The sequence below is a fragment of the Erinaceus europaeus genome, chromosome 5, assembly GCF_950295315.1.
Source record: "Erinaceus europaeus chromosome 5, mEriEur2.1, whole genome shotgun sequence".
Classification (NCBI taxonomy): domain Eukaryota; kingdom Metazoa; phylum Chordata; class Mammalia; order Eulipotyphla; family Erinaceidae; genus Erinaceus; species Erinaceus europaeus.
Window position 1 is genome coordinate 9,476,539 of NC_080166.1, and position 72,089 is coordinate 9,548,627.

General features: G+C 41.5%; 1 protein-coding gene and 1 long non-coding RNA gene across 2 annotated transcripts; both read left to right on the forward strand.

Annotated features, from left to right (window-relative positions):
- Window positions 1-16,744: 16,744 nt before the first annotated feature.
- LOC132538677 (uncharacterized) lies at window positions 16,745-49,397 on the forward strand. Its single transcript, XR_009550031.1, has 3 exons — window positions 16,745-16,811; window positions 24,944-25,090; window positions 49,306-49,397. It is a non-coding gene; the product is annotated as an uncharacterized LOC132538677 (long non-coding RNA).
- Window positions 49,398-66,559: 17,162 nt separating this feature from the next.
- Window positions 66,560-67,931, forward strand: HSPB3 (heat shock protein family B (small) member 3). Its single transcript, XM_007518898.3, has one exon. The coding sequence runs from the start codon at window positions 66,904-66,906 to the stop codon at window positions 67,354-67,356; it is 453 nt and encodes a 150-aa protein (XP_007518960.1). The 5' UTR covers window positions 66,560-66,903; the 3' UTR covers window positions 67,357-67,931.
- Window positions 67,932-72,089: the final 4,158 nt, after the last annotated feature.

The following is a 72,089-nucleotide window of genomic DNA, read 5'->3' on the forward strand; positions in this document are numbered from 1 at the left end:
AAGCCCCCTCACCCCCCCCCCCCCCGGGCTCTCAGCTCTCCCTCTCTGAGGTCTCGCTCCCTGCTCTCCCCCCGTGGTCGGCCATTGCTGGCTGGCTCCACGTGGTCCAAACCAAACCCCCCCATCCTATAATAAAGATTTGTGTACCCCTTTGCTCTGGACGTCGGCTCTCTTCTCCGTGGTGCAGTCCGACACCAGACCGCCTCAACAACAATATCCTTCCAGTCCTTTCTAGCTTTTAGTGTTTCTATAGAGGAATCAGCTGATAGGCCTATGGATTTCCCCTATAGCTGACTTTGGTTTTCTCTAAGATCCTTCAGAATCCTTTCTTTGTCTTTGATCTCTGTCATTTCAATTATTATGTGCTTCAGTGAACTTAGGTTTGGATTCACTTTGCTTGGATCTGAGGGTATATCTTCTTGTATTTGTGAAATTCTCAGCAAATATTTCCCCAGATATTAATCCTGTCCCTTTCTCCTTCCTCTTCTTGTACCCATATGTTGTGAATCTTGTTCCTTTTAATGTCTTAGTGCTGTCCCCAAACTCTATTCATTTGTTTTAGTCCTCCTTCCTTCCTGCCTGCCTCCCTTTTCTTCCTTCCTTTCTTTTTAAATTTTTACCCTTCTTATGTCTTCCTCTACATTATCTTCTTGCTCTCCCCCTTTGACCTTTGGCATCTGTATTCCTGCAGATATTACCATCTGGTACGTTTTGTTAGCTCAGTCATTGCGCACTTCGTTTTTCTGATGACTGTTACAAAATTTTCTATAATTTCCTTCATCATTTATCTGAATTTGTTGTAGTTCTCCTTCATACATCTCAGTCTTCAGCAGGAGGTCCATATAGCTACATTGAATCTGAGGCTTTCTTCAAGCTGTTGTCTTGCCTCCTCATAGTAGGTTTCCATTATGTTTGATTGTCCATGACAATCAGGGCTAGGATACTGTGTTTGTGTAAATCTGGCAAGTGACCAAGGAATCATAGTTACAAGTTTCTGGATGAGCCTATATTGCTAAGGTTTTGCCAGTCCAGAAGCTGGAGGTTGCAAGTGTATCTCAAACTGGTTGGGAGACTCTGGTAGCCTGTGCACCAGTGGAGTGTTTCTCTGTAGTTGCACTCCTAGGGCCTCATTACTATTGGGGTGTAGTTCTGCAATGGCTGCTTTCAACTGACTGCTGTTACCATGTGGTTTGTAGCTTTTGTTTCCCTCTTACAGTTGTGGACATGGAGTTGTAACAGACACAAGACCACACTGAATGGGCAGCAGTGAAAGTAGCTGTACCAAGAAGTTAGTAAGGATATGGGCCAGTCTGCAGCATATAGCATCAATAGAAGTGCCAGCAACAATAGTAAGAGTCTAATTGGGTCAGGGAGGTAGTTGCAAGGCTGGAAGATGGGTGGCAGAGTGTGGGACTATGTGAAAGCTTAGTAGAGCTTGGGGGAGCTCTCCCATCCTTGGATGGAGGTCTGGAAAGACACCCCACTTGTTAGCCTCTTTCCTTATAGAGATGAGCCAAGAGGAAAAAGTCTCCCAGACTCAGTTTCTCCTTGTTAGTTTCTTAAGCTCACAGAAAGCCTACAAGCCTCTCACACTTAGTTTCCCCTGATAGCAGCAGGCCAAATGGTTGCCTGCTTTATGGTTCACTCAAAGTTCACACATCCTCTTCACCTTTTGATCATAAAGGAGAACACACTCTATCATACACCTCACCAATACCAGACAATAAGACCCCAAATCCTATTTCCTTGTGCCCTTTGATATCTGTGATTTACATCAAGTTTTGTTTTTCTTCTTTTCTACCTCACCTTACTGGTTTAACCCCTATGCTTCTGTCAAATACCTTTAGATAATTAACTCGCCTGCATCATGGAAACTAATTGTCTTGACCTTTATGTATCTCATCAATTCTTGTCATACCAGCCCCCTACCATAGGGGCAAGCTGATCTTTAAGAAACCTGTAATTTCTGCCATGTGAAAAATGTCCTTTGTTTAACTCAGTATAAAGACATGTACTCTTCTCCCAATAAACGAATGTTCATACAAGAATGTTCAGCTGTAAAAAATGGTGACTTCACCGTTTTCAGCCGATCTTGGATGGACCTTGAAAAAATCATGTTGAGTGAAATAAGTCAGAAACAGAAGGATGAATATGGGATGATCTCACTCTCAGGCCGAAGTTGAAAAACAAGATTAGAAAAGAAAACACAAGTCGAACCTAAAATGGAATTGGAGTATTACACCAAAGTAAAAGACTCTGGGGTGGGTGGGTGGGTGGGGAGAATACAGGTCCATGAAAGATGATGAATGACATAGTGGGGGTTGTATTGTTAAATGGGAATCTGGGGGATGTTATGCATGTACAAACTATGGTATTTACTGTTGAATGTAAAACATTAATTCCCCAATAAAGAAATAAATTATAAAAAAGAAAAAAGAAACATAGACGGAGACTGTGTAAATGTAAAGGTAGACAATATTTACAATATCATTATGTAGAAAACAACCATCTTTGTAATATAGGCCTAGTAATAAGAAAGGCTTTTGTATATGTTGGTAAAGAAAAATAAAAAAAAAAAGAATGTTCCCCTATGCCTCTTTCTGAATTCACATGGCCTCTAGAGCCAGTGAGGGAGGGCTGGAGGCTTACCCGCTGGTTGGAGCCACTTCACATGAGCCCAGCAGCAGAGGGCATCAGTGGCAGAAGCCAGGGTAAGTCAAGTGGCAGTAACAGAAACTAGACTGAGTAGGCAGAAGTGCTGAGACAAGGTAAATTACTGTAGTGGTGGGAGGCCTGACTGGGTGGTATGAAACTGAGTGAGAAGTGGGTCTGAGCCATGAAGGGAATGTGTCTCTATCCTTGCTGCTTGGTACCTTGATTTTTCTTTCCATTTGTTCTTAGTTTATCTGAGTTCCAAACTCATTTATTTTTCTTCCTTGCTTTCCTGCTCTTTACCTCCCATTCCCCGCCAGAGCACTGCTCAGTTCTGAGTTATGGTGGATATTGAACCTGGGACCTCCAGTAGCTCAAGCATAAAAATCTTTTGCATAAGTATTATGTATGTTAATTTTACAGCCTAACACCTGATGGATTTTTTTTTTAATTTCTTTATTGGGGAATTAATGTTTTACATTCAACAGTAAATACAATAGTTTTTACATGCATAACATTTCCCAGTTTTCCATATAACAATACAACCCCCACTAGGTCCTCTGTCATCCTTTTTGGACTTGTGTCCTCCCCACCCACCCATCCCAGAGTCTTTTACTTTGGTGCAATACGCCAACTCCAGTTCAGGTTCTACTTGAATTTTCAATTCTGATCCTGTTTTTCAACTTCTGCCTGAGAGTGAGATCATCCCATATTCATCCTTCCCTTTCTGACTTATTTAACTTAACATGAATTTTTCAAGGTCCATCCAAGATCAGCTGAAAACAGTGAAGTCACCATTTAAAATAGCTAAATAGTATTTTATTGTGTATATATAGGACAACTTGGTCAGCCACTTATCTGTTGTTGGACACCTTGGTTGCTTCCAGGTTTTGGCTATTACAAATTGTACTGCTAAGAACATATGTGTACACAGATCATTTTGGATGAGTGTCTTGGGTTCCTTAGGCTATATCCCCAGGAGAGGAATCGCAGGATCATAGGGTAGGTCTATTTCTAGCCTTCTGAGAGTTCTCCAGACTATTCTCCACAGAGGTTAGACCAGTTTACATTCCAACCAGCAGTGTAGGAGGGTTCCTTTGACCCCACCACCTATTCTTTTCTCCTAAAAAATGTTGTTGGGATTTTGATGGGGATAGCATTAAATTTGTTTATGGCTCTGGGTAATATATTCATTTTGATGATGTTAATTCTTCCAACCCATGGACATGCAATATCTTTGCACTTCTTTGCATCTTTTTCAATTTCCTTGAGTAGTGACTCATAATTTTCAGTATACAAGTCTTTCACTTCCTTGGTTAGGTTTATTCCTAGATATTTTATTGGTTTTGTTGCTATAGTGAAAGGAATTGCTTCTAGATTTCAACTTCTTCTAACTTAGTGTTTGCATAGAGAAATGCCACTGACTTTTGAATGTTAATTTTGTAGCCTGGCACCTTATTGTATTGCCTGATGATTTCCAAAAGCTTCTTGCTGGATTCCTTAGGTTTTTCTATGTATACTATCATTTCATCTGCAAATAGGGAGAGTTTGACTTCTTCTCTTCCAATCTGTATGCCTTTAATTCCTTGCTCCTGCCTGATTACTCTGGCAAGAATTTCTAACACTATGTTGAATAGTAATGGTGATAGTGGGCAGCCCTGTCTAGTACCTGATCTGAGGGGAAATGCTTCCAGTTTTTCACCATTGAGTATGATGTTGACTGTAGGTTTGCTATATATAGACTCCACTATCTTCAGGAATTTTCCATTTATTCCCTTTTTTTGGTAGTGTTTTGATCATAAAGGGATGTTGCATTTTGTCAAAGGCTTTCTCTGCATCTATTGATATGACCATGTGGTTTTTGGTCTTGCTTTTGTTGATGTGGTGGATCACATTGATTGATTTACATATGTTAAACCAACCTTGCATGCCTGGGATAAACCCCACTTGGTCATGATGAACTATCTTTTTGATATACTGCTGTATCCGGTTGGCTAGAATTTTGTTCAATTTTTAGTATCTATGTTCATCAGAGATATTGGTCTGTAGTTTTCTTTTTTGGTTGTGTCCCTGTCTGCTTTTGGTATCAGGGTGATGTTGGCTTCATAGAAGCTGGCAGGGAGTATTCCAGTGTCTTCAATCTTCTGGAAGACTTTTAAAAGTAGAGGTATTAGTTCTTCTTTGAAAGTTTTGTAGAATTCATTTGTAAAACCATCTGGTCCAGGACTTTATTTTTCAGAAGATTTTTGATAACTGTTTCAATTTCACTAGCTGTAAAGGGCCTGTTCATGTTATCTAGTTCCTTTTTACTTAGTTTTGGAAGTTGGTAGGTATCTAGGAAATAGTCCATTTCTTCCAGGTTCTCTAGCTTTGTGGTATATAGTTGTTCATAGAAGTCTCGCATGATATGCTGAATTTCTGCAGTGTCTGTTGTGATATCTCCTCTTTCATTTACTATCCGATTTATTTGGGTCTTCTCCCTTTTTTGTTTTGTGAATCTGGCTAAAGGGTTGTCAATTTTGTTCACTCTTTTGAAGAACCAACATTTACTTTCATTGATCTTTTGTATGGTTTTCTTATTCTCAATGTTATTGATTTCTTCCCTAACTTTAGTGATTTCTGTTCTTCTGATTGCTTTAGGGTTCCTTTGTTGTTCATCTAGGTCTTTAAGATGTGCAATCAGGCTGCTTATTTGTGCTTTTTCTTGTTTCTTAATGTGTGCTTGTATAGCTATGAACTTCCCTCTCAGTACTACCTTAGCTGTGTCCCAAATATTTTGATATTTTATGTCTTCATTTTCATTGAAGTCTCGAAACATTTTGATTTCTTCCTTTATTTCCCCTTTGGCCCAGTAGTTATTAAGTAGTGTACTGTTGAACTTCCACATTTTGGGGCTATTACTAATCTTTTGTTGATTGTTAAGTTTCAGTTTCATTCCACTGTGGTCTGAGAAGATGCTTGGGATGCTTTAAATGCTCTTGAATTTGCTGATGCTGTCCTTATGGCCTCAGATATTGTCTATCCTTGAGAATGACCCATGTGGACTTGAGTAAAATGTGTATTCCAGTTACTTGGGATGTATGACTCTGAAAATGTCCAATAGTTCTAGTTTATCTATCTCCTCATTTAACTCCCTTATTTCTTTATTGATTTTATGCCTGGATGATCTGTCAGGTTGAGAGAGTGGGTTGTTGAATTCCCCTACTATGACTGTGCTGCTGTTAATATATTGCTGTAGCTCTTTTAGTAGATGTTTGATGTATTTAGATGGCTTCTCATTGGGTGCATATATGTTAATAATTTTTAATTCCTCTTGATTGATTGATCCTCTGAGCATTAAGTAGTGTCCATCTCTATCCTTTTTAAATTTATTGATTTTAAAGTCTATCATGTCAGATATGAGAATAGCTGTTCCTGCCCTTTTTTGGGGGCCATTTTCTTGTATGATAGTTTTCCATCCTTTCACTTTGAGTTTGTTTTTGTCCTGTTGAGTTAGATGGGTTTCCTGTAGTCAGCATATTCTTGGGTTGTGTTTTCTGATCCATCTTCCTACTCTGTGTCTTTTAATAGGTGAATTCAGGCCATTGACATCTATTGATATCAAAGATTGAAGATATTTTAACGCCACTCTTGTAGATTTTTACAGTGTTTTAATAGATGGCATATTTATGTTGGTCTGCCTGTTTATAGGAGACCTTTCAGAACTTCTTTCAGGGCAGGCTTGGTGATTGTTGATTGCTTCAACTGTTGCTTCTCAGAGAAGGTTTTGATGCCTCCATCTAGTCTGAATGACAGTCTAGCAGGATACAGTATTCTTGGTTGAAAGCCTTTCTCATTGAGAACTCGATAGATATCTTGCTATTATCTTCTGATCTTTAGTGTTTGTGTAGAAAAGTCTGCTGCTAATCTTATGAGTTTTCCTCTGTAGGTGACCCTTTTTTTCTCTTCAGGATCCTTTCTTTATCCTTATTCCTTTCTATTCTAAATAGGATGTGTCTCGGTGTCTTTAAGTCTGGGTTAATTCTGTTTGGGACCCTCTGGGCTTCTTGAATCTTTATGTCTTTGATTGTTGTTGTGTGCCGCGGAGAAGAGAGAGAGAGGAGGTCCTGAGCGAAGAGGGAACACAAATCTTTATTTGCGCTGGCACCTCAGAGTTGGGTGCTAGAGAAGCAGGTTGGGCCACATGGAGGTAGCGAAAATGGCCGCCTCATGCAGTAACCTTTCCTGCGTCTGAACACCGAAGTGGAGCGCTGGCAAGAGAGCAAGGTGCGGAAGAAGAAGGGCTTTTATAGGAGCACCTTTCGCAAGAATGGGAAGGGGGAGGAGTAACCATAGCACTCCAGGATAGGATAATGACTCTCATGATATTGGGAAGGGAGAGGAGTAACCAAAGCACTTCGACTATGGCAGGGAAATAGACAATGCCCTGAGGGCACAACATGGTGGAACAGGTGCTCTGAGAATGTCCGAACTCTCGTGGGAACTAGCAATAGCCTGAGGGGACAATATGGCAGATGTGACTGCATCTGCATAATTTCCCAGCATTCGATGTTGTCTAGACTAGAGAAGTTTTCAGCAATTATGTCCTGAAGAATGCTTTCTTCCTCTCCCTCTCTTTCCTCCTCTGGTAAGCCAATAATGCATATATTATTTCTTTTGAATTCATTCCATATGTCTTTGTTGTTGTTTTCAGTATCTCTTAATCTCTTTTTGAGATCTGTTACTTCTTTTTTAGTTGTCTCTAATTTGTCCTCAATCTTGCTAATTCTGTCTTCAGCCTCATTGATTCTATTCTCTCTCCCCTCTAGTGTTTTCCGGAGTTCATCTATTTTGTTACCCTGTTCTGATACTGTTTTAGCTTGTTCAGCTAGTTGTGTTGTTAGCTCAGCTACTTCAGCTTGCGGCTCTCTAATAACCTTGAGATAATTAGTGTTTTCTTCCAGAGTCTCACTTATTGTTTCTGCATTTCTGATGACAATTCTTTCAAACTGTTTACTTACTTCTGTGATTATTTCCTTAACTAGTGTTTGGATGTTGACCTCATTATTTTGTGCTTCAACCTTTGGGGGGCTTTTAGCTGGGCTGTTGTCCTGGTTCCTTTCTCCAATATTTCTTCTTGTTGGTTTAATTATTCTATATAGTATGTTATGAGGTCCCTCTCTCAGTACTTTTCAAATTATCACTCTTGCCTGTATTGACTTGTGTCTAAGTAAGGTAATTAAAGGGTTCACAGTCATGGAAATTGACTGTTGTTTCAATATTATTTTAATCCCTGAGTTGGAGCACAGTGCCTTTTAAAGTTTTTCTTTTTTTTAATATTTGTTTATTTATTTATTTTCCCCTTTTTGTTGCCCTTGTTGTTTAACATCGCTGTGGTTATTGATGTTGTTGTTGTTGAGTAGGACTGAGAGAAATGGAGAGAGGAGGGGAAGACAGAGAGGGGGAGAGAAAGATAGACACCTGAAGATCTGCTTCACCACTTGTGAAGTGACTCCCCTGCAGGTGGGGAGCTGGGGGCTAGAACCAAGATCCTTATGCTGGTCCTTGCACTTTGTGCCACCTGTGCTTAACTCCAGCACAGTGCCTTTTAAAGCCTCTTTTGTTCTTTTTCTTCCTTGTAGGCTATGGGAGTCTGAGGGCTTTTAAACTATAAGTAGGCTTCTTAGCTTAATCACTGACTCCTGACCAAGAGATAAAACAGGTGGGGGAAAGATAATCCAGTGGTTATGCAAAGAGACTCTCACAGCCCCACCACTAGGCCACTGTGGTATTGATCATCTGAGTTTCCTGGTCAGTTCTCTGTCCCCTGGTGTCAACACAGGGCCTCCGCCCCCACTGCTCCAGATTCTGAGGGCAGTAGCAATGGAGACTCACAGCTGCATCTGGTGAGTCTTAGGGGAGTCCTCTCCTCCCTTCAGCCATATTTTTTGTTGGTGAAACAGATTGCAGGTAGTGGCAAACGCTAGAAGAAGATTGCAGGTGGTGTCTCAATTGGTAAACTGCAAACGCTAGAAGAAGATTGCAGGTGGTGTCTCAATTGGTAAACTGCTGGACTGTTACCAGCCACTTAATCTCTCCCTAGGATGTCCATGAGACACAGGTATTTGCACTCAGCAGTGATTTGGTGAGTTCCTGAAGTCATTTTAGTCCTGTCTTTTTGTGGTCCCAGGTGGTCTCCTTTGGTATTCCTAGTAGACCTGGGAGAGGAGAGGAGAGGAGAGGAGAGAAACACAGCTGCTGCTGCTCCATAGCCCCGCCTTCATAAGTCTCTTGTTTTTTCTACGTATTCTATAATCTGCAAACAAGGGGGCCCCATAGTATTAAATGGGGAAAGGAAAGTCTCTTCAGCAAATGATGTTGAGAAAATTGGGTTAAAATGTGCAACAGTATGAAATTGAACCACTACATTTCACTACACACAAAAGTAAGCTTCATATATATCTAGATTTGGATGTTATATTTAGAGGACAATATTGGCAGCATTCTTTTCCATCTAAATTTTATAGGCACCGTCAATGATACAAATCCAATTGCAACATATACTAAAACAAAAACAAACCAATGGGACTATATCAGATTGAAAAGCTTCTGCACAGCAAAAGAAAGCACCTCCCAAACAGATTCCTTACAGAATGGTAGAAGATCTTTGCATGTCATACATCAGACAAACATCTAATAACCAAAATATATTAAGAGCTCAACAAACTTAGCAACAACAACAACAACAAAACAGTGACCCCATCCAAAAATGGAGATATTATATTAGCATGATATTCACAAAAACAAACAAAAACAAAAAAAAAGATCCAAAGGACCATTAAATACATGAAAAAATGCTGCAAGCCATTGTCAGAGAAATGCAAAAAAGACAGTGAGATACCACTTCACTCCTGTGAGAATGTCATATATGAGAGTAATCAGTAACAACGAATGCTGGAGAAGGTATGGGGGTGAAGGAGCCCTTCTGCACTGCTGGTGGGAATTGGTCCAACGCCTGTGGAGAGCAGTCTGGAGAACTCTCATATGGCTAGAAATGGACCTACCCCATGACCTAGCAATTCCTCTCCTGGGGATATATTTTAAGTTACCAAACACACTCATCAAAAAAGAGCTGTGTATAACTCTGTTCATAGCAGCACAATTTGTAATAACCAAAACATGGAAGCAACCTAGGTGTCCAACAACACATGAGTGGCTGAGTAAGGTGTAGTCTACATACATAATGGAATACCAATCAACTATTAAGAATGGTGAATCCACCTTCTTCACCCCATCTTGAATGGAGCTTGAAGGAATCATGTTAAGTGAGATATGCCAGAAAGAGAAGGATGAATATGGTTTCATCTCACTCACAGACAGAAGTTGAGAAATAAGAACAAAAAAGTAGAAACACAAAGCAGAACATGGACTGGGTTTGGTATATTCCACCAAAGTAAAGGACCCTGGGAGGAGGGGAGGAGTTTAGGTCCTGGAACATGATGGTGGAGAAGGACCTAGGCAGGGGTTAAAGTTTTTGCAGAAAACTTGAGAAATTTTACAGATGTACCAATAATGGTGTTTACTATAAATTATTAATCCCCCATTTTCATTTTTTAAATGGAAAAAGAAAACAGAACCTGTTAGTTGTGAACATCTTGGCTTAAAATTTTGCTTCTTTGTGTTTATGCCTTGTCCTTCGTGATATTAAAGGATGGGCTGAAGCAAGACTAACCTGATGTAGCTGTGAGAATTGTAGGCAGGCTCCTGCATACACTTACACCAAATGCCTTCATTTACATAAGTGTCGGTCAAGCCATTCTTGCTTAGGTGCATGGAATTACAGAGTGGGTAGCGACTCTGAGTGATTTGAAGTTATAGGAGAGTAGAAATGAATGCCTCCTTTTTCTTTTAGAAATCCGGTTATTCTTCTAGTTCTAAAATAAAATCTGGTGGATGTTTATTAGACACTTCAGACTTCACTCTTCGAAGGAAGGAAGATGAAATGTTGTCTGCATACCTGTAACTGAGATAGGCAGACATTTAGTTTTGGGATAAGCAATGGTCTGGGGGAATTTCGAAGGAGAGATAATCAAGGAAATTGCAACTCTTTGAGTTCTAACAGAAGCATCAATTAAAGCTGAAATGGAGAGAGTGCCTATTGTCTAATTCAGGCCTGGTGGGCTCCTGTGAGTTTTAAACTAGAAGGAGCTCACATTTGCAGTGTGATCTCCGGATCTATTCGTCACAAATACACAACAGCCTAAGGATGTTAACATTTTTTTACTCCTTTCAAATCTCTGTGTTAGGGTTTAAAAATACAATGGCCTGGGGAGTCCTTGTGAATAAATTTTGTTTTCTTTACAATCACCTAAAATGCTAAAAATGCACATGTGCAGACTTAAGACTTTGACTTAGCTTACATTCTGACTATGTGAAAGTTTTGAACATGACACTCATTATGAGTTATATGTACGTTTCCTGCTCCTTCCCAGTGTGACGATTTTACCTGCTCTTGCAAAATCAGAAAAATGGAATCAGTTCTGAGGGTTCTGTTGCTGGCATATTTATGCCCCAGGCAGATTGAGAGAATAAAACAGGCTTTTCACAAATAAAGACACATCATGCTTTTCATTCTGGGACTGGAAACGTCAGCTGTTACCAAGGCAACTGTAGGATTCTGACTCCTAGACTGACAGCAGGAGGAGGGTTTTAGAGTCCCAGCCTCATCCCAGCTGACACTCATTGTCAGATCAAATGCAGACAAAGGCTTTGGTAGGAAACTCATAGTCAGAATCCATTTGAAATCTCTGAATTAAAACAAACAAAAAACAAGTGGAGTCTCTTAGGAGAAAAGTAAACATGATACTTTTTAAAAATGAATACTTACTGATACTATGGTGGTCCATACATGCCATTAGATATTTATCAAAACCTATAAAGCACCAAGACATGAGAGTGAAAGAAATGTAACTGTGGGCTTTGGATGGTTAATAGATCTGTGTAAGCTTATCTGCTGTACCAAATGCACCCACCTGATGAGAACATTGAAAATGGGATCAAGGCAAGGGTTTTTTTTAAAAAAAAATATTTAAAAAAGGAGACATTAACAAAACCATAGGACAAGAGGGGTACAACTCCACACAGTTCCCACCACAAGATCTCCATATCCCATCCCCTCCCCTGATAGCTTTCCTATTCTTTATCCCTCTGGGAGTATGGACCCAAGGTCATTGTGGGATGCAGAAGGTGGAAGGTCTGGCTTCTGTAATTGCTTCCCCACTGAACATGGGTGTTGACTGGTCGATCCATACTCCCAAAGGCAAGGGTTTTAAGAGCATTCTTTGTGTGTCTGTGTGAGTTTCCCTCAGTTTTGCTATGAACCTTAAGCTACTTTGAATAATAAAAGGAGTCAAAGTTTAAATGGAACTGACAGGATCCGGGCTCTGGCACATGTTACCATACTTGAGGACCTGGGGTTCAAGCCCTCAGTCCCTATCTGCAGGGGGAGAAGCTTCATGAATGGTGGAGCGTTGCTGCAGGCAAAGCAGTGCTCTTCTTCTTTTTAAAATTTTTAAAAATATTTATTTATTTATTTTCCCTTTTGTTGGCCTTGTTGTTTAACATTGTGGTTATTGATGTCGTTGTTGGTGGATAGGACAGAGAGAAATGGGGGGAGGAGGAGAAGACAGAGAGGGAGAGAAAACGATAGACACCTGCAGACCTGCTTCACTGCCTGTAAAGAGACTCACCTGTAGGTGGAGAGCCGGGCTCAAACCGGTATCCTTCCGCTGGTCCTTGTGCTTTGCACCACGTGAAGCTTAACCCGCTGCGCCACCACCCAACTCCCAGCAGTCTTCCTAGCAGCTCTTCTTATCTAGTTCTCTCTCTCTCTATTTCTATCAACCTATCTCTCTATCTACCTATCTCTCTAACTACCTATCTCCCTATCCATCTATCTGTCTGTCTATCTATCTATCTATCATCTATCTATCTATCTATCTATCTATCTATCTATCTATCTCTTTCTCCTTCCCTTCTCTGTTTCTCTCTGGCTCTCCCAAAAAATTAAATTGACAAGTCAGATATTTATATTTTATTTGGGGGTCAGTCTGAAGGGCTCACGGCATGACTGCATGAGAGGGTTGTATTTGCTTGGAGAGTAATAAACGAAGAAGCCCACTGGGTAGGAAAGCCTCCAAGAAGTCTCTGCTGCTGAGATCACGCTGTTGTCTGCAGGAGAAGATAATTTGGTTGACTCAGGTCAGGAAACCAGTAAGTACCACTGGGACAGACTCTGTTTCTTGTTTGTATTTGTGAATGAAATGTAGGAACATGCTGAGACTTGTAAAGGTTAAGAAGGAGAGAATACAGCCTTGAGAAAGGTGCTCCTTTATCTAAGGGTCTGATTAATGCTGATATCTGTCCATCTTGGCCCCCTGCCTTGAGTCAGGAAGCCTACTCCTCCACGTCTCTCCAGGCTCAGACACTAAGGACTATTGTGCAATCAGTGTATGTGTGCCTGAGTCTTGCTACCGTTTCGCTTTGGGTATACCTCCCCTTCTTTTTCCTGGGCTCTTATAATAGCTTCTGCTGCAGTTCCTACTTCTGCCCTTGCAAAACAAGAGGAGCCTGGAGTACTAGGGAGGTAAAAGAGATGAGTCCAAGTGAAGGTGAAAGGTTCTCCATGAAGCAACATTGGGAAACAGGTTTTATTTATTTATTGACTAGAGACAGTCAGAAATCAAGAGGGAAAGGGGAGATAGAGAGGAAGACACCTGCAGCACTGCTTCACCACTTGCGTAGCTTTCTCCCTGCAGGTGGGGAGTGGGGTCTTGAACCTGGTCCTTATGTATTGTCACATGTGTACTCAACCAGGTACACTGCCAGCCGGCCCCGGAAATTTAGGGTTGAGACTGCTTGTGCTCCTATCCATTCCTTACCACCTGTGGGTATTTTTGTCCAAACTCAAATGGACCAATTCAAGTCAATATCTCTGATCTTAACTTCCAAGGGCTAAAAATATGTGTGTGTGTGTGTGTGTGTGTGTGTGTGTGTGTGTATGATCTCACCATAAGGTATGTCCATGTTGAAAACCAAGCAGAGTAATTAAGTTGCTGGGTTCTGAAGGTAGACTGTCAGGGTTCGCAGTTCAAGTCTTCTGCTCACCAGTTGTATGGCCTTGAGCAAATGACTTCACTTTTTAGTCCCCCAGGTTTACCATCTGAAATGAGGATAATAATAGCACTTACCTCATTGTGAGTTTTGAGAACGAAATGATGTAATTCTTGTAAAGTGCTCAGAACAGCACCTGGCATGTTGTAATCACTGAAGTTGGCTTATTGCTGTACCACTGGCTTTCTGACTCTCTCTTGTTTAGACTTAGCCATAGTCCATCTCTCTGCTTGAGATAACGGACTTGGGAGTACAAAGATTAAGTCACAAGACAAGGAACAATGTATTCTGGCACAGAGATATTAAGTTTCCATTTCATAACACAACTGAAAAAACAAAGTTAATTTAATGTTGATATTTTTCTAGATTCTTGCAGTGACAAAAACATAATCCATGCGATAAAACTGAATCTCTTTAATGTCAATGTTTGCTTGATGAAATTAATTTATGGCATGCTTACTATAGGAAGACAAGAAGTTTTAGGAAATAAAATTATGCCCTAAAATTGCAATAAACAAAAACCAACTGTGATGATAATGCAATATATATTGGGGGGGGGGTGGGCAAACCCATTTTAGCTAAGGAATTTTTTCTTTTCTTTTTTTCTTTTTGCCTCCAGGGTTATCACTGGGGCTCAGTGCCTGCACTACAAATCCACTGCTCCTGGAGGCCATTTGTTTTTTTCCATTTTCGTTGCCCGTGTTGTTGTTATGGTTACTGTTGTTGTTGTTGAATAGGACAGAGAGATATCAAGAGTGGAGGGGAAGACAAAGAGGGTGAGAGAAAGACAGACACCTGCAGACCTGCTTTACTGCCTGTGAAGCGACCCCCTGCAGGTGGAGAGCCAGAGACTCAAACCAGGATCCTTACCACGTGCTTGCGCTTTGTGCCATGTGCACTTGACTCGCTGTACTACTGCCTGGTCCCCAGCTGAGGAATTTTTCTTAGGACTTCTTACACTGTGTCAAGTTTTCAGCCCATAAGGAAGATGAGAATTTTTTTTTCTTTTTTCTTTTCTTGTTTTTTTTACACTTTTTATTTATTATATAGAGACTTAAGGTTAAATTCACTTTTTTTAATGTTAATGTAATGTAAATTTTAGAATCAACTTTCATTTGTTTTTCTTTTTTAAAAAAATTTCTTTATTGGGGAATTAATGTTTTACATTCAACAGTAAATACAATAGTTTGTACATGCATAACATTCCCCAGTTTCCCATATAACAATACAACCCCCACTAGGTCCTCTGTCATCCTTCTTGGATCTGTGTTCTCCCCACCCACCCACCCCAGAGTCTTTTACTTTGGTGCAATACGCCAATTCCATTTCAGGTTCTACTTGTGTTTTTTTTTTTTTTTTTCTGATCTTGTTTTTCAACTTCTGCCTGAGAGTGAGATCATCCCATATTCATCCTTCTCTTTCTGACTTATTTCACTTAACATCAATTTTTCAAGGTCCATCCAAGATCAGCTGAAAACAGTGAAGTCACCATTTTTTACAGCTGAGTAGTATTCCATTGTGTATATATACCACAACTTGCCCAGCCACTCATCTGTTGTTGGACACCTGGGTTGCTTCCAGGTTTTGGCTATTACAAATTGTGATGCTAAGAACATATGTGTACACAGATCTTTTTGGATGGATGTGTTGGGTTCCTTAGGCTATATCCCCAGGAGAGGAATTGCAAAATCATAGGGTAGGTCCATTTCTAGCCTTCTGAGAGTTCTCCAGACTGTTCTCCACAGAGGTTGGACCCATTGACATTCCCACCAGCAGTGCAGGAGGTTTCCTTTGACCCCACACCCTCTCCAGCATTTGCTGCTGTTACCTTTTCTGATGTATGACATTCTCACAGGAGTGAAGTGATATCTCATTGTTGTCTTGATTTGCATTTCTCTGACAATCAGAGACTTGGAGCATTTTTTCATGTGTTTCTCAGCCTTCTGGATCTCTTCTGTGGTGAATATTCTGTCCATGTCCTCCCCCCACTTTTGGATGGGGTTATTTGTTGTCTTGTTGTTGAGTTTGGCAAGCTCTTGATATATGTTGGTTATTAAACTCTTGTCTGATGTATGGCATGTAAAGATCTTCTCCCATTCTGTGAGGGGTCTCTTGGTTTGGGTAGTGGTTTCTTTTGCTGTGAAGAAGCTTTTTAATTTGATGTAGTCCCATAGGTTTATGCTTGCCTTAGTCTTCTTTGTAATTGGGTTCATTTCATTGAACATGTCTTTAAAATTTATGTGGAAAAGAGTTCTGCCAATATTTTCCTCTAAGTATCTGATAGTTTGTGGTCTAACATCAAAGTCCTTGATCCACTTGGAATTTATATTTGTATTTGGTGAAATACAGTGGTTCAGTTTCATTCTTCTGCATGTTTCAACCCATTGTTTCCAACACCATTTGTTGAAGAGACTCTGCTTTCCCCATTAAATAGTCCGGGCCCCTTTGTCAAAGATTAGATGTGCATAGGTGTGGGGGCTTGTATTTATTTCTTCTACAAAATTACTTCATGTCCTTCTTGGGTTAAGACAGAATTTAAACAAGTTTTTTTTAAATATTTACTTATTCCCTTTTGTTGCCCTTGTTTTATTGTTGTAGTTATTATTGTTGTCATCGTTGTTGGCTAGGACAGAGAGAAATGGAGAGAGGAGGGAAAGACAAAGAGGAGGAGAGAAAGACAGACACCTGTAGACCTGCTTCACCACCTGTGAAGTGACTCCTCTGAAGGTGGGGATCCTTAGCCAGTCCTTGCACTTTGCGCCATGTGCGCTCAAACAAGTTTATGAGTAAGCTTTGAGCCATATAACCAGTCACTTGGAAATTGGAGCCCCCCCCCCTCTGTCCTCTTTTCCTTGTGCACTTTTCTTGTCAATCAAGTGTGAAAATATCCTCTTGGATCATTACCCGTTGATTTGAGGATGGCAGTAGAGCAAGATGTCTCTTGGAATTGAGTCTCGTCTGTAACTCCCCAAGCAGTTGTCACTGTTGATGGATTATATATTTAACAGGTACACATGTGAATGTTGAGTTATATTTGTTTTGTTTCTTTCCTTAAGAATTTTTTTCTTACCATGAAGGGTTTTAAAAAAATTATCTTTATTTATTTCTTGGACAGAGACAGCCAGAAATCGAGAGGGAAGGAGGTGATAGAGAGGGAGAAAGAGGACACTTGCAGGCCTGCTTCAACACTCCTGAAGCTTTCCCTCTGCAGGTTGGGACGGGGGTGGGGAGGCATCGACCCTGGGTTCTTGTGCATTGTAACATGTGCACCCAACCAGGTGAGCCACCACCAGACCTCATCGTTATAGTTATATTTGTTTAAAAATGTTTTATTATACTTATCATCATGTAATAATAATAGTTTAAAATGTGTGCAAACTTACTAAGTTACTAGAAGAGGAATAAAACCTCACTTAGAGCTTGCTATGTGATGGCTTTCTCTGTACATCAAAGAAACTTAAAAAAAAAAGTGGAATTTTATTCCAGCAGTGAATAAGGGAATTTTTAACGATGATGAAATTTTCTATACCGTCCAAAATGGTAGCTACTATTATATGTGGGTATTATGTACTTGACAAGAGCTTAATACAATTGGGGAACCTGATTTTAAATTGTATTTAATTGTAATAAGTTACAATTAAAAAGTTAAACACAACACTACATTGAACAATGTAAGTTTCGCACACGACTAATACGCTCAACTCTTTAAAAATTCTTTTTGTATTATCTTTATTTATTTGTTAGAGACAGCCAGAAGTTGAGAGGGAAGGAGTTGACAGAGAGGGAAAGACAGAGAGACACCTGCAGCACTGCTTCACCACTTGCAAAGTTTCCCCTTGCTTATGGGGACAGGAGGCTGGAGCCCGGGTCCTTGAGCATTGTAACATGTGTGCTCAACTAGGTGGGCCACCACCACCCGACCCCCTACTTGACTTCTTTAGGTCTCTTTCTTTTTTTTAAAGTGTTAACTGTTTGAACTAAGTCAGTGCTCTCCAGCATTGGCTACTATTGGATATTACTGTGGATACGGGATGCATTGGATCGACCTTCCCATGGTGCATCCCGTGAGTCCCCATTCATTGGGGAAACTGATGATCCTTCATAGCCGACTGAATCCACATGGATCCCAGTCACTTTCAAAGCCAGCAACAAGCAGCTCCTGACAGCTTTCAACCTGACGCTGTTGACTGGCTACGGAAGAAGGGCAAACACTAGAAGAAGACGACTGTGGATACACAATGATACTATGTAAGCAGCTCTAAAAAATAAATAATGCTGACACTTGAGCCTCTTATCCCACTGTTGTGTGTTCCAAAACACAGTCTGGTTTGATACTGAAGCTTTTTTCAAAGTCACCTAGTAACTCTCAAGGACAGTCCAGGGTGAAAAGCACCAGTAAACGAATTTATCTTTGTTTCCTTTCTGTTCTAGATTCAGCTTCAAATTACACTAAATTCAGAATTCTATAAGACAAAAAGGCACTTGCTACTTAAGCTTGTAGCAATGGAAAATCATATATAGATGACAACTTCTTGCAAAGACTGTCCTTAAACAGAGTTCAAATTTAATTATTTGAAAACATCCAGCCAGGACATTGGATTAGTTCGCTTTGGAGGTTTTCCTTATCGATAAAGATGGTGTGCTCAAGCTACAGACACAGAGGAGGTTCATATGAATATGTACTTGTGTGGGTTTCTGACTGCAGCCTGTGTCAACATCTGGCCACCTGCCCATAAACCAGCATGGGGTGACCTCACTGAGAAATCCAAGCTGCAAGTTCATGACAGTCTCAGCGGGAGGTCTTTGGGCAAATCACTTGGAGTGCCATACAACAACCACTGCATTTGTATCTTCCCTCGAGCTAGAAAAACAAAGATTTGGTCAAGCCACTCTCTCTGAAGCTACCATAGAAATGGTTCCAGGAAGTGTAAGGCCAGTTGTCCTCAGGACTTTTAGGGCTTCAAACAAATGTACCTTTCTTCTGGATAATAAATACCTCGAACAGTGAGTGAACCAAGCACAACTAGTTTGACCATAACAAGATTTTTGTGTTGATCTTCACTATTTGCTATTTTATTTATATAGGAGAACAAATTCTGGTTCCATATTTGTTCTACTCATTGAACTATATTGTCCAGATGTTAGAGATCAACAAGAATGTGAATGGGGAGGGTTACTTTGTTAGCCAGCAGTTAAAAATTAAGGAACAGACAATAGTTGAATGAAACAGAACAGAACCCAGTCCCAGAATCCATATCTGACAGGATAGCTATGGAATGACAGATCAGTAGAGGGAAAGGATTGCTTGATAAACCTTTGAGAGAAAATGCTTGTCTGTACAAGCATTGTATTGCACCAAAGTAAAAAACTCTGGGGTGGGTGGGCGGAGAGCACAGGTCCTGGAAAAGGATGACAGAGGACCTAGTGGGGGTTGTATTGTTATGTGGTAAACTGAGAAATGTTATACATGCACAAACTATTGTATTTACTGTTGACTGTAAAACATTAATCCTCCAATAAAGAAAATTTTAAAAAATATATCAGAAGGGAAAACACTAAGCAGAACTTGGACTGGAGTTGGTTTATTGCACCAAAGTAAAAGACTCTGGGGTCGGGGGGAGGGTTCAGGTCCTGGAACATGATGGCAGAGGAGGACCTAGTGGGGGTTGTACTGTTATGTGGAAAACTGGGAAATATCATGCATGTACAAATTATTGTATTTACTGGTGACTGTAAAACATTAATCCTCCAATAAAGGAAAAATGTTTTAAAATGTTAAAAAAATAAATAAGAATCTAATCTGAAAAAAAAAATAGGGGTATAATTCCACACCATTCTCACCACCAGATTTCCTTGTCCCCATTCCCTTCATTGGAAACTATGGTAGTTCTCCCAAGCTCACAGATAGGGCTTGATTTTATATCTGTCACTATCTATGTTTATATATCTTCATTTTTTTCTATGGTTCTGCCTTTGCTGCCTTTCTAAGTCACACCTACACTTATTACTACTTCTGTGTGTCCTTATCTTTTATATTTTCATTGGTGGACTATATTGTATTTTTCTTTTAAAGAGTTATTTATGACAGAGAAGAGGAAAGGAAAGGAAACTAGACTACCACTCTGCCATAGGTGATGCTGGGGACCTCCTGCTTGAGAGTCCACTGCTTTTACCCATTGGGCCACCTCCCCGGCCACTCCATTCTGTGTTCTGAAAAACTGCATGTGGGGAAATTTCTCTGTGCAATTGGGTTCTGCTGCATGGGAAAACACTGAAACAGTCAGGTACTTAGATATTTCTGTAACATTACCTTGAATGTTACAAACAGAAATGCAGATGGAAAACTGTCATTTCCCCCCCCAAAATCTTGACCAATTGAAAGTTCAAACAAAATGTGTCATCGGGAGTCGGGCTGTAGCGCAGCGGGCTAAGCGCAGGTGGCGCAAAGCACAAAGACCGGAATAAAGATCCCGGTTCGAACCCCGGCTCCCCACCTGCAGGGGAGTCGCTTCAAAGGCGGTGAAGCAGGTCTGCAGGTGTCTATCTTTCTCTCCTCCTCTCTGTCTTCCCCTCCTCTCTCCATTTCTCTCTGTCCTATCCAACAACGACAACAACAATAATAACTACAACAATAAAAACAACAAGGGCAACAAAAGGGAATAAAAAAAAAAATTAAAAAAAAAATGTGTCATCATTTCTCATTTTATGTGGTAGTTGCATTCCTGGAAATTTGAGTAAATTTTAAAGCTGTACACAAATGTTGACTTCCTTTCTTCTTTCTTTTCTTCCTCTCTTCCTTCCTCCTTATCTTTTTAAAAGAAAATGTGTGTTCCTAGCCTCGATAATTATAAGCAGGTTTTTCAGTAGTGTGAATGTTTTAGATTTTTTTTGTTGTTGTTGTTCTGTGGGATCCTTTCACTGCAGGCAAACTAGCATCCCTGAATCATGGTTCACAAACAAAGACTCCCCAGTTTTCAAAATGTCTTCCAGGAGACGGTGTAAAATGTCTTTCTCTCACACCCTGAGAACCATCATTCTAGAATCTGGAAGAATTCTCTCCCCCTTTCAAATCAGGCATGCAGCTAAGGCCCAAATAGAAAGCGTCTGATACTCATTTAGCACCAATGTCTACCTCCTGTTGGAATAAATGCCTAGTGTGAAGAAGAAAATTGTGGAGTCCTAAAATGGAGCAGCACTTTTGGTGATAGGAATATTGCCAGTAGAGCCTTCCAAGTTGCCTCCTGCCATTTGCTCTACCTAAGGAGCAGGAAGGTGGTGTTTCATATCTTTAAGCCAAGCATAGCGGTGTGGGCCTGACCATTTGGGCACTGTCAGGAACTCCAGGAAATTGCTGGCTTCTAGCTGGATGGCATGAGCCTCTAGCCAAGTGGCCCAGGGTAGCTCCAAGAATGCAAAAATTTATAAACTGCCCTAGGTGTTCATTCATGGTTCTAACAGGAACTAGGACACTCACAGTAACTCAAGGGATAATAATAAAGAGATTATTTACAAAGGTCTGGGCTGGCTGGAGGAAACCGTAGGCGTATATTCTGGGCTCTAGTCCTTAAGGGCAGACAAGGACTATTCCTGCATTATTCACAATAGCCAAAGAACAGCAGTAGCCTAAATGCCTATCGACAGATGACTGGATAAAGAAGCCATGGGATATATACTCTATGGAATACTACTCTGCAATCAAAAAGGATGGCATTATATCCTGTGGGACAAAGTGGATAGAACTAGAGGTGATTATGCTTAGCAAACTAAAAAAAGAAATGGGAGACAACTACCAAATGGTTTCCCTCATATGTGGAATCTAGAAAACTGAGACAAAGAAATTTAAAGAAAAGCAAAATAAAACACAAGCAAACAAATCATTCCTAAGACTTTGTGAGAACTATTTGGCTATCGCTGGGAGGGTGGGATCACAGAGCTTTGATGGTGAGTATGACGTGGAACTATAGCTTGTAATCTTACAATTTTGTAACCCATTATTAATCACAGTAAAAAAGATACACATTGCATTAAGACCAAGTTGGTTATATCATGCCTAATGTATAATTAGCTTTGTTTGATTATACTGTTTTGTTTTTGATCAGATCACTGTTCAATCCTGGCTGTTGGTGCTGCAGGTTGAACCTGGAATCTCTCCCATGCAAGTCCTCTGTGCCACCATTATACTATAATTCCACCTTATTCTGACGAATAAAAATGGAGAACATTTTGCTAGAGGTCACAGGTCAAAAAGATGAGGAGTTAGTGAACAGAAGTGTGAGAAAACTGATGTTTAATTTTCAGTTATATATACCCTAGTTCCTACCGATTTCAGTTCTTAATAACAGATACTGTTGCAGGGGAGAGGCCACGGACTTGGGGTTTGCACACACCAACATGATAGACACTTGGCTGAATGGCATCTCTTGTCTAATCAAGGGAAAGTTTAATGAAATCATTCTATTTCCATGAAGTCTAATGAGGCAGTGAATGAAAACCGAGATGCATTGAAAGCACTTGTGGAAAGTATGTGCTTGGCCATTGCTTGACCAGTGGTTTTTACTATGTGCTTTGAGATCAGAGGTCAGGCTGAAGCTTTCAGACCAGCGGTACCACCAGTTCCTGAGAAACTGCCAAGAAGTATCAATGTACCCAGACGTTGGGTGGGGCCCAGACATGCACACTCTCACATACTGTCTTAGGACTTCTGTGGATAGATGAAGAGGACTTATGGACAGATTGGAGTAGGCTTGCTGTGCAAGGCAGAGCTAAAATTCCTATAAAGTGTGCCCCCAGGGAAGTTCATGGTGGCAACTCCTGTCTGTGTGGAACTGTGTTGTTTTCTTCTCACTTCTCACTCTGACTTCTCCCTGCTCGCTTAGACTTCTCACCGCAGAAGAAGTGCTTTTGGTTTGACTATCTCTGTGTTAAACTGGTCCAGGGAGACAAGGCATTGTCTAGTTTTTTTTTTTAATTTTTATATTTATTTTCCTTTTGCTGCCCTTGTTTTTTGTTGTTGTAGTTATTATTGTTGTTGTTATTGATGTCGTCGTTATTAGATAGGACAGAGAGAAATGGAGAGAGGAGGGGAAGACAGAGGGGAGAGAAAGATAAGACACCTACAGACCTGTTTCACCGCCTGTGAAGGGGCCTCCCTGCAGTTGGAGAGCTGGGGGCTGGAACCGGGATCCTCACGCCAGTCCTTGCACTTCTTGCCCTGTGCTCTTAATCCGCTTGGGTACCACGGGTTACTCCAGGTATTGTCTACTTCTTTCTGTGTCTGGGTGATCAGGTCTATCTCAGAAGTACTGAAGCTTATTTTGGTCACATATCTAAGTTAATCTCCTTCATTATTCCACTCTTTAATAATACAGTGAACGCTTTGATCTCTCTGCTTAAATCGTGTTTAGCATCTACTTTTCAGCTGCTTCTTTTAGAAAAAGGGATTTTGTTTTCTTGTTTGCATCCTGTAAGAGTCTGCTGATGTACCCCCCATCGACGCAGTTATAGGTGTCTTATCCACACTCTCCTGTTGGTATGCTTCTTGATTCTGCTTGTGAGACCTCCTGTTTTTATCATCACATTGGGTTCCCTTATTTTGCTTGCCATGTGTTCCGTTTGCATGTCCACTGTTGGCTGGGTACCCCCCTTCCTCCGAAACATTTGGTTTAGTCCTCGCTGGTTCGAGCTTTTTCCTTCTCCCCGCCCACTATAGTACTATTCCTTTGTTCCTGACTTTTCTGCCTCAGGAGGGAGGCAGGACAGATTTGTGTTGTGATTAGGTTGTTAGACTGCATCCCTGCTCGTGAATAAAGATTGAACTGCGTTCTCAGCTCAGCCATGAGTCCCTGGTCGTCTCTTTCTCCCGCCTGCGAAGCCAGCACAGTACTCTCCCACATTTTCCCACATTTGGCTTGTGTAGCCAAATAAGGGAGAATGCATGGTACACACTTCTTTCTTGTTTTCCATTTTTTAAATTGATTTAATAGTGGTCAACAAGACCATAGAATAAGAGGGGGTACAATTCCACACAATTCCCACCACCAGAGTTCCTAGAGTCTGGCAGTCCCATTAGGCAGAGGCACCTGTTACCAAGAGCAGGCATGCAGGTTTATGTCCCAGATTCCCACTGGGAGGGGGCAAGTTTTATGAGCAGGGAGCCACTGTTACAGGACTCTCACTATCTCTCTCCCTCTCCCTCTCCACCTTTCCTCTCAATTTCTCACTGTCTCTATCAAAAGAGGGGGGAAAAATGATCACACTAAATAAATAAACAAAAACTGCTCACAAGGATTTACATTTGCAGGTACCAAGCCCCAGCAACAACCCTATGAGAAGTAAAACAAGAAAGAAAGGAAAAAAAGAAAGAGAGAGAGAGAAGGAAGGAAAAAAGAAACTCAATAAATCTAAGGACCTTTTTCATAGCAACTGTTAAGTGCTAATATTTAAGTTGATAATTTTGTATGGCTCACAAATGATACCATAAATATCTAAGTGGCCCTCAGCAGAAAAAGGTTCCCTTCCTTTGCATCCATACTGGCTTTAGTTACACCATCAGAAGTCCTTCTTCTTCTAGCGTTTGCCCTTCTTCCATAGCCAGTCAACAGCGTCAGGTTGAGCCTGATGTCAAGTTTCGAGACCTCCTTTGAATCTGGAGAGGTGGCAGTCGTTGACTATGTGGGTCATAGTCTGTCTGGAGCCGCAGGGGCAGTTCGGGTCGTCTCTGGCTCCCCAGCGATGGAACTTCAATTTCAGCAAACAGTTTGACTGTCTGTAACCTTAGGTATCAATACTATCCAACAAAGTCACTCCTGAATGTCTAAACTGAGACCCTGTGTGAGATAATACATACTGCTTTTTAAGTTGTTAAATTTTGATGTCTGTTTATAACAAAACACATGATTATATAGCACTAGATGATTAATTCACACTAATCATTCTAATTATAAGACATTCATAGCTCTTAAATGTCATAAGCCCTCATGAAAGGACAGTGTTTAAATTTGCTTGATGCATAGTTGATGTCTATATTTTCAGCACAAATAGCAAGGAAGTAATTACTCCTTGCTTATTTTCCTTTTCAGGGTCTTGTCCATGCAAGATTCTACTGCTCTTTTATTGACATTTTTCTTTCTTTCTATTTCAGGTATGTGTGCATTGGAAGAGACAGGGAGAGACCATCATGATACCATTCCACCATCTGTGGCGCTTCCCCCAGTGCGTTAGTGCTCTCATGTGGTATCAGGGCTCAGGCGCAGGGCCTCGCTTATGGCGAAATATCACACTTTACCAGGTGAGCTGTGTCTACATTTACGATCCTTTCCTCTTAAGTGAAAGTGTTAAAATTTGGCAATATCTGTAGTAGACAGTCTGCATTTCCCCCTTTATTTTGGGTAATCTAAATAAACAAAATCAACTTGAGTCTTTCCTTGGCTTTCATTTAGCTAACACTAGTTGAGTTTCCCACAAACCTTTTAAATTGGGTGGACTTTAATGTTAGGAATATGAATGTCCTTGGAATTCATCCAGATCTCTGAGCAGTAACTTCATTAAATTCTCTTTTCACTTTCTCTCTCTCTCTCTCTCTCTCTCTCTCTCTTTCTTTCTCTTTTAAAAGAAAAGTCTAGTAAATAGGTGGAAGCTCTACTCCTTTCAGGCTCAGCTTTTGTGAGGGTGACTTTAACACCCAGGTGGGCATCTAGAACTCATTTCTATTCAGGACAGAAAGTATCACTTGTAACTTCTATTTTCATATATTGTATCTTTCTTTTTAGCCCTGTGCATGAGTTTTGATATTGTACTTCTGTAGAAACTGGTAATGAAACCCAACGCATTTTTCAATATTCCGTATGTATCATGTATATTTCCCCCCCAATAAAGCAGATGGCAGTTGTCAGACTTCATCATCTTCTCCATTTCACAACTGCCTTCCACCTTCAACTGACTACACATTTCACATTCTTTCCCACCTAGAACTAGTTTGTCCAACTGGCTGGACATCTGTTTTTCTTCTCCCTTTTTGGCCAACAGGCTGCTCCTATGCCCTCCGTTCAAGAACATGTGAGAGCTTGTTCTCAGACTCCTTGCAAGCAAGACACTCTCACTGAGGATACAAGTCTGGAAGCACTTTATAAGAGACAATTGGAGATCTGTCTGTTTTGTTGGTGCATTCCATGGGGATGTTATACTGTCTGGAGAGAAAGCCGTGTGTGGGCAATAGTAACTTCTGCATAGCTAACACAAAGGATGAGTAGCTTTTCCTTCCTTAGCATTAAAAGTCTATTTAATCAACTGCAGTCGGAAAATAAAGACAGCGTGAGAAGGGTTGATAAAAACCTAAATGATCTTAAAGATTTATTTGGTCAAAAACTTTTCATCCTAAGAATTCATGAAAAGCCAATTAAATGTCCCTACCAAACTGTGAGTTCTTTCAGGATATATTATTCCTGCGAGTCTTTGCTCTTAATCTCTTTCAGGTATCCAGTTGCTAATTATAATTGTCATGCTATACATTAAAGTCCTATGAAAAAATTCACTATCTTTTTTTATTAGAGATTTAATAATGATTGACAAGATTGTGGGATAAGAGGGGTACAATTCCCACCACCAGGGTGTCACATCCCCTCCCCTCCATTGGAAACTTTCCTATTCTTTATCCCTCTGGGAGTATGGACCAAAGATCTTTATGGGGAGTAGGAGGTGGGATGTCTGGCTTCTGTAACTGCTTCTCTGCTGGACATGGGTGCTGACAGGTAGATCCATACTCCCAGCCTGTTTCTCTTTTTTCCTAGTGGGATAGTGCTCTGGGAAGATGAGGTTCCAGGACTTATTGGTGAGGTCTTCAGCCAAGGGAGGTCAGGTTGACATCATGGTAGCATCTGCAACTTAGTGACTGAAAAGGATTAAGATATAAAGCAGAACAAGTTGTTTAATCATCAAGAACCTAAAGGTAAGAATGTAGCAGATGGGATTTGGGGTCTTCATGTTGGAAGAAACTAGGAAGTCTATTTTAGGTCTATTCCAAGGGGCCCATGACTTTACTAATTTTTGCTTGAGCCCAACAGCTAACATGCAGGTGGGTTAGGAGTATTGTCTGGGAAGATGGTGTCAAGAAATCTGGATCATGGCGGAGAGAAGCTCCCAAGTATGAGAAAAGTAAGAAGTCAGAACTTTTGAGTTTCTGAACATTACCCAGTTTGTCTGAAACAGTCAGGACAATGGTTCAGGGTGTGGCTCCATTTGGGGTTTCATCTGCAAACCAGAGGCCAGAACAATGAAAGACAGCTTGCGTTTCCGTGGTTTGGCAGAGCTGGAGAAGAGAACACGTGATAAATCACTCTGTCTTCATGTCAGAGTCTCTATTGTCTGGTTGGCCTGGCTCAGAGGTGGTAGACAGACAACCAAAACTTGCCTTTGAATATTCATCACCATTTATTTGACACTCGCCATGTGCTAGGTGAGAGACATATTAGGTGCCTTACTTAAACAGTCTTTACATCTGATGGTATTTCCATTTGGGAAATTAAAGTCAGGAATTCCAGAGAAAATTAGTTCATTCAGCAGTTTCTACTAAGAGGTTCAAATGTCAACCCTGGCATATTTTTTACTTTACTGTTAGGTACATTCCCCCAAGCCTCCTTAACATTAGCAAAATGGGGACAAGGAGTCCATGGGGATAAAGGGGTTGATGCTAGGGAAATATATAATTAGAACTTAGAAAATCCAAGTAGGGGCCTGGGAGCTGGCACAGTGGATGGGTAGCTGAGCTTGGTAATATGGGGTCCTGAGTTCAGTCCCTGACTTCCCATGTGTTCTGCTGCTTTCTCTTCCTTTCTGTCTTGTGTTACTATGTAAATCAAATCAAATTAAATCAAAATCAAATTAAATTAAATCAAAATCAAATCAAATTTTTAAAAAGTCGATAAAAAGCATATCACAAAATGCTTGCACATCTAAATCTCTTTCTTTAAAAGACTTTTAAAAATATTTATTTATTATTAGAGACAGAAATTGAGATAGGAGGGAAAGATAGAGAGGAAAAGCAGCAGAGAGACACCTTAAACCCTACTTCACCACTCACAGAGCTTTCCCCCTGTAGGTGGGGACCAGGCCTTGAACCTAGGTCCTTGCACACTGCAATGTCTGTGCTCAACCAGCTGCACCACTGCCTGGCCCCATCACATCTGATTCTCTATGAGCACCTGCACCTAGTTTCACAGTAGTTCCTCTGCAGGGGCACATCCTGAGGTTCAGGCTTCTTCCTAGTGATTAAGAAGCCAGGGGTGTTATCATTAGACTTTGTCAGTAAATTTTCAGCAGTTTAACAAGTCTGCTCCACTTGAAGGAATCATGTTAAGTGAAATAAGTCAGAAAGAGAAGGATGAATATGGGATGATCTCATAAGCAGAAGTTGAAAAACAAGATCAGAAGAGAAAACACAAGTAGAACATGAACTGGATGGAGTTGGTGTATTTATTGCACCAAAGTAAAAGACTCTGGGGTGGGTGGGCGGAGAGCACAGGTCCTGGAAAAGGATGACAGAGGACCTAGTGGGGGTTGTATTGTTATGTGGAAAACTGAGAAATGTTATGCATGTACAAACTATTGTATTTACTGTCAACTATAAAATATTAATCCCCCAATAAATAAATTAAACAATAAAAAAGATCAGAAGGGAAAACACTAAGCAGAACTTAGACTGGAGTTGGTTTATTGCACCAAAGTGAAAGACTCTGGGGTCGGGGGGAGGGTTCAGGTCCTGGAACATGATGGCAGAGGACCTAGTGGGGGTTGAACTGTTATGTGGAAAACTGGGAAATGTTCTGCATGTACAAACTATTATATTTTACTGTTGACTGTAAACTATTAATCCTCTAATAAAGAAATTTTTTAAAAAAGACTAAATAAAAAAATCTGCTCCAGAATTTTGGTATAGAGGAAAGATATTTTCTTTCTTTCTTTCTTTCTTTCTTTCTTTCTTTCTTTCTTTCCTTCTTCCTTCCTTTCTTTTTTTTTATTTTTGAAGCATGCTTGTCTGCACTCAGTTTAATTTAATAGAAAACCTACTGTCTATTTTATTGACTTTTTAAATTTTTTATTGATGTTTTCTTTCTTTTTTTCTTTTCTTTTCTTTTTTTTTGAAGCATGCTTGTCTGCACTTCAGATAGTTTAATTTAATGGAAAACCTACTGTCTGTTTTATTGACTTAAAGAATCACAACTTCATTGAAAGTCTTCCTTGTGTAGACATTTAAAGTTTACTTCCGCCCACTAAAATATTTGTTTCTAAAGCTTTCTTCCTAAATACAACGAAGTTCAACATGGTCATGTCAATTGATGTGTTGACAAAAGTTGTGTGTTCACCCACAGAACTTCTGTGTTATTCTCAATTAGCTTAGCATCCAAAAAATGTTGCATCAAAAGAAGCGAGTGATGTTTCAGATTAGACAGCCCTGTTTTGAAAGTCGTGTGATTTCTTTCCTGTTCTAGAAAGGTCTCATTGTTCACATTGACTGGGGGAACTTCTTTTTTATTATTATTAATTTAATAATAATCAACAAGACCATAGGATAAGAGGGGCACAATTCCCACCTCCAGAGTTCTATATCCCACTCCCTCCACTGGAAGCTTCCTTATTTTTTCTCCCTCTGTGAGTATGGACCAAAGATCTTTATGGGGTGCAGAAGGCAGAAGGTTTGGCTTTTGTAATTGCTTTTCCCCTGAACATGGGTATTAGCAGGTTGATCCATACTCCCAGCCTGTTTCTGACTTTCCCTAGTGGGGCAGGGCTCTGGAGCAGTGGGGTTCCAGGACACATTGGTGAGGTCGTCTGCCCAGGGAAGTCAGGTTGGCATCATGGTAGCTTCTGCAACTTGGTGGCTGAAGAGCATTAAGAAATAAAGCAAATTGTTTATTCATCAGCCACCTAAAGGTAAGAACATAGCAGATGAGACTTGGGGTCTCCATTTTGGAAAAAGCTAGGAGGTCTATTTTAGGTATCTACCAAAGGGCCCATGACTTTACTAATTTTTTGCTTGAGCCCGACAGCTAATATGCAGGTGGACTACGAGTATTGTCTGGGAATATGATGTCAGAGTTGAAAATAGGACAAGAAAGCTGGATCAGGGCAGAGAGCAGCTCCCAAATATGGGAAAAGTATCCAAGTACTGTTCAGCACAGGAACCTGTGTGAGCTCTGTATCCCTATAGCTCTGAGCTCACATTCTGTGGTTACAGCTAGGAACATTCTAGGCTGCTCTCATTTCAGGACCCGTCTTCCTCAAGTGGCTGAGTATGTTGACCCAACTTCCCTTCAGAGAGTGGGACAGTCCCTACCATTGTTGTTTCAAATTGAGGGCAAGGTCCTGTAGAGGCCCACAAGAGGGTTTATGATGTCGTTCCTGTTGGAGATGACTAGTGATGGTGGAGAGAGAGGTCTGTCAGAGATCTAGGCTCATCATGTCTGTGTGGGAACCCCAGGATTCTCTGACTAGGGCTGTGGATGTTGGGGTGGTCTGGTAATGACCAAAAGAGATATCATTAAAGTATGTCAGTTTCTTGCTCTTATCCAGCTTTTGTGGTCTTTACTTTGTCTGACAAGTTTAGCCTTAGAGACTAGGGGGAACTTCTCACTCGTTTAAACTAATTTCCTCTTTTTCTTCTCCTTCTCCTTCACTTTCTTCTCCTCTACCTCCTCTTTTACCTTCTCCTCCTCTTCTACCACCTCCTCCTCCACCACCTCCTCCTCCCCCACCTTCTCTTCTTCCTTCACCTTCTCCTCCACTTTCTCCTCCTCCTCCTCCACCTCTTCTTCCTCCTCCACCTTCTCTTCCTCTTCCGCCACCTCCTCCTCCTCCACCTCCTCCTCCCCAGTTTTCCTCCTTTTAATTTTTGCCTAATACCTAGCCTATGTCAAGATTCTGTGATATTCTTAAATGCTTTTTATAGCTGCTGTGTTCAAACTAGGATCTAAAAAAAACACCGTATATTGTATTTGGTTGTTATACTGACTGTGTGTTTTATTCTATGTGATTATGTCCCCTTTTGACACAATTCATTTATTGGAAAAACTAGTCTTCATGTTGTGGAACATTTTACCTTTTGAATTTGACAGATTGCTTTCTCATGATAATAATTAGTTCCATTATTCTCTATATTTATTATCTGTAAACTGGCTGTTAAATTTTAAAGGTTAATTCAGATTTGGTTCAATTTTTTTAAAGTGTCGCTTTTTAAATATTTTATTTATTTATTTGATAGAGACAAAAAGAATCTGAGAGGGAAAGGGGAGAGAGAGAGAGAGATCCCTACAGCACTGCTTCACTGTTTGTGAAGCTTTCCCCCTTTTAGGCTTGAACGCAGCCTTTCAGCATTGTAGCATGCACTTAACTGGGTTCATCACTACCTTGTCCTGAGTTAAATTTTTATTGGTAAAAAATAGTTTGTAAATGGAAAATTATAGTTTTGTGTCTTGTATCATTTAAAAATGTTTTTTTTGGCACAACACTAGTCTATAACATATCTATTTCAGGTGTGCATCACTACACATCAGCATCGTTTCACATTGCGTTATGTTTACCACGACAGTCTAATTTCTATTCATTATCGCACAGCTGACTCCTTTTGCCAGATTAACTCAAACTCTTGAAATAGGTCAGAATTTTACACCTGACTGACTCAGAAAACCAGGACGAAGCACTTCAGTCCTTTCTGTGTGGGAAAAGTTGTGCACTATACTACGATGCAATATTGAAATGGGGGCTTCCCACAAGGAGTTATCTATCTTTCTACCTTGTGACCGTTTTTTGTTTGTTTGTTTGTTTCCTCCAAGGTTATCACTGGGGTTAGGTGCCTGCACCATGAATCCACTGCTCCTGGAGGCCATTTTCCCCCCATTTTGTTGCCCTTGTTGTTATTGTTGTTGTTGGATAGGACAAGAGAGAAGGGGAAGACAGAGAAGGGGGGAGAAAGACACCTGCAGACCTGCTTCACCGCTTGTGAAGTGACCTCCCTGCAGGTGGGGATCCGGGGGCTCGAACTGGGATACCTTACTACTCCTGTCCTTGCGCTTCAGGCCATGTTCACCTAACCCACTGTGCAACCACCAGCCCTGCCTCGTGGCTGTTTTTAAAGTTTCCTTTGGGGGAAGGGTGACAGGGGCTGGGAGTTTGGTGTTTGTATCTCTCCTTTTTTGGTGTTTCATCCACTTTTCTTACCAAAGGGGCCCTAACTCCTCTCTAAAATAATCATTTTTTTAGTATCCTGCTTCGCACCTCTTTCTTTTCTGGGCTTATTACTTGATTCTTTTCATCTAAGAGTTTCCTTTCATTCTGTTCATCATTTTTGTTTAGTACCCACATTAGTGAAGTCTGGTATTCATTGTTTTCCATCTGACCTGCTCCATTTAGTATATTGTTTCCTTGGTCTGTCCGTGTTGTTTCAGATCATGTTGCCTGTGTTTTAAGGTTCAGTGTGGATTTCTAGTCATTGTGATGCTTAGATCAGTCATTGTATTAAGCAATGGCAATTGGGCCCATCAACTTAGCATCTAATTATCTATCAATCACTGCTCAATTCTTAGACCCACTACTTCATCAAGATTGAAAAATGATCTATCATTTCTTCTATATTTATGAAGGAAAATTGTTTATTTATTTGGTACATTGAACCTACCTTCCTATATGTGCAAGTCCACCTCTCCAGGCCAGCTTTTTCTCATAGAAAGAGAGAGAGAGACAGAGGGAGAGACATCATAGCAGTGAAGTTGCCCCCCAATGCTATGAGTGTTCCCATATGGAATGTTGAGGGTTTGGACCTGGATCATGTATGTGGCAGGGCAGGGCAGGGCAGGTACTCCATGAGATGGGCTATCTCACTGATCCCAGCAAGAATGTCTTAAATGAAAAATGTGACCTCATTAATTGTTGAATAAGGCAAGACCTAGCCCGTGCCTGAAAGGTGAAGTCTTGATTCTTCTAACAATTTTGAGAGCTAAGAGTTGGTGCACTACTAGTCTTACATGGTGACTAATGAGTCTTTCTCTGAGTATCATTGTAAATTACCACTTTGAAATCTGACATTTTAAGCACTGATGTTTTTCCTTTCTACCCAAATTGTGCCGACTTTGCCAGCCCAAAGTGCCTCAGCTTTTCAGTTTAGTTCATGACATAACTTCTTTTAAGTTTTGTTGTTTCCTTACTAGCTAGCATAAAAATATGTCTGACTCCTTTTATAAATGACCTATTTGAACACGAAATCAATTATTTCCCAAAAGGAGTTTTTTTTCCAGAGGAGTGATATTTAAAGATCCCAGTATTTGTCCATAAAAGGGGATTTTACTCTTGAACAAAAGCTGGAGGCAGACACAGTCTTCTAACTATGTACTAATATTTATAAAACTTTTGTGTTTCAGTTTATTCTAGAGTAAATATCATTATGTCATCTTGACTTCATTTTCCCTGTGAATTTTTTTTTCTGCTTCTTGCTTTAGAAATATAATTTTTCAGCTTAGTCAACTCAATAGAAAGAAGATCAGTGACAAATACTAGCAAATTATCCTTATGTCCAGTTCTGAAATTTTGAACCCAGAAGTCATATTTTTAAATTTTATTTTTTGTTTTCTTAATATTAACTCATTTCAGAGAATAAACATCTTTGGTTGGAATAATCCTTTATTTTCATTTTACAGATTTATAGAGTCTTATAGATACTGACTATTTTATTTTTGTTCTTGGTTCAGAAATCTGTTCATTTTATTTGTGGCAGTCATTTGCAATTCTTCAAATTAACATGAAAAAATCCAGTTTTGGCTTTATTAGCAACCAAATGATATGTAAATTTAAAAATGAGCATTTTTCTTGAAGCAAATTGGCAAAGACTGGAAAAAATTTTATGTTCAATTCCACGGAGATTTAAATGACAATCTCAACTTTTGGAGCCTGCCATATTATGGTGACTCCAAGATTTTTTCCCTTCATTTATTTATTTATTTATTCCCTTTTGTTGCCCTTGTTGTTTTGCTGTTTTTGTTATTGTTGTTGATGTCGTCATTGTTGGATAGGATAGAGAGAAATGGAGAGAGGAAGGGAAGACAGAGAGGGGGAGAGAAAGAGAGACACCTGCAGACCTGCTTTACCGCCTGTGAAGCGACTCCCCTGCAGGTGGGGAGCCGGGGTCTCGAACTGGGATCCTTAAGCCAGTCCTTGCGCTTAGCTCCACGTGCGCTTAACCCGCTGTGCTACCGCCCAACTCTCTGATTTTTTTTTCCTTCTATTTGAAGTGTCTACTGTGTTCTTCCTTACCCAAGTATAGAATCCTCCCCACCCCGCCCCCTGAACCTCCAAAACCTTCTCTTCTGATCCACCAGGCTTGAGCAGGCAATGCAGATATTCTATTATAGAATTCAGGCTTCCATTGATTTTTTTTTTTTTTTTTTTTTGTAAAAAACTAGAGAGAACTATTTTGGCCTTTGTGGCTCACTGAGAAAGAGGCCAGAGCATCACTCCAATACAAGCAGTGCAAAGATCCTGCAGGAACTAAGGCAGAACTAAGTGTACTCTGCCAGCTATGGGGTTTCTCCAGCAAGATGCATTGACATATGACTGGTCTTGTGGGTCTTTGAAAGAATTCACAACAGAAAAAATATAGAAGGAAGAAAAAGGGATATATAATAAGAAACTTGTTAACAAGAGAGCAGTGAGCAGAAGACAGAGCTTTCAACTACAAAGACACTACAAAGACGCAGAGTAAACCCTGTCTCTGTTTATACAGGAAATATTTCATATGGGCTTGATAACTGCAAGATGAATCCGCCCTCAGGGCAGCTTTATTTGTTTATTTGTTTATAGAGATATAGAAAAACTGAGAGAGGAGGGGGAGATAGAGAGGAGGAGAGAAAAAGAGACGCCCGCAGTACTGTTTCACCACTCATAACCCCCCCCCCCCCAAACACACACAGGTGGGGACCAGGGGTTTGAACCCTGGTACTTGAGAACAGTAATGTGTGCTTGTTTTACCAGGTGTGCTGCTGCCTGGCCTCTTTATAGGAGATCTTATAGCAGACTTATTGTGGTATTTTTTTAATGTAGTTTCCTCATGTCTGTTTGCTTCTGATGTATGTTTCAAGTTATCTGGCCAAGGCCAGGGGTCCATTTCTTTGGAGATGGTGTTTTCCACTGGGGTTCTGCTTGGCTGGATATACATTGTACAAATAGGACATGATTGTGAGAAATAGAGAAACAAGACATACTGGAAGATACAGACTATCACAGTAAACAAGGCCTGAAAATGTGAAAACAGAATGTTCTATGAATGGACTGTGTGGTCAGCATTCATATGTTACACCAGAGTGTCTTCTTTGAAATTATTAAAGTTAACCCTCAGCACCCAGATGCCATTTCTATTTATTTTTTTAAAGACATATTTATTTACCTAACAAGAAAGAACATTACTTTAGCACAAACTGAGTCAGGGAATTAACTAGAAACCTCATACATGCAAGTCCTGTGCTCTGTTACTGAGACGCCTCCCCACCTCTCACACAGCTATTTAAATGTGTGTTTGTTTGTTTTTATTTTCAGTTGCCACCAGCGTTATAACTGCAGTTTGGTGTTGGCACCACTCTTATGGGACCTTTTTTTTTTTTTTTTTCTATTTCATTTGAAAGGACAGAGAGAAATTGAGAAGAAAGGGGAGATAGAAAGGGAGAGAGAAAGATAGATAGCTGCAGACCTGCTTCACCACACCTGAAGCATCCCTCCTACAGTTGGGGAAAGGGGGAGAGGGCTCAAACCCAAGTTTAAGAGTTTTTAAAGGGTCTGCTGAGATAGCTTAATATTTATGCAAGAAGGGCCTGGGTGGGGGCACACCTAGTTGAGCACACATGCTACAGTGCACAAGGACCCAGGTTCGAGCCCCCCTTCCCCACCTGCAGGGGGAAGCTTTGTGAGTGGTTTAGCAGGTCTGCAGGTGTCTCTCTGTCTCTCTCCCTCTCTAGCTTCCCTCCTCCTCTCAATTTCTGGCTGTCTTTATCCAATAAATAAAGATAAAAAAGAGATTAAAAAATATTTATGTAAGATGACTTTCATGTCTGAGGCTCTGCAGTGCCAAGTTGGATCCCCAGCACTATAGGGCTGGAAATTTATCAGCACTCTGCTAAATAGAAGAGCCTTGAAAGCATTTTTCTTCGGACTGGTTGCCACCTGCTTTGGTATTTATAATAACTGAGTACTAGCTCTGATGATGTAAGGACTTCAGAGAAAAGGCTAGGCCACACAGGTGGGTACCACTGAGCAGCCAGGAAAGAAATCTTGGTCAACAGCTGCCACTGCCTTCAGCAAGCCCCAGTGACAGTACAAGACTGTGGCCATGGCATTCCTAAGTATTCTTTCAGATCACATTAGGCCAGTTCCCCAACCATCACTTGCAAAAAATCCAAACGCCACCTAGAAGTCTCATTGCCTTGCTTTTAAAAATCCATTATTCCTCCCAGACATAAGCACTTAAGGGAGCAAGCTGACTTATTTCAGGATACTTGTAAAAAAGCACTGTATCAACAGAGCCGAGCTTCCAGACCCTGTGAGCAAAGGCTTGTGAAACTAATAGCTAACACAGAAAAGAGTTAATAGCTCTTTTGAATGCGGCTTGAAGGCTCCTATGAGATGCTGTCTAATTGTGTATAATTGCCCATTACTGATAATGGTTTTTGTTCCTATGGTTCCCACCTGAGGTCTGCATTGCCAGTGCTACGACTTTTACAAATAACCAGGGCTGGTCAGGACACTTCTGCGCCAATACTTGAAGGTGAAAAAGCAGAAGATGTCAAAGGTCTCATGTGTCAGAAGGTATTGGCTTAAATTTCCCTCTTGACCAATTCAGGGTTTATTGTACAGAATTCTGAGGCCTCTTTAATGAAACACAATAGAGAGAGCTTATACTACCTGTAGATTTGTATTGAGTAAGTTATTTCTAAATAAAGAACTGAAGGGAAAAAAATTAGGACATGTCTTGCTTTTACTGTATCAACTGTAGGCAGAAAAAGAAAATGGTCTCTGTCCTCAAAGTAAATATCTTCTTTACAGAAAAGCATTTGCTAGAAAATACAGCAGAAATGACAGAGGTGAAAAACAATGTTTGCAAAGCATCATGAAGTGATTGACCCAGACAGGGCCCAATAATGAATGTTAGATTCCCAACAGATTACTTGCTAACAGCTAAGAGGGGGGACAGCACCTTTCATAATAAAGAAATATGACTGTTATTACCTATAATTGAGTTTACTATCCAATTTTCCCACTATTAATGATGCTTGGTGACTCCTGAGGTAATGCCTTATAAATTATACACCACTGCTTGTTCCCTAACCAGTAATATTTAAAATGGAAGCTGGACCAGAAGCCTTGCTAAGCTGCTAATGAAAGGAAGTACAAAGCAGAGAAGAGGTGCTGCTCCGTCACATTCAGAGTGTGGGTTTTTATTTTATTTTATTTTATTTTATTTTATTTTATTTATAAAAAGGAAACAGTGACAAAAACCATAGGATAAGAGGGGTACAACTCCACACAGTTCCCACCACCAGAACTCCATATCCCATCCCATCCCCTGATAGCTTTCCTATTCTTTATCCCTCTGGGAGTATGGACCCAGGGTCATTGTGAGATGCAGAAAGTTGAAGGTCTGGCTTCTGTAATTGCTTCCCTGCTGAACATGGGCATTGACAGGTCAATCCATACTCCCAGCCTGTCTCTCTCTTTCTCTAGTGGGGCAGGGTTCTAGGGAAGTGGAGCTCCAGGACACATTGGTGGGGTTGTCTGTCCAGGGAAGTCTGGTCGGCATGATGGTAGCATCTGGAACCTGGTGGCGGAAAAGAGAGTTAACATACAAAGCCGAACAAATTGTTGAACAGTCATGGACCTAAAGGCTGGAATAGTGCAGATGAAGAGTTGGAGGGACTCTCCATTTTGTAGATAGCTAGTAGGCATATTTTATATTCCAAAGGGCCTGTGGCTATACAAGTTTTTTTTTTTCCCCTAAGCCTGAAATCTGATATGCAGGTGGACCCAAGTTATTGTCTGCAGAGATGATGTCATGGCTGGAAAAAGAACCAGAAAGCTGGATCAGGGAAGAGTAGCTCTCAAATATAGGAAAAGTGCATAAATATTGTTGACTGTGAACCCCACTGATTTGATGTGATCTGGGGCCCATATTCAGCTTAGGAGCCTCTGTGACCTCTGTATCTCTGTAGATCTGAGCTCACATCCTGTGGTCATGAGTAAGAACGTGGGCTTCTTCTATAAGATAATTGGTTTGGTCTCTTTAAAAGAAGTTAGTTGTGGTCTGGGAGGTGGCACAGAGGATACAGCATCAGACTCTCAAGCATGAAGTCTTCAATTCAATCCCAGGCAGCACATGTACCAGAGTGATGTCTGGCTCTTTCTCTCTCCTCCTATGTTTCTCATAAATAAATAAATAAATAAATAAATAAATATTTTTTTTAAAGTCAGTGATGGGCAGGAGAGATAGCATAATGGTTATACAAAGAGATTCTCATGGCTGAGGCTCCAAGTCCGAGTTTAATCACCACACCCCCCACCCCCACCCCAACCACCAGAAGCCAGAGCTGATCAATGCTCTGGGAAAAAAAAAAAAAACCTAAAAAGTCAGTGGCAAAAATAAGGCAGAGAACTTTGGTGGAATGTGAAGTGACTTACAGTGACCATGTATAGTTGTGAAGTTATACCCCTGGAATCTTACAATTTGTAAATTATAAAATTCAAATACTATAGGAGACTTTATTAGATCTGGGTTGTAAAATTGCAGCTTTGAAAATATTTTGGGTAGGGGCTGGATGGTGGTGCACCTGGTTGAGTGCACAGGCTACAGTGCGCAAGGACCGAGGTTCAAGCCCCCTGGTCCCCACTTGCAGGGGGATGCTTCACAAGTGGTGAAGTAGGGCTGCAGGCGTCTCTCTGTCTCTCTCCGCCTCTGCCATGCCCTTCCCTCTCCATTTCTGGCTGTCTCTATCTAAAATAAAGATTTTTAAAAATTGGGGTCAAAGGTGAGCATTTGAATGAGAATTATTATTATTTATCTCTGTTTACCAGAGCACTGCTCAACTTAGGTTTATGATAGTGCAGGGGATTGAACCTGAGACCTTGGAGCCTCAGGCATGAAAGTCTTTTGCAGAACCACTATGCTGTCACCCTAGCCTGGAATGCGGATTATTCACATGCCAGGTAAGGTCCTCACAGGACTGAAAAGAACTTAGTCATGAGAAGTGATGAAAAGACTATGAGAGATACGGTTAGGTGCCCGGGGAAGTGCGTGTACCTGGTTGAGCGCACACAGTACAGTGCTCAAAGACCAGGGTTCAAGACTCCAGCCCTCACTTGTGGGGGACGGGGGTGTTTCATGAGCAGTGAGTCAATGCTGCAGCTGTCTCCCTCACCTCTGTCCATCTCTATCTCCTCCTTCCCTCTCAATTTCTCTCTGTCTCTATTAAAAATCAGCACTTTTTTTTTTAAGAGAGAGAGGTGTGGTCATGCCTACAGGAAGCAGTGGATGTGGAACTACTCAGAATTTAGAGGGAAGCCATTGCAGCCTCCCTCAGACCTGCAAGGACACTCCTGCAGGCAGCTGCAGGAGCCTAGCCTCAGATACTGACCATACTGTGCTGTCGGAGAAAGCATAATGTGTATTTCTTCCTATGCAAAAATGCATCATGACTTTTCCGACATCCCAGCATTGGACCGGAGATGCAGCCAGTGCCAGACTAGCAACCTTTCAGGGGAGAGTAGAGGAAAAAGAGCCCAGCTCCTATTCCCTCCTTTACCCTTTTCCCTTTTGGCCTCTGATGTCTCTGAGTGTTTCTCACTGGCTAAATCCAGCTGGGTATGTGGCTGTGGCTTCCTGCAGAAGTCAGCCTTAAAGGAGCCCTCTTGCACTACCAGTAGGAATGTAAATTGGTTCAACCCCTGTGGAGAGCAGTCTGGAGAACTCTCAGGATGATCTATCCTATGATACTGCAATTCCTCTCCTGGGGATGTATCCTAAGGAACCAAACATACTCATCCAAAAAGAGCTGTGTAAACCTATGTTCATAGCAGCACAGTTTGTAACAGCCAAACCTGAAAGCAACCCAGGTGTTCAACAACAGATGAGTGGCTGAGAAGGTTATGGTATTTATGCCCAATGGAATACTACTCAGGTATTAAAAATGGTGACTTCATTTTCTTCACCTCATCTTGGATGGAGCTTGAAGGAATCGTGTGAAGTGAGATCAGTCAGAAAGAGAAGGATGAATATGGGATGATCTCACTCATGGACAGAAGTTGAAAAATAAGAACAGAAGGGAAAACACAAAGCAGAACATGGACTGGAGTTGGTGTATTGCCCCAAAGTAAAATATTCTGGGGTGGTTGGGCGGAGGGTTCAGGTCCTGGAACATGATGGCAGAGAAGAACCTAGAGGGGATTAGATTGTTATGTGGAAAACTGAGGAATGTCACACAGGCACCAACTATTGTATTTTATTGTTGACTGTAAACCATTAATTCCCCCAATAAAAGAAAAGAAAAAGTCAGCCTCTCGGGACTTGAGGCTCTAGCAGAGAAAGTGGATAATGTACTTGTAGATAACGAAGCACAGCTGGGCAGTGGAGTATCCATCAGTTACTTGATAGGCTGACTATCCATCAGTTGATAGGTGTGAACAATGTTCTGATTACATAAAAAATTAATCCTCTTAAAGGGTGCTTGTGTGTGTGTGTGTGTGTGTGTGTGTGTGTGTGTGTATGTGTACAAGTTCATATTGAAGTTTTGATGATAAAGTGTCATGATCGCATCAGTTCTCAAATTATTTAGCAAGGTAATTGGAATAGGTACATGCAGTTGATATGTAAACAAGCTTACTCAAAGTGATTTATTATTAGCAGTTTTGTCCATTTGTCTCCAACTGTGTCAAGCCTCAAGAAACAATCATGGGCAGCCAGATAGCTCATTGGGTTAGTGCACTGCTTTGCCATGTGCACGACTCAGGTTCAAGTCTGGCTTCCACCACATTGGAGGAAGCTTCAGTGCTGTGGTGTCTTCTTCCTGTCTCTTTGTCTCTCATTCCATCTGAAAAAGTCAGCCTGCAATGGCAAAGGCCCCACAAAGACTATATATATATATGGTGTACTAAAGCAGATAGCAGCAGGGCCTCAAGTGGAACCTCTCATCCCCAGGAGGATATATATAGGACAGTCAGGTGGTACTTAACCATCCAGACCAGCTGCTCACAGGCAGAAGTAAATGCCAGGGGATGTGAATTGGTCTGAAAGTCCTGAGATCAATATAAACAAATGGAAAAGGCAGAGGTCAAAATTCAGATGGGGGGGCGAAGGACAGTAGCACACTGTGTTAAGAACACATAGCACAAAGCACAAGGACCGGCATAAGGATCCCGGTTCAGGCCCTCGGCTCCCCACCTGCAGGGGAGTCGCTTCCCAGGCGGTGAAGCAGGTCTGCAGGTGTCTATCTTTCTCTCCCCGCTCTCTGTCTTCCCCTCCTCTCTCCATTTCTTTCTGTTCTATCCGACAACAGCAACAACAGCAACGAGGGCAACGACAATGGAAAAAAGATGGCCGCCAGGAGCAGTGGATTGGAGGTGCAGGCACCAAGCCCCAGCAATAACCCTGGAGGCAAAAAACAAAAACAAAACAAAACAGAAAATTCAGCCAGGAAAGCTGACAGTTAAATCCGAGACTCTGGACAAGCATATTCAAGGGAGTGAACTATGAATTGATGTAGATTATGATTCCAGAAATTCTAGTCAGTGACTCACTCTGAACGTGTCACTTGACAGGTACTTATGTTAGAAGTATATGCTCACATAATGCTTATGGAGCTTTTAGCATGTGCTGTTTGGTTTTGTTTCTGTCAGAGCACTGCTCAGCTCTGGTTTATGGTGGTATGGGGGATTGAACCTGGGACCTTGGAGCCTCAACTGAGCATGACTCTACACAACCATTATGCTATCTACACCCGCCCTGCTGGTCACTTCTTTTTCTTTTTTTAATCAACAAGACCATAGGATAAGAGGGTTCAATTCCACACAATTCATACCACCAGAACTCTTGTTTCCCACCCACTCCCTTGAAAGCCTTCTAATTCTTTATCCCTCTGGGAGCATGGGCCCAGGGTCATTATGGGGGTGCAGCAGGTGGGAGGTCTGGCTTCTGTAATTGCTTTCCTGCTGGACATGGGCGTTGGCAGGTCGATCCATACTCCCAGCCTGTTTCTGTCTTTCCCTAGTGGGGCAGGGATCTGGAGAGGTGGGGTTCCAGGGTACATTGGGGAGGTCATCTGCCCAGGGAAGTCAGGTTGGTGTCATGGTAGCATCTGTAACTTGGTGGCTGAATAATGAAGCTGAAGGGTTGACATTCCACACCTCGTGTCTCTGGAAACAATCTGAAGTGAAACATGTGGAGGTGGTACTGGCTGTATTGAAACTGGTCACACGTGAATGCATATTGTATGTAACCACTCGCTCTCAAACCAACCCTGTGAGGACAGGTGCTGTTATTATCCCTGGGTTACAAATGAGGAAATTTATGAGGGGAACTTGTCTAGGACTGATTCCCTCTAGGGAGACCCTGTGACAGAAGGGAGCTAGTGGACTGCAGAATTCATGGAGACTGTACAAAAATGATTACTTCCCCTTCTGAGCCACAGCCAAGTGTAAGGCCTGCCCTCTGCCCCATCTTCTGTGTTCTAGTGATGAATTTTGAGATGATGGACCCTGTCGCTAACTTGTACCCAGCTCCCTGATCTTGCAGACAGAACAACAGCTGATCCTGGACAAAGCCTCCAATGTTTAACAGGGAGAATAAGACTGGATGAGAAATGCTACATTATATGCTATGGAATTCCAGTTTCTGAGTCTGATTTTTCCTAGTCATGCAGGTTTTTTTTTTTTTTAACTTATCTTTTCTCAGAGGGGTCAGGTGGTGGCATACCTGGTTAAGTGCTTACATTACAGCGCACAAGGACCCGGGTTCAAGCTCCTGGTCCCCACCTGCAGGGGGGAAGCTTCATGAGTGGTAAAGCAGGGCTGCAGGAGAATCTCTGTCTTTCTCCCTCTCTAGTTCCCCATCCCCTGTCAACTTCTCTCTGTCTCTATTCAACAATAAATAATGTTTTTTTTTTATAAAAAGGATAACAAGAGTAACCAGCAAGCGAATTATCACTCTTCTTTTTGTACTGAGTACACAAACTTTGCTCAGTACCTTTTTCATAGCTCTCTACATACCCAAAATATGCTAAAAATATTGTAAAAGTACTGTAAATATTCATGAAGTCATTGAATTTCACATTCAGAAGGTGTATTATCTCTTTGTAAATGGATAAATGGCATAAAGAACTTAAGTGAACTGCAGATGTAAGTCTTCAGCTGAGCTGGAAATAAAAAGATTTTCTTTTTTTTTCTTTTAAAAGATTTTCATATTAAAAAATGTGTCTTTTATTTTTATGAGGAAGAGAAAGAGAGAGAGATAGAAAGAGAACAGAGCACAGCTGAGTCGCATGCAGTTCTGAGAGTTGAATCTAGAACCAGGGGCCTCAGGTATGCATGGCACACACTCCACCCACTGATACATTCGCTGGGTCCGCCAGTCACACAGCTCAGAAGTGCCACAGCTCAAGCATAGTAAGTCTCTCTTGAGGCCCACCACCCAAGTCTGCCCATCTTTCTGTGTGTTGTTCTGCAGTGAGCAATGAAAGAAGTGGCTCATTCCTCTGCAGTAGTGTTTCCTGATGAGTACTGCTCTGGAAGGATAGTCTTTTTTTTTTTTTTTCTTTATTAAGGGAAGTAGTGGTTTATAGTCTACAGTAAATAAAATATGAGACATGTGTAACAGTTCTCAGTTTTCTACATACCCCATCTAGGTCCTCTTGCAAATAAAGGGGGAGGGGCAGTGCTCCTTGGAACATAACAGCTGACTATAACAAGAGTGTATTTCTTTGTATGTCATATGCTTTCAATATAGAGAGGGAGGGGCACATCGGTAACACAACAGTGGTTTATTCTGAAATAACTATGCATAGCAAGGAGAAATTAGTAAAACTGGGGGAATGTGGGGCTGAATGGCTGCTCACATGATAGAAAGAACACTTTCCCACGTTAAGAACCTGTGTTCAAGTCCCTGCTATCCACCCAGAGAGGGAAAATTCCTAAGTGGTAGATTAGTTATCTCCCTTTTTCTCGGTCTTTGTCTCCTGCTCCCTGTCTCTCGCCTTCTGTCAAAAAGAGAAAGAAAGAAAATACGGCCACTTGGAATGGTAGAATAGTGTAAAATAACAGATGTATATTATAAAATCTGAAAAAGTTACAGGTGCGGTAAGGGAGAGGGTCTAGTTTAATACTGGAGAAGAAGCTCCTTCTGATTGCCTTCAGCAGTTCACTTCTGATAGGAATCTCCTGAATAATACGGAGATACTGGTGTGGCCATTAAATACTCACAAACGCAAGGAGTCTCAGAAAGCCCTCCTTCCTCATGTTCCTTATTTAAATCTGGTATAGTGCCCTCTAGTGGTATGTCAGGACTTTTAACAAAACTTTTTTTTTTTCTATTGAAGGGTAGCTTTTTGTATATTTTCTTTTTAAAATTTTTTTATTATCTTTATTTATTTATTGGATAGAGACAACCAGAAATTGAGAGAGAAGGAGGTGATAGAGAGGGAGAGAGACAGAGAGACATCTGCAGCCCTGATTCACCACTCGTGAAGCTTTCCCCTTGCAGGTGGGGACTGGGGGCTCAAACCTGGGTCCTTGTGCACTGTAATGCCAGTCCTCAACTTTTTGTATATTTTCCAATGTGTTAATGAGCAAGACAGTGGATTTTATTTGTATTATTAAGAAACTATGAGAAGTTTCAGGGTAATTCATTTATTATTTATCTCCTACAGATTTAATGACTTAAATGTGCATAAAATTAACACAATACTTTAGAAATGCTCTACTTTTTTGGAAAGCCCCTTAGTGATGTCACTGTGATCATTTTCTTTTTAATTATTATTATTATTTTTCAATTTGTGATTAATAGTAGGTTACATGATTGTAAGATCACAGTGTCTGATTCCCCACCACACCCACCACCAAAGCTCTGTGTCCCCACCCTCCCACCTCCCAGAGAAAACCACCAGACTTTTACAAGTTTTGGAAACAGTACGACTGCTTTTTCTTTTCTTTTTCTTTCTTTTTTTTTTTTTTTTTTCAAGTTAATGGGTATCAGAACTCTAGATTCCACAGGTGAGTGAAACCAGCTGGCAGTTGTCTTTCATTTATCTCGCTGAGCATTATCACCTCCAGCTCCAGCCACTTTGTTCCCAAAGGCACAATGTCATCTTTCCCGATAGCAGAGTCGTATTCCTTGGCCTGTATGTACCATAACTTCTTTAGCCAGCCATCTGAGGGTGGGCACTTACCCCTTCATTTTCAGTCATATGTTTAAACTTCAGGAAAAGCACTAAAATAATATGAAAATAGTTCTGTCGAGGTACCCATTATTTATCAGAGTTGTACTAGTCCTTTTCTTTGATGGGTGTTAGTCAAGAACACCATAGGGTTATCAGCTATACTTAAATTTCTATTTAAGACTTGGTTGTAAACTTACTTCTTTAATCTGAATCCAGCCTGTTCTAAGCCAGTATTTTCTTAACTGAAGATTCATATTAGGTTTATCCCTGATATTTTCTTTCTTTTTTATTATTTTTTATATTTATTTATTTATTTTCCTTTTTTGTTGTCCTTGTTGTTTTTTATTGTTGTTGTAGTTAATATCTTTGTTGGATAGGACAGAGAGAAATGGAGAGAGGAGGGGAACACAGAGAGGGGGAGAGAAATACAGACACCTGCAGACCTGCTTCATCGCTTGTGAAGTAACTCCCCTGCAGGTGGGGAGCCGGGGGGGCCCTGATATTTTCTTAACATATTGATGTTTAAGACTTATTTTATTTATTTCCACTTAGGTTACTGCTGGGGTGCACATGTTACAATGTGCAAGGACCCAGGTTCGAGCCCCCAGTCCCCACCTGCAGGGGGAAAACTTTGCGAGTGGTGAAGCAGGGCTGCAGATGTTTCTCTGTCTCTCTCCCATCTCGACCACCCCCTTCCCTCTTGACTTCTGGCTGCCTCTATAAATAAATAAAGATGCTAAAAATTAAAAAAAAAAAAAAAAGAAGCAGCAAATTGAAAGGGCAAAAGAGGACCAGGTAGTGATACACACAGGAGAGCACACACTCCACTATATGCAACAGCGCGGGTTCAATTCCCTGGACCTAGGTGTCTGGGCTCCACCTTCAGGGGCAAGCTTCAGCGAAGTGAAGCAATGAAGATAGGCTGCAACTCTCTCTCTCTCTCTCTCTCTCTCTCTCTATATATATATATATATATATGTGTGTGTGTGTATATGTGTGTGTGTATACATATATACATACACACACACATATAGATACACACACATATACATATCTTTCCCCCATTCCCTCTCAATTTCTGTCTCCATCAAAATAGGAAAAGAAAAGAAAAAAAGAAAAGAAAAATGGCCACCTGGAGCACTGGATTGTCACGCAAGCAGCAAGCTCCAGTGATAACCCTGGTGGAAAATAAACAAACAAAGGCAGAAGATTAGGGGGAAACCTCCCCATCCTTGCCTCTCATTCCCACGATTATTTCTGGGGGAGCAGAAACCAAAGAGTATCAGGTCTGCTCAGGATTCAAGGGCTGTGTTCGGGAGGGTCACAGTGAGAACGGGGACAAACCGTGCACGAAAGAGGGTCGAACATAGGACTTCCGGAAGGAACACTTCGGCTACAACCAGAAAATGGTCATGTCTTTACTGAATTAAAGTTATAAAATCTGTTTCTTTTTCTGTCAACTTCTGTTCTCTGCTCCTTTTAGTCTCTCCAAATATAGATCAGAGGCACAAAAGAAATCAACTCCCAGCAAGCTGAATAATTGGTCTCCTAGTGATTAACTTCCCTCAAATTCTTAAGCTAGAATCAGTGGGTGTTGTGTTTGAATGTGACTACCCTGTGTGCAACTGAGTCATTTCTGTGGGCTAGGGCCACTCTATTGGGTTTTTTGACTTATTTTTCATGTGTCCTTTCTTTCTGAGCTCCAATTTTTATGCAGAAAGCTACAATTATGATGATTGGTTATAGAAAGTAGTTATTAACCAACTTTTTCTATTTTACTACCACTTTACTTAAGAGCAATTAAGATGGGAGGAATATACGCTATATTTCTCTTTAGAAGTTTAAAAACTGTCCAGCAAAAAGTTGCCTTTCAAAATGACTAAATTCGTGGCCCCCTTACAACATACCTAAAATAGACTTCCTAGCTTCTTCCCACATGAAGACTCCTAGTTTCATCTGCTCGATTCTTACCATTGGGTTCCTGTTTATTAAACAGTTTATCCTGTTTTATATCTTACTACCTTCTAGGCACTAATTGCAGGTACCACTGTGATTTGTTCCGGACTTCCATGGGCAGACAACCTCACCAATGTGTCCCAAAGTCTCACCTCCCCAGACCCCTTCCCCACTAGGGAAAGACAGAAACAGGCTGGAGGTATAGATGGACCTGCCAATGTCCATGTCTAGCAGAGAAGCAATTACAGAAGCCACACCTTCCACCTTCTGCACCTCACACAGAATTTTGGTCCATACACCCAGAGGCAATAAAGAATAGGAAATTTCAATGGAGGGGACGGGATAGGAAACTGCAGTAATGGGAATTATATGGAATTATACCCTCGTTATCTTACAGTCTTATTAACCATTATTGAATCACTAATAAAAAGTAAAAAAAAAACAACATTGGAATAAAAAAAGATTAAGTATAGATAACATAGTCCTGTGAAGGAACAAAATTTGCTGTAATTTGGTCACTCTTTTCAGATCTTTAAAATGCCATTTTAAAGGGGTAGGGCAGTGGCACAACAGGTTAAGTGCACATAGTACAAAGTGCAAGGACTTGCTCAAGTATCCGGTTCAAGCTCCCACTCCCCACCTACAGAGGGGTCACTTCACAAACATTGAAGCAGTTCTGCAGGTGTCTATCTTTATCTCTCCCTCTCAATTTCTCTCTGTCCTACCAAAAAAATATATATATAGAAAAAATGGCTACAGGTACAGTGGATTCATAGTGCAGGCACCCAGCCTCCATGTAGCTCTGGAGGAATAAAGATAAATAAACAAATAATAAATAAATAAATAAATTGCCTTTACACTTGATGTGGCTATACATAATTCTCATTTTGGATGCATTATGCAACTTCAATGCTTCTGGGTCATTTTTTTCATATATTCTCTTCTTTTTTATATTTATTTATTTATTCTCTTTTGTTGCCCTTGCTTTATTGTTGTAGTTATTATTGTTGTCGTTGTTGTTGTATAGGACAAAGAGAAATGGAGAGAGGAGGGGAAGAAAGAGAGGGTGAGAGAAAGACAGACACCTGCAGACCTGCTTCACCGCTTGTGAAGGGACTCCCCTGCAGGTGGGGAACCGGGGTCTTGAACCAGGATCCTTATGCTGGTCCCTGAGCTTTGCGCCATGTGCGCTTAACCCACTGCACTACCACCCGACTCTTGCCTCCAGAGCTGTCGCTGGGCTTGGTGCCTGAACTACTTATACTTAATCCATTGCTCCTACTCCTGGAGTCCATCTTTTTCTTACTTTTTTGTGTGTGTGTGTGCTATTATTGTTGCATAGGACAGAGAGAAATCAAGAGAGGAGGAGAAAACAGAAAGGGGGAGATAAAGATAGACACCTACAGACCTTCTTCACCACTTGCAAGATGATGCTCCTGCAGATGGGGATCGGGGGGGCTCAAACTGGGATCCTTGAGCCGGTCCTTGCACTTTGCACTATGTGCACTTAACCCAGCCCCCAACACTAATGTTCTATGACCTGACTCTCTGCATATACATGAACCTCCACCTGTACAAACATGAGTGTATGCACAAAAGACGCTGGTGTTTCAACCCACAAGAAAATTGCTTTCTGTATCTGAGGGGAAAATAAGACTGAGAAAGAAAGGTAGGAAGAAAAAAGTAAGAGAGAGAGAGAGAGAGAGAGAGGTGTGACACAGCCTAGAGCTCCAGCCATTGGGACGCACAGGTCACACAGGCTCCTGTGCTGGATATGGGCAGATCAAATTGATGGTGTTTACAGTCAACAATATTTATATACTTTCCTCATATTTGGGAGCTACACTCTTCCCTGATCCGGCTTTCTAGTCCTATTCCCAACTCTGACACCATCTCCCCAGACAATACCTTTGATCTACCTGCATGTTAGGTGTCAGGCACAGGCAAAAACTAGTAAAGTCATGAGCCCCTTGGAATATACCTAAAATAGACCTACTAGCTTTTTCCAAAACATAGACCCCAAATCTTCATCTGCAATATTCTTGCCTTTACGTTCATGATTAGTCAATAATTTGTTCTGCTTTATATCTTAACTCTTTTTCAGCCACCAGGTTTCAGATGTTACCATGATGTCAACCTGACTTCCCTGGGCAGACAACCCCACCAATGTGTCCTGGAGCCCCGCTTCCTGAGAGTACTGCCCCACTAAGGAAAAAGAGGCAGGCTGGGAGTATAGATCGACCTGTCAATGCCCATGTTCAGCGGGGAAGCAATTATAGAAGCCAGAACTTCCACCTTCTGCACCCCACAATAATCCTGGGTCCATGCTCCCAGAGGGATAGAGTAGAGAAGGTATCAAGGGAAGGGACTGGACATGGAGCTCTGGGGGTAGACATTGTGTGGAAATGAACCCCTCTTATCCTGCAGTCTTGTCAATATTTTCATTTTATAAATTAAAAAAAATTATAGAAATGTATTTATTAATTAATGCAAAATATAGGAGGAGAGAGAGAAAGAACTAGACATCACTCTGGTACGTGTGCTGCTGGGGATTGAACTTGGAACCTCATGCTTGAGAATCCAATGTCTTATGCACTGCACCATCTCCAGGACCAAATCCCTCTGTCTCTCTCTCTCTTGGTCTTTCTCTGAAACAGTCAGACCAGAGTGGGGAAGCCTTGGATATGGCAAAAGAAAAGAAAGGAAGGTAGGAAGGAAGGGAGGGAAGGGGGGGAGGGAAGGAAGGAAGGAAGGAAGGAAGGAAGGAAGGAAGGAAGGAAGGAAGGAAGGAGAGAAAGAAAAGGTTGGCGTAATCTCAGGGGAAGTCCATACTTCTGGAACCTGGGAGAAGCACTGTGCAGTGCAGTACTGGTACTTCCACCAGTGTGGAGGAATAGGACAGAAGCCTGGGAAGAGCCTCTCCTACGACATCCAGAAGATAATCACCTGCCCTCACAAAGATCAGCTACTCATATCTGGTGGCTCTTTTGAAACACCTGCCCCAGTGAAAATCCTTGATGCTGGAGATAAGACAACCTGGGTAGCCTTGGCGGTGGGGGGGGGGGGGGGGGGAGGTGCTAGGCTGTTGGTATGCATGAGACCCCTTCTGTTTCATTTGGTTTAAATCCCCCCTGCTTAACACTATTCTATTTACATAACCACTGCATTCTATTTACATAACCACTGTTAACAAGTTCCACCCTCCCTCCAGGGCATTTGTGGTTCAGTGATAGGATTCTCGCCTAATCTGCCCCCTCTTTGTCACACTCTGATTTTCACCAGTCACTTTTCTCTCCACCCTCTCTATGTCACATCCTGTTTCCACCTTACTTGGCAAGTATATATAAAGACAGCATTGTGAGTTTTACAGTACTGTACCTTTAGTTTAGCTTAGCTCGGCTTAGATTGTGCTGCGTCCTGCATGAATAAAGAGATACTGCCTACAGCTCAACCATGAGTCCCTGGTCGTCTGTTACCCGCCCGTGAAGCCACCCCGGTGAAAACAACCTAACCCATCGAAAACAACACTAGGTCTGGGGAGAGGGTGCACAAATAGGAAAATGACAGTCTTAGGGATTGCTTTGGTAGGCTTTATGGAGTGATGTTTCAATGGGATCCCTTTCTTTCTTTCTTTCTTTCTTTCTTTCTTTCTTTCTTTCTTTCTTTCTTCCTTCCTTTCTCTTTTCTCTCTCTCTCTCTCTCTCTCTCTCTCTCTTTCTTTCTACACCAGGGTTATCACTGAGGCTCAGTGCCTGTATGGCTCCACCATTACCAATGGCCATATTTCTTTATTTTTTTGCCTTTAGATAGAGGGTGACAGATAGAGAGGGAGAAGTAGAGAAAGGGAGCCGTCGACATACTGTTCCACAGCTCCGTAAGCTCGCCCCTCCACTGTTACAGGCTCTCCCTAGTGGTCTTCTGTCCGTCCCAGGACTCGAACCCCATTCTCTGCCCTAGGTAAGTGGTGCACTCTAACAGCTGAGCTATCTACTGGCCCCCTCTTTTCATTTTTCATTGTCTTATGTTCTTCTCCTTGTGAATTTAGTCTAGCCTCTTGTTCTGTTGTCATGGGTGCTTTAAAGACCCGCCAGGACTATCAAATTATGAATAGTTAGGTCTCCTTCTGTGTGACCTGAATGCTTGTCTATTGCTCTACCTTCTCCCCTCCTTCTCTCCAGCTCTACATTTTCTGTCAGTTGACATCCTTCACTGACCTCTCAGTCAGACTATGCTGTGGGAGAAATAGCTCATACACCCCTCAAACTCATTAGTGAAAAAGCTGTAATAAGTGTTTCCTTGGAATTTCCCTCGGGTTAAGAGAGCAGACTTGAATTTCTCAAGCTTAGTAGCACAGCAACTCAAATAAAATGTACTACTACTAACAGGCTTCAAATCAAATAGTGGAAAAAAAAGAAAGAAACATTTGATCCTCACTGATAAAGACAGCTCTGGTCTGATAGGGAAGCTTTAGAACATTCCTCCCAGGGCCTGGCTTGAACTGAATCTTATCAGCACAAAATAAGTGACTTGTATAGTTATCCAATAACATCTTATATTTGCCAAGGTCTTGATTAATGTTTAAAGAAACATAGGCAATGCTGCATGCAGTCCTTTTAAAAATAGCCAGTGCTGAGTTGAAATAGGTCAGCATTTTCTCCTAAGAGCTTCAATGTTCTTGTGTGTTACGAGTCAGAATACCTAACTTTTATCGAATACTTCCTATTTGTTGGGTTTTTCTTTTAACAAAGTGTTTTATTAAATCTCTTTTCTAATTTTCAAAACAACCCTAAGAGATATATGTATTTGTTCCCATTTCCTGGTGGTGATAAAATTACACCTTATAGAGGTTGTGACTTGCCCAGAGTCAAGCAGTAAAAAACAGAGTAAGGATTGAAATTTAGGTTTTTTTAAAGATGTTTAATTTATTTATTAATTAAAAGGCTAGGAAGAGAGAAAAAGAACCAGACATCCCTCTGGCACATGTCCTGCCAGGGATTAAACTCAGGTAGTGTTTGAGAATCCAGTGCTTTATCCACTGTGCTACCTCCCAGGTCACTAGGTCTTATGACCTCTAAAATGTCTATCTGAAGTGCCCCCCCCCATCTCTCAGAGTTATTGCTAGGGCTAGTTGCCTGCATGACAGATTTACCACTCCCACTGGCAACTTTCTCTCTCTCTTTTTCTCTCTCCCTTTGGAGAGAAACTGAAAGGGAGGGAGGGGGAGATAGAGAAGGAGGCTACAGCACTGTCTCACTGCTCTGCTCCTATAGCTTCCCCCCTGCAGGTGGGGTTTGAGGGCTGGAGCCAGCGTTCTTGTACATATTAACATGTGCACTCAACTGGCTGTGCCACCGTGAGCTCTGAGGCCTTTCATTTTACACGTTACTATGATGCTTCTCCAGATATTTTCATGTAGAATTAGCAGAGTTCATCTCAGCAGTTTTCAGTCAGAAATCAAGGGTTAAAAATGCTTGTTGTTGAAGACTTTCCTCACCCATATCCCTAAACTCATAATTTTATAAACAATGATTAAATCATTAATAAAAAAGGAGAGAAATTCCCAGTTCTCCTGTATCTCCCAAGCTTCATCAATACAAGTAACCTGAAATACAGGTGACCATCAATACAAGTGGCATCAAATACAGGTGACCATCAATACAAGTGGCCTCAAATACAGGTGACCATCAATACAAGTGGCCTCAAATACAGGTGACCATCAATACAAGTGGCCTCAAATACAGGTGACCATCAATACAAGTGGCCTCAATACAGGTGACCATCAATACAAGTGGCCTCAATACAGGTGACCATCAATACAAGTGGCCTCAATATAGGTGACCATCAATACAAGTGGCCTCAATACAGGTGACCATCAATACAAGTGGCCTCACTACAGGTGACCATCAATACAAGTGGTCTCAAATACAAGGCAAAATAGTGAAGTGGACTCAGTGTTTGAGGACTGTTTGGAAGGGCAAGAGAAATATAAATTGCTTATTTTAAATTTAAATTCTGGATTTCTTTTTAATATATATATATATTTATTATTGTATAGAGACAGAGAAAAATTGAGACAGGAGGGGGAGATAGGGAGAGAGACAGAGAGACACCTACAGCCTTGTTCACCACTTGTGAAGCTTTCCCCCTGCAGGTGGGGACCAGGAGCTTGAACCTGGGTTCTTAGGCACTTTAATGTAAGTGCTTAACCAGGTGTACCACCACCTGTCTGCCACTCCCATTCTTAATATTTTTTCATGTTTCTTAGCCTTTAGGATCCCTCCTTCTTCCTCTTCTTCTTCTTCTTCTTCTTCTCCTTCTCCTCCTCCTCCTCCTCCTCCTCCTCCTCCTTCTTCTTCTTCTTTATTTACTTATAAAAAGGAAAACATTGACAAAACCATAGGATAAGAGGGGTACAACTCCACACAATTCCCACCGCCAGAACTCCGATTCCCCTCCCCTCCCCTGATAGCTTTCCTATTCTTTAACCCTCTGGGAGCATGGACCCAGGGTCATTGTGGGATGCAGAAGGTAGAAGGTCTGGCTTCTGTAATTGCTTCCCCACTGAACATGGGCATTGACAGGTCAATCCATACTCCCAGCCTGTCTCTCTCTTTCCCTAGTGAGGGAGAGCTCTGAGGAAGCAGAGCTCCAGGACACATTGGTGGGGTTGTCTGTCCAGGGAAGTCTGGTTGGCATCCTGTTAGCATCTGGAACCTGGTGACTGAAAAGAGAATTAACATACAAAGCCAAACAAATTGTTGACCAATCATGAACCTAAAGGCTGGAATAGTGCAGATGAAGAGTTGGGGGGGTCTCCGATTTGTAGATAGCTAGTAGGCATATTTTAGTTATATTCCAAAGGCCTGTGGCTATATTAGGGTTTTTTTATATATATATACTTTTCTTATAGGTGTTTTACCGAGATTTCTCACCAGAGGGCGGTGGTTATATTACAATGTGACACTCCTGTTTGACTCTCAAGAGTACCATGGTGTCACACCACATCTGAGTTTAGTTTCACAGCTCAGCACATAAATTGCGGTGAGATCTCTTTTTTCCAAATGTGAAACTAACAGGATGCCTTGCCTTTCTTTACCTAGTCATTGAGAAAAGTTTACAACAGCTTAGGAGCCAAAAGCAGATGTTTGTATCGGACCTACTTTGGGGTGAGAAACCAGTGACAGCGAAAAGCGTTCTCCTGTGTCCGAGGCTCTGTAATTTATCTGTCAAAATACCACCAGGGTGTCAGCAACCCAGTACTACCCCAGAAAAATCAGATTATTCATGACTTTTTTTTTGTTTTGAACTTTTTAGAAAATTATTTCTTTATTGGGGGATTAGTGCTTTACATTTGACAGTAAGATACAATCGTTTGTTCATATATAATATTTCCCAGTTTTCCACATAACAAGATAACCCCCACTGGGTCCTCTGCCATCCTTTTCCAGGACCTGAGCTCTGGTGCAACACGCCAACTCCAGTCCAAGTTCTGCTTTGTGTTTTCTCTTCTCATCTTGTTTTTCAACTTCTGCCTGTGACTGAGACTATCCCAATCTATCCATGAATATTTTAAAGATGATTTGGGACCAAAAATAAAAAGGGCATTTTTTTTTTTTTTTAGAAAACAAGATTTTCAAATATCTCTCTTGGTTCTAGTTTGGAGAGACCACCAAGACCACTTCTATTCACTGAGTTAATTCCTCCTGAAGAAAATCTTCTATGGCCAGAATCCAATGCAGTGTTCCCAACACCGTAACCAAGGAGGCAGGCGCTTTCTCCCACTCTCTGCCCATCTCAGAGACAGAGCCTGGAGGACACCCGGGTGAAGTACCATGACGAAGGTGGCACTCTGAACACATCTATATTCTTAGCCACCATGAAGTAGGTGGCCTGCTGGTGATGAGATCGGCCCAGAGAGAGAGAACTCAAGTTCACGAGGGTGGCTTAGGGGTGCATCAGCGAAGGAGGAGATGGCAGGTAACTCCAGGTACCGCTTTTAAGTAAGGCTATCTGGCATGGGCCTGGTTAACAGATGGATGGCACAGAGAGTAAGATTCATGTCTACAGAGAGAAGAAGCAAAGCCCAGAGGGCAAACTGCACCCTAGTCGCTGGTTGAAGTTCAGGATAGGATCCAGGCCTTACGAGGGGCTGTGAGATTTAACAGGGAAGCAAATTTGAGTGGAGGAAGTCTTGGCCAATGTTCAGTTCTACAACTTGGCCCAAGAGTAGAAGAGGTTCGATTTAGCTTGGATTTAGCTTGGAATCTGTTTGGAGACTGCAGAGGGCAGGTCATAGGCACCTGGGTGTGTTGGGGCCCCAGGCTCTGGGAGGGGCAGCTTTGTTGCAGGTCTAGAACTGGTGCCTAAGGCTGGCCATGAGTCCTCTGTCTCCCTTTTATTGCCCTCACTTTGTTACACTTTGCTTAGACCTTTCACAAACTGAAGGTGGGTGACAGCCCTGCCTTGAACAAGACCCTTCCTGCCGTCTTCTCCAGCAGCATAAATTATTTTGGCTTTGTGTCACATTTTGGTAATTCCAACTTTTTCCTCCTTATTATAATTCATCATAGTAGTTTATGTTGATAGGTCATAATACTATATGTATCTTTTCAGTCACCAGGTTCCAGGTGTCATCAGGATGCCGGCCGGCCAGGCTTCCCTGGATTGAAGACCCCACCAATATGTCCTGGAGCTCAGCTTCCCCAGAGACCCACCCTACTAGGGAAAGAGAGAGGCAGACTGGGAGTATGGACTGACCAGTCAACGCCCATGTTCAGCGGGGAAGCAATTACAGAAGCCAGACCTTCTACCTTCTGCAACCCACAATGACCCTGGGTCCATGCTCCCAGAGGGATAGAGAATGGGAAAGCTATCGGGGGAGGGGGTGGGATATGGAGATTGGGCGGTGGGAATTGTGTGGAGTTGTACCCCTCCTACCCTATGGTTTTGTTAATTAATCCTTTCTTAAATAAAAAAAAATAAAAAAAAAATACTATATGTATCATAATATATCGTATTAATATGTATTCTGATCGGTGACCTTGAATGTAAATGTTTTGGTGGTACCAAGAGCTAGACCCCCTAAATCTTTTTTTTAGATAATCACTTTTTCAAGACATACTTATTTATTTGTTTATTTATTTTTCTAATTTTGTATTAGTGATTTGCAAAATAACAAGGATACAATAGCACACCATTCTCACCACCACAATTCTGAGTCCCCATTCCCTCCATTGAAAACTTCAGTGGTTCTCCCAAGGTCACAGATATAAGTTAACCATTATTTCTATAACTATCTGTATTTGTATATATTTGCCCACTTCTCTATGGTCCTTCCTTCCTTCCTTCTTTTTAAAAATATTTTTTATATTTTTTATTTATTGGATAGAGACAGCCAGAAATCGAGAGGGAAAGGGGTGATGGAGAAGGAGAAATAGAGAGACGCCGGAAACATTGCTTCACCACTTGCAAAGCATTGCCTGTGCAGATGGGTCCGGGGGCTCAAACCCAGCTCCTTGTGTATTGTAAACCCAGCTCCTTGTGTATTGTGTATGTGCACTCAACCAGGCGCACCACCACCTAGCCCCTTCTCTTCCCTTTTAAGTCACAGCTGCACCTGCTACTAGTTCTGAATATCCTTCTTTTTCCTCTTCTTCTCTCTCCAGTTCCTGATGGAATTGGAGTTCAGAGCCCTCTGGTCTTTTTCCCCTAACACCCCCCTCCTTGGGGATTATAAACCAAAATTCTTTATTTTGGGTGTAGAAGGTAGTTCTGTCTTCTGTAATTGTTTCTTTGCTGGACATGGGTGTTGAAAGGTCGATCTATACCCCCAACCTGTTTCCGTCTTTCCCTAGTGGGATAGGGCTCTAGAGAGGTGAAGTTCTGGGACACACTGGTGAGATTATCTGCCCATGGAGTTCAGGATGGAATCATAGTAGCATTTGCAACTTGGGGTCTGAAAAGCAGGAAGTTGTGAGGCAAGGAAAAATGTTTAGTAAGTAGAAACCAGAAAGTAGGAATAGAGCTGGTGAGAGTAGGGATCTTCGGGTGGTAAGAAGCGAGGAAGTCTCTTTTAGGTTTGTTTCTGGGGCCTATGACTAGTGATTTTTGCCTGAGCAACATGGAAACAGGCTAATAATATTGCCTGGGAAGATGTAGTCAGAGCTGAGAATAGGACTAGAAAGCTGTATTAGGATGGAGAGTAGTTCCCAAACTTGAAGAAAACATACAAATACAACTAACTGCCACATCAATCTGACCCAGGACCCATGCATATTCATGTTTAACACAGGAGCCTATATAACCTCTAATTCCCTCTTAGTCTGAACTCTTAGTCATGGTCATAGCTGGGAACATTCTAGGCTGCTCTGATTTAAGGACCAGTCTTCCTTTAGTGGCAGAGTAGGCTGAGCCAGCCTCCCTTCAGAGAGTGGGCAGTCCCTACCATTGCTACTTTATAGTGAGGACAGGGTCCTGGAGAGACCCACAAGAGGGCTTATGGTGACAGATCTGATGGAAGTGACCAGAGATGAAAGAGAGAGGGGTCTGATAGAGGTCTAAGCCCATTGTATCAATGGTGGAATCCTAGGATACTCTGACTTGGCTCCAGGTGATAGAATAGCCTAGTAGTGACTAAAAAGGCCACCATTAAGTGAGCCAGTCTCTGGCCCTTTGCCAGCTTTTTAGTCCCTTCTTTATCTGACAAGCTTGGATCTTTCTTCTAGCTGCTAAACATTGAGTATCAGTTGTTATGTCCAAATTGGTCTATGGGGTCTGGCCTCAAGTTGGGGAGGAAATACACTTAGGACTTTAGTGGGGCCTAAGTTAGCCTTGAGTTTTATTGCATTTACTTGTTTGATGATTTTAGGAAAGGTTGCCATAGGAACAATAATTGTTCCTTAGTTGTTATAATTTTTTTTTTGCCAGTATATCTCTTGGCCAATTTTATACATTTTTTTTCTTCTAAATATTATCAAGGGATGGCAATAATGTTGATGCTGTCAGAGGAAATTAGGAGATATATCTTACTTCCTTTTGTGTAGTTAGTTGAATAGATAGAGTGATTGAGGGATGTGAATCAGGGTGTAGGAGAGGAGGGTGTTTAGGCCGAAGAATTAAATCTTTGATCAGAAAAATTGCTGAGCCTTGGCTTATGTTCACATCACTCCAATCTTCAAATCACTCTCATTCTCTCTTCACATCACCCTGTTCTCTGCCTGCATGTCAAATCTCTCTCCTGTACATCTTCTTTAATCGCATGCATGACAGCATTTGGAACCCCTCTAGATAAACCTGGACAATTTCCTCATCTCAAAATACTAAGATAAACCACATCAATAATGCCTTTGTCAATTAAGAGAATATTGACAGGTTCCAGGCATTAGAACTTGACTATTGCTTGGGGGTATTATTCAACTCACTATCATAACCCAACTACAATAAATAGCATTAGGAAGGAAGAAAGGAGAGAGGGAAGGAGGAAGAGAAATAGGAGGCCAGGAGAGAAGTTCACTTAAAGAAGCAGAGTACAGAGAAGCAATGAAAGGCATTGCCCACTCTACCTACTACCGTTTTGATCTGGCTGTCGGTTGAGGGGGAAGGAATCTTGAATCCCAGAACAAAGAGTTTGGAATATGTGATGGGAAAAATCCTCCAAGTAGAGAGTTAGGAAAAAATCAAGATCAGACACTTAATCTCAACTGTTTTCACATGGGAATGTTTGGAACCATTTAGAGTATTTATTTGATCAGAGGAAGGATGATGTGATCAAAGGCAGTGTCTTAGGAAGATTATGTTCTCCCTCTTCTCAAAGATGTTGAGATGTGTTGTGTTTGTGCCTGTGGCTCCTGTCTAAGCTGCACATCCTTCAACGGGCACAAGGCCAGCATTCCCGAGTTGAGAGCAGCCTACAAGATGGCCACAGTGTCCAGTAAAAGCTCCCTGGGAATAGTTTTAGCCATGCCTTAGGTGTGTACACGTGTTCTGATCTCATTCCTGGCTGTTGCTGTCATCGGCTGTTTGCCCATTACTGAATGTTCAGGAGGCCGAGACTTTCTGCCTGTGTTTAGCCAAAGTCCCTTTTTGATTGTCTCAAAACCTAGTTGACATTAGGCTCTAACAGTGAACAAAATCTACTTGTGACTGAGAATAGGAAGTTGTCCAGTTTCAAAGAAATATTTAAAACTAGGGAGTTGGGCGGTAGCACAACAGGTTAAATGCACGTGGCGCAAAGTACAAGGACTGGCGTAAGGATCCCGGTTCCAGCCCCCAGCTCGGAGTCACTTCACAGGCAGTGAAGCAGGTCTGCAGGTGTCTATCTTTCTCTCCCCCTCTCTGTCTTCCCCTCCTCTCTCCATTTCTCTCTGCCCTATCCAGCAACAATGACAACAACAACAATAACTACAACAACAATAAAAAAAAAAGGGAAAAATAAATAAATTTTAAAAAAAAGAAATATTTAAAACTATTGGCTATCTAGACTTCATATGCTACCAAGAATCACCCATCATGGTCCTTTGCCAACAAGTTCTCTTCTTTCCAACAGGCCATAGGATGAGCTCCTTAAGACATCTTATTAAGTGGTCCAGGTGGTGGCACAGTGGTAAAGCTTTGGACTTTCAAGCCTGAGGTCCTGAGTTTGATCCCCGGCAGCACGTGTGCCAGAGTGATGTCTGGTTCTTTCTCTCTCCTCCTATCTTTCTCATAAATAAATAAAATTTTTTTTTTAAAAAAAAGGACATCTTATTAAAACAAAACAAACCTCCTACACTTGGGTGGTTTTCAGAGGTCTCTAATGTTTTTATTTCCCTATCCTCTCCTACCCCAGCGCCCTCAACATTGTAGCTTGAATGCAATATTCACTCTTCAACCAGCTGAAGTTCAATTTTGTTCTTCCTTTGCCTCTGACTCTCCCCTTGAGTAACACAAATAAGCTTCTGCTAAGTCTGTGCTTGCACTCTTATTTTTCTTAACTTCCACAGCTTTTTTTTAAATTTATTTATCTGTCAAATGTAAAGCATTAGTTCACCAATAAAGAAATTTTTTAAAAAGATTTTATTTATCTATTAATGAGAGAGGAGGATAGAAAGGGAACTAGAATTAACTGGCTTTTTCCAAAATGGAGACTCCCAAATCTTCATCTGCAATATTCTTGCCTTTAGGTTCCCGATTATTAAACAATTTGTTCTGTTTTTCTATCTTAATGCTTTTTCAGCCACCAAGTTACAGATGCTACTATGATGCCAACTTGACTTCCCTGGGCAGAAGACCCCACCAGTATGTCCTGGAATCTCACTTCCCCAGAACCCTGCCCCACTAAGGAAAGAGAGAGGCAGGCTGGGAGTATGGATCCACCTGCCAACGCCCATGCTCAGCAGGGAAGCAGTTACAGAAGCCAGACCTTCCACCTTCTGCACCCCATAATGATCTTGGGTCCACACTCCCACGGGGTTAAAGAATAGGAGAGCTTTCAAGGGAGGGGATGGGACAGGGATTTCTGGTGGCGGGCATTGTGTGGAACTGAACCCCTCTTATCCTATGATCTTGTCAAAATTTCCATTTTATAAAAAAATTAAATAAAAAGGAAAGAAACAGAACCAGAACATCACTCTGGTACATGTGTTATCAGGGATTGAACTTGGGACCTCAAGTGTGAAAGTACAGTGCTTTATCCATAGCACCACCACCCAGACCACTCCATGGCATGTCACAAGAGTCAGTATGCTTATTCCCTTTGCACTTATTGCTTTCCTCTCTGTCCACAGCTCTCACTGCAGCCAAGGGAGAAAAACTGCCTGAGATCATGAGGATTTCTCTGCGAGAAGCAATCTACCTCTACAGACAGCACCACCCTGTTTAATAATGTCACGTCCTAACAAAATGCTTTTCAACCTGGGGGTTGTGACCAATATGCATCTTATAGAATCAACTTAGTAGGTTACAAGGCTCATTGTTAAAGTGGAATTGAATCTAGACCATTAGAGCACTTCACATGGTGTAAAGCTATTGTGTATTTTAGTCAGTATGTGCATATGCATGTTCACTGGGTAGTGATGTTAAACATACTTGATATATATATACATATACATATATATATACACACACACACACACACATATATATATATATATATATATATATATAGAGAGAGAGAGAGAGAGAGAGAGAGAGAGAGACACCAGAGTACTGCCCTATTCTATATAGTAGCAGGGAATGAACCTGGGATCTCATCAATGCCAGGGATTTTAACAAAGTATTTATTTATGTATGTGTGTGTGTGTGTGTGTGTGTGTGTGTGTGTGTGTGTGTGTGTCAGAGAAAGAGAGAGAGAGGCTATATCAATTATTTTTATTTATGGGAATGCTATTTTAGAATGTGATGTGGTGGGGGGCACAAGGGTAGATAGCATAATGGTTATGCAAAGGGACTCTCATGCCTGAGGCTCCGAAGTTCCAGGTTCAATCCCCCACACCACCATAAGCCAGAGATGAGCTGGGGGGGAGGGGAGAAATGTGTAGGGAAGGCTAACTAGACAGAAAACAATTTTATTTTATTTTACTTGTCATCACTAGGGTTCAGTGTTCTTGGCTGTCTCTTTCAGAGGGGGGGGAGAAAGAGTCAGAGGGAGAGACAAAGGCACCATAGCTCTGAAGCGTCCCCCAGTGTAGTGGAGGGTGGGCTCAAACCTGGGTTTTGCACAGGGCATGTTAAGTAGTTACCCTCCAAGTGAGCTATCCCACTGGCACTGAGCATGGATTTTTAAGGCAGTTACAGTGGCTTTGCAGGATTCTGTAAGGGTAGATATATGTCATCACACTTGTATGTGTCCAAAGCCACAGGAACTACAACTAGGTCTTCTAGTGAGTATATGCATCATTGCTTGTAGTAAAAGCACCACTATGGTGAGTGAGGGCTGTCGATAATTGGGGAGACTGTACCTGCATGGGGAGGGCACATAGGGAAAATCTCTGTCCTCTCAATCTTGCTGTGAGATTCTTTCTAATATTTCCAAGCTAAATTTTTTGATATTCAATAGATTCCCTGTCACTGGCAGTGAGTTCTATTATTGTTTTTATCAACCAGTACAGCAGAGCTATGAAAACATTTCTCAGTGGTCTGAGTCTCAGAAGTTTAGCATATTGAAATAGTGTATCTAAAAGATGACTTCCCCCACACCCACCCCAACCCTCTAAGTCACAGCTCAAAAGAAGTGAATGTGGAGGGTGGTTCAAAATGGCAGCACAGAAGCCACCTTCTCCAACAGTGAAGATACCTGAAAACTGAACAGAGAGAGATGCCATCACAAAGGAAAAAAGGTAGGAAAGACAGAGTTAAGCTTCCAGAGGAAAATGCCTCACCCTGAAGGTGGAGATTGGTGGTTGGAAAGATCTAAAGGTGCAAAATTTCCTTCCTCCCTCCCTTCCTTCCTCCCTCCCTCTGCTGGGATAGCCTGAGGGTGCTTCTTCCCGAGCACTCTCTGGGTTGGAGAGAACTCAACTGGAACCGATCTAGGCTGCTGCGTGGGAGAGGGATCAGGAACTTAGCTTCGCAGGAGATACACTCTGGAACTCACGGAGCCAGAAAGCAATTCCAAGTGTTTTTACTCAGAAAAGCAGCTTGTATATATAAGAGCCAAGTAGGGTGGAAACAGGGTGTGACATAGAGAGGGTGGAGCGAAAAGACAGTGGTGGAGATCAGGGTGAACTAGGAGAGGGGGCGGAGCAAAAAGACATTGTGAACCAGTGGGGATTAAACCAATGCCCTGGAGGGAGGGTGGTGTTTAGTTAACTGGTTATGTAATAGACCACAGCTTTAAGTGGGATCAAACCAATTCTTGCATGCATGTCGGTGCTTAGTTAAGCAGGAACAGAGACAGAAGCTTTAAGGGGGGGGGGGGGGGAGCTGGCATACTACCCAACATCCCTCCATCCATCCCTTCCTTCCTTCCTCCCTTCCTTCCTTCCTTCCTTCCTTCCCTTCCTTCCTTCTTTCTTTCTTTGATTTATTTTACTATTTGTTATGGGGGGGGGGCAGAACATGCAGTGCCAGTGATGGAATTTGGGATGTCATACCTAAGAGTCCAATACTTTTTTTTTTTCTTTTCTTGCCTCCAGGGTTATTGCTGGGGCTCGGTGCCTGCACTACAATCCACTGCTCCTGGAGGCCATTTTTTCCCCATTTTGTTGTTATTATTGCCATTGATGTTGTTGTTGTTGGATAGGACAGAGAGAAATGGAGAGAGGAGGGGAGACAGAGAGGGGGAGAGAAAGATAGACACCTGCAGACCTTCTTTGCCCTGCAAGTAGGGAGCCAGGGGCTCACACGGGATCTTTACTCTGGTCTCTGTGCTGTGCGCCATGTGCGCTTAACCTCTTGCAGCTACGGCCTGACCCCCAGAGTACAGTACTTTATCCACTGTGCTATCTACTGGGCTGCCGTACTTAACTTTTCTCTGGGAAGCACAAGAGGCTGTTATCTCACATCAGGACTCCAACATTTTTGGTTTTGCAAAGCAGGTCTCAGCACTTTAGAGACAAGTGTCTTTATTCCTGGTAGTTCTTAGGTTCACTGGCATACTTTCCTCACTGGCCCTCTATTTCTATCTTTCTCACTATTTTTTCCTCCCCCCTCTCAATTTATCTTTGTCCTATTAAATATGAGAAAGAGGACGTGAAATAAATCAGATAATTGAGTTGTGGGATGCAATGTGCAGCTTGATAACAACACTGACCCAGATGTTTGAAAGGTTCTAATGGGATCTTTAAACAAAACCTGGTTCACAAGAAGGTGACTTGCATGCATGAAGCCCTGAGTTCAGTCTTGCGTACTGATATGTCAAAGTGATCTCTCTCTCTCTCTCTCTTCTCTCTCTCTCTCTGTCTATCTCTACTAAAGGAAAACAGTAAAAGGAAACTATTTATGTAACATTATAGATGTTAACTAAACCTGGAGTAACCTTTTGTAACTTGAATAGATCATATCATTATGTTATTCACCACCTTGGAACAAGATAACAGTATCTGTCAGCTGTAGCTGACGTCTCAAGTGGGAAAGAATTGTCTAATGTAGTACAATATATGTTCTTTTGCTGGATTTTAATATTGTAAAAATGCTCTCACTTAAACTCTTCCTCTCCCCCCCCCCCACACACAGCAGAGTGAAATGTCTGAGCTATCCCAGGTCAAGTGCCACAGCTCAGGGAAGTGCCACGTGGGCACTGGCTCCTCCGTCACTTAAACTCTCGATAAGAACGAGTTTAAAAGGCTGAGTGTGAACAGCATAATTCAGGCATGCTCAACATGGCCACTGAGGTTACAGAATGATTAAAAAACAAGGGAGTTTTGCTTATTTCTGCTTTCTGAGTTTGAGTTTTGTTTGTTTGCTTTTGACTAGAGCGATGTTCAGCTTTGGCTATTGTTGGTGTCAGGATCCAACAGGAGACCTCCTGCATACAAGTCCTGTCTGCTATTGTTGTAGATATCTCCCCAGCCCTGCTTTCAAAAATTCTATAATTTTCTGCCAAGCTAAGAAAATTATATGTTAGTGAAGTCAAGGTCCTCCTGAACCTACAAATTTTATTAGGTCTAGAAGACACTAACATCCATGGAGAGGAAGCTTTTTTTTTTCGCATTTAAAAAATAAACTTTAATGTTCTTGAATATTTTTTTTAATAATTTATTTCTTTATTGGGGAATTAATGTTTTACATTCAACAGTAAATACCATAGTTTGTACATGCATAACATCCCCCAGATTCCCATTTAACAATACAACCCCCACTATGTCATTCATCATCTTTCATGGACCTGTATTCTCCCCACCCACCCACCCACCCACCCCAGAGTCTTTTACTTTGGTGTAATACTCCAATTCCATTTCAGGTTCGACTTGTGTTTTCTTTTCTAATCTTGTTTTTCAACTTCTGCCTGAGAGTGAGATCATCCCGTATTCATCCTTCTGTTTCTGACTTATTTCACTCAACATGATTTTTTCAAGGTCCATCCAAGATCGGCTGAAAACAGTGAAGTCACCATTTTTTACAGCTGAGTAGTATTCCATTGTGTATATATACCACAACTTGCTCAGCCACTCATCTGTTGTTGGACACCTGGGTTGCGAGAGGAAGCTTTTAAAAAATAAATCTTTTAAAGTTTTCTTGTGTGTGTACATCAGATAGGCACTGTAGAAATAAAAAGCACACAAGTGGTCCATGCTCCCAGGGGCTTAAAGAATAGGAAAGCTCATGGGAGAGGAGGGGCCCTATACAGAGCTCTGGTGGTGGGAATTGCAGCCCTCTTATCCTATGTCTTGTCAGTGTTTCCATTTTATAAATAAATAAATAAATAATTTTTTTAAAAAGTGTTCAGAGAGAAAAGCCAGTCTTCTTCAAACCTTGCCCCCAATCACCCTTTAACCCTCCCTAGAGTAACTGCTGTTCCCACAAAATAGCTATCAAGGGGATTCTATTTACATAACTGGATTGATTCACTTGTGTATATGTGCATTACTATACCTTTATAATATACTCATTACAAGTATAACTAGTAGCATATTGTTTCTGTTTTGGAGGCTTCTGTTTTTTTTTCTTGTTTACTGTTTTACTAGGAAAGTAATGGTTTACAAAGATTTACGTCCATGCATGCAAATTCTCATCTTTCCGTGATAGTTGTCACACCACTCTACCACTCCCACTACCAATCCAAGGCTTCCCACACCCCTTTCTGATTTATTTCAGGTGCCTTGCGATTCTTCTGTCGCACTGGATAGAGTTGCCTCATTTTCAGTGGAAGTTTAATATAAAAAGTTTCAGCTGAGGTAATTACATACAATATGTTTTTGCCAACTTAATAGCAGAACTTTGACTAAATTATTAGTTTTTTTATCGTTTCTATAAAATAGTTCAAAGCTTTAACATTTCCTCTCCCTTGTGGCTTTTATTTTCCCTCACTGAGTCTCCATTCTCTGTCCCTTCAAGCCCCATCCGGTGTTGGCACTTATCTAGCTTAGTCATCTGATCGCACATTCAGTGAGTCAAATGTCACATATCCAGATGGTGTGGCTCAGAAGTTGCTTAAGGTCAATAGATTAAAAGTTAAATGAAACCTTTGAGACAGAGGGCTGAGGATTTGTTAATGTTTGGTGTGTGTGTGTGTGTGTGTGTGTGTGTGTGTGTGTGTGTCCTTCCTAAGAAACTACAACTAGAATCAGCTCTTTCAATTTTTTCACTTGGAGACTAGGAATAAAAGCAGTCTCAACTCATCATACTAAAAATGCACATCTCTAGACTATTCAAAAATATATTCTTTTAGATCACTGCGGCTCACAAGGACAGAGCATTCATACAGATTTTTTTTCCCCCTTTCAAATCCTGGGTCTTAAAAACACTCTTTTTCTTTTGAGGCAAGAAGACAGAGCCATTCGCTAAAGATAACGGAGCCTATCAGGGCATTCCTTGCCTCTGCAGACTGCGGGCTAAATGCAACTCAGAAACACGCCCTATAAATAGACGTTTATTGTCAGCATGTGTGCAAAGACAAGAGTGTGCTGTGGTCGGCTTCAGGCCTAAATAAGTGCTTGTGTCTGCGCCGGTTTCTCAGCAAACAGCAGCTCCAGCCGATCATCTGGGCAGAAGGCAACTGCAAGGCTTGGCCACTGGTCCAGCAGAGACTGAAGAGGAGTTTTTCCCTCCTGCTTTTGTGTCCAAGATGGCCAATATCATTCTGAGGCACCTCATAGAGACACCAGTTCGGTACCAGGAGGAGTTTGAAGCTCGAGGTTTGGAGGACTGCAGACTGGACCACACATTATATGCTCTGCCTGGGCCAACCACCGTGGACCTGGGGAGCGCCAGGGTGGCCCCCGCTCGCCCTGTGGACTCAGCTGCAGAGCTGCCACCTTCACAAGGCAAGTCCCGTTTCCAGATCCTGCTGGACGTGGTCCAGTTCCTCCCGGAAGACATCATCATTCAGACCTTCGAAGGCTGGCTGCTGATTAAGGCTCAGCACGGAGCCAGAATGGACGAGCATGGCTTTATCTCCAGAAGCTTCACCCGACAGTACAAACTGCCAGACGGCATCCAAACCAAAGATTTGTCCGCAATGCTTTGTCATGATGGAATCCTGGTGGTGGAAACCAAGGACCCACTTGGGACTGAGTGAAGCCTTCCTGAATGTCTGTCTGTCTATACAGCAGAGGAAGATTATGGTTAAGCATCATACTTTTTATGAAGATTAAAGATATAGGCACAGTGGCTGGTACGTCTAGGTTGTCTTTGTTACTCTTAACTCACAAAGGAAAATGGCTTGATATGTATCTCATCCTCACAATGACACTGTTCTTTAAACAGAGTTGTAACTGTTGACAGTTTAGAAGGCTGTGCTTAGCCTGATGCTGGACAGTATTCAGGATTATTTGATTATTCCAAAAATGCAGAGAAGCTGTGTTGCTAATAATTGATGGTAAAAAAAAAAAGAGGCCACACTACTGTATAGAATTTCTATTTATATGACAACTTGTGACATTGCTAAAAAGAGTCTTGATTCTCTTTGTTTGATAAGTTAATCCTTCCAGTATGTTTTGATCAATGTGGAGATTTTGCATAAATTGAGTCTGAGGGTTAAACTACAGTTTTTGTTAGTAGGTCCTGAAATAGACTTATGATTCATCATGGTTGTAACTGTTAAAATTATACTGAAATTTTCAAATACAAATCTTATTCTTAAAAACTTCCAAATATGTGCTGCTTCTTCCTTTTTTTTTTCCTCCAAGTAAATTAAATCTTCTCTGAAGTATTTATTTGTCGATTTAATCAGAACACTGCTCAGCTCTGGCTTATGGTGGTGCAGGGGATTGATCCTGAGACTTTGGAGCCTCGGCATGGAAGTCTTTTTGTATAGCCATTATGCTATCTACTCCCACCTGAGTTTTTCTTTCTTTTTTTTTTTTTTTTTTACCAGCATATGTTGGAAACTTATGAAAAAAATAATATGATATATATTAAATGCAGAAATAGGAAACAGTTTAAAAGGAAAAGTACGTTTGATAAATCCCAAGAGTTTTAATTTCTGCTCTTTAGATGTTATGTAGAATTCGAGGTGTCAGAAGATGGTAAGTGATATGTATCTGCTCTCTCTGTATGATCTGTAGCTTTAAGTAACCTGATGCCCAGTGGCAGTTTGGAGGCCCGAGTTTACCACATGGGCCTGTGAGCTTATCCAGCACTAAGCTGACTGCCCTCTATTTCTTTGTTCTTTTCTTTCCTTTTTAATTATCATTTTTATTTTATTTTTTTATTGCCACCTGGGTTATCTCTGGAGTTTGATGCTGGTACTACCAATACACCACCGCCCTGGGAGGACAGTTTTTCCGATCTCCCTCTCTCCCCTCATTTGATTCCACGAAGAGAAATTGAGAGGGGAGGAGGAAGATAGGGAAAGAGAAAGACATGTGAAGACCTGCTTCACTGCTCATGAAGCTTTCCCCTTGCAGGTGGGGGTTGGGGGCTCGTACCGGGATCCTTGCATGCGGTAAAGTGTACACTCAGCCCTGTATGCCATCGCTCAGCCCACTGCCCAGTTGATTCAATTCTTTCCAGTGCTGCTTCCACCCAAGCGTGAGGGAGATCTGGGTGAAGTCTACGGACAGGCCATAGGAATATTGCTTTCAACAGCTGGTCCAAGACACTCTTAAGACATGTGCTCTCATTCTGTACATGCCACATATTTCTTCGGAGGAAGTAGCTGTGTTTAACTCCACCCCCATGCAATTGATGGTGACCCTGAGGACAGGGCTATGAATAGAAGAGGAGGGGAAAGCTTGGAAAATGCCAGGGGTCGATGCAGACTGCTGACAGTAAGACCCAGACCCCCTTCCACCTAGGGCTTTGCTTGTAGTCCAGATGGAAATGGGAAGCACTGAACAACAGGAAAAGAAATCAAACCATTCTAAAAATAGCTTTGAAAATAAATGTAATCTGGGGAAATGTTTGTTTACACTCCTCTTCAGTTGAAAGGGGTTGGAAGCTGTGTGCTTACAGGTGGTGAGACAATATACACTGAGTTTGTACCTCCAACTCTGGAGTAAGAAATCCTGTGGAAAAGAGTGACTATCACAAGCCAACTTTGCTACTCACCAAAGCCAAACTATAATTAATGGTACTATACTACTAAAATCAGTAGGATTGGGATACCAATATCCCACATTTGGTTATTCTTTCTCATCAATTGACCTAATAGTATGAAAACAGATAAGTTCTTTGAGAAAAAACAAAACAAAACATGCCCTTTCTCATTTGACCTGATTTTACTATAAGTAAAATCCTACTTTGACAAAAGTTCAGAGAGTGAGATTCAAACCATCACTAACCACTGGTAGGGATAATTCTCTGCTTTATTTTTAGAATAATTCTCTTTAAAATGAACATTTAAATGAATACATCATCCATTTAGACTTCTTTCTTGAAATAAATTTTTTTTAATTTTTTTTTATTCCCTTTGTTGCCCTTGTTATTTTAGTGTTGTAGTTATTATTGTTGTTGTCATTGTTGGATAGGACAGAGAGAAATGGAGAGAGGAGGGGAAGACAGAGAGGAGGAGAGAAAGATAGACACCTGCAGACCTGCTTCACCGCCTGTGAAGCAACTACCCTGCGGGTGGGGAGCCGGGGCTCAAACCGGGATTCTTATGCCGGTCCTTGTGCTTTGCGCCACCTGCGCTTAACCCGCTGTGCTACAGCCCGACTCCTGAAATAAATTTCAAAGTGACCCTACTGAGGGTATTGAGACCTGGGATTCTCTCTGGAAGATTTGTCAGAGTCTTTTGAAAGAATTACAAGGAAATGTCCATGATAGATACGCAATTCCCAGTCTTCCTTTATTAAATTATGAGGTAGAAATTATACAGAAGTGAAATTGGGGTGTTAGTTCAAATTAGGGATAGGACCTAAGGTGCTGGTTGCATTTCTCAAAGAATAGGAAAACTCTGTGAAAATCTTTCCTTTTAAGACTTAAACATGGGTTGAATATGGGATGATCTCACTCACAGGCAGAAGTTGAAAAACAAGGTCAGAAGAGAAAACACAAGCAGAACCTGGGCTGGATTTGGTGTATTGCACCAAAGTAAAAGACTCTGGGGTGGATGGGGGGAGAGTACAGGCTCAAAAAGAATGACAGAAGACCTAGTGGGGGTTGTATTGTTATGTGGAAAACTGAGAAATGTTATGCATGTACAAACTATTGTATTTATTGTTGAATGTAAAACATTAATCCCCCAATAAAGAAATTAAAAAAAAAAAAAAAAGACTTAAACACGTCACACCTGGGCCTGTCTCTGACTGGCCCGCTGGAAGTGCCAGGTGTGGTTACTTTACCTGGACTCCTCCCACAGTGGGCATCTTTTGTGCTCAAGTCCCCAGGTTCCTGCTTTCTGTCTGCTTGTGCCATAGCTTTGCCCCAATTCCCATGCCTCATGTGTGCAGACACAGTGCAGCTAGTCTCTGTGCTCTCCAGGCCTCTTCCTGTTCTTTTCCTGACTTCAACCATACATGGCCACTTCTGCTTTGGAAACATGCCACAGTTGGGCAGCAGCACATCTAGCTGAGCACCCATATTACTATGCGCAACGACCCAGGTTCAAGGCACTGGCCCATACCTGCTGTGGGGAAGCTTCAAGAGCCAACTCAGTCACTGCTTTCAGGGTTTGGCTCAGCATTTGGCACTTGTTCAGAAGATCTGCAGGAAGAAATCAAACCTTTGAATGATTGTCAGGGAAGGGAGGAGAAGGAATTTGCCTGCTGCATTCCCCACTATGTCCCATTTCCCATTAGTAAAGGCACAGCTCACAAGGAATAGATGGTCTTGAACTTTTTGAGTTACAGCATCCAACCCCTTGATGGATGCTCAGAAAACCAGCTTCCATGTGTGCACTAATACATATCTTCTAGGAGTGGAAGAATGATTCAGAATGTACTGATGGAGGTGCGGGAATAAAAGAACTCTGGTTCACTGGTGGTGGAAATGCAAATGGGTGTAGCACTTATGGAGACAGCATAGCGCATCTTCAAACAACAAACACAGATGGGAAACACCTTATAACCCACCAACATCACTCTTAGGCATATATCCATTATTAATTCAAGAGGGTACATGCACCTCTGTGTTCATAGCTACACTATTCACAATTTCCAAAATATAGAATCAACCTAAATGCCCATTGACAGATGACTAGATAAGCAAGTTATAGGACATATACTCAATGGGAGAGTATTCTGCAATTTTAAAAGACAATATTATATTGTTCAGAATAAAATGGATGGAACTAGAGGTGATTACACTAAGGGAAGTGAATAAAGAGGTGGAAGACAGTAGCTAGGTGGTTTCACTTAGATGTGGAATATAGATAACGAAGCCAAACAAACTTGGAAGGAAGGAAGGAAGGAAGGAAGGAAGGAAGGAAGGAAGGAAGGAAGGAAGGAAGGAAGGAAGGAAAGAACTGTCTTCTAACTTTTCTAAAACTATTGTGGTTAGGAGGATGGGGGTGTGTGGTGAGGTGGCACGAGCACTTTGGTGGTGGGTGTGGTGAGCCATGTACATATGTATATGGATGTGAAGCTATGCCAGTGGAAGTTTGATCATTTTGTAAACCTGAGTTAAATCACCAATAAAAATTAAAATGTATCATGAATGCTTTAATTATCTGAAGCTTATAATGTGATATCCATGTATCTATACACACACATACATTATTAAATTTCCTATGTTCTTTCTTAAAATATTTTTTCGAATCATTTTACTGATGAAATAATGGTTTACAGTACAGTTGTGGACACCTGGGTACAATTAATCATCTCACTGGGATAAGTACATGCACATCACTTCCATCACCAACCAGCTAAA

Bases quoted from the DNA above. Each gene is read 5' to 3' on its own strand.
- HSPB3 (XM_007518898.3), top strand. From the start codon at position 66,904: ATGGCCAATATCATTCTGAGGCACCTCATAGAGACACCAGTTCGGTAC.